A 72,089-nucleotide genomic window follows, 5' to 3' on the forward strand; every position below is an offset into this window, starting at 1 on the left:
AGTATGAAGGAAGTAGATTTGTAATCTCTTCAGCAACGGCATCCTCATGTTCAGAGAACCAAAATTCTTCCAATAATAGCCCAGTCAATTATGTTCAGTCTAGTGATGAGAAGCTAGTTCTGCCTTACGCTTTCTCAATTAATGATTCAGAGTTGATAGAAAAGGGACATGGTCTACGCTCGAGTGAGTCAGATAAAACACATGTTTTGTCTTTATCTTCCACTACATCTGGCTTTGTCGAGAGCCCAGAGAGTGTGATTTCACCAAAGGATGTTCCCACCTCATCTGGTGCCCCCTTTGAAAAGCAGATGATTTCACGAGTTCCGAGCTTACCACTTCGTGAACATTTTGGATACTCACATTCTGATCAATCAACTGATGGATCTGGAAATGGTGGGAGCAGGAGTGTACGCTCAGCACAAGGGAGAAATATGTGCTCAAGTGGAAACTTGAGGCAGAATTCTGCGAAAGACGTGCAAGTGGCTGCTGAGATGGATTTGTCAGATGATGAGAATGTGCCAGCAAATCTGTCTCAAGATTCATGGGACAAGATAGGCAAAGATGAAGTTCAACTTAGGGTCATTAAGAGTAGTGATTCTTTTTTTGCTGGTCTGATAAAGAAGAGCTTCCGACCATTTAATCAATCACTTGGGCATAGTGGATGTAAAGTTTCAGTCAATGGCCATCCTATCGCTGATAATTTAATAAAGAAGGCTGAAAAACTAGCAGGTCCAATCTCTCCTGGTAATTATTGGTGAGTTTTCTTTTTCCTCCAAGCTGAGTTGCATTTCTAAAATACCTTGGATATTTTGTTTGCCACGACCAAAGAAAATTTTCCTTATTAAACTGTGGAAGGCAATAAATAATCTTGAACTCCATAAATTTGTAACAAGAACATGAGTTCATTTAACTCTGTTTGTTAATCCTTTGATTGACAACTCTTCATATTCTTGATCCTTTATATGATGTGCCATATCCTGTCTAGTCTAGGGTATTATGTTCCTTTCTTATTCTGCTACTCAATTTCTCCCAAGTTAGGGAACATATATAGCCTTGGACAGTATAGGTGCTATGTTACAAAATTGTTCTTTTAATGTTGGCTATCAATCCCTTGTTTCTAGTTAATTTTTCCATATTGATTGGATGTGCTTTATCCTTGAAACCTAAACTTGTTTCCTGACAGAAAGCTCTCTGTTGTTGGATAATTGTTGATAATTTTAGAATGTTGTTCTTACAAATAGCTTCATCATTCAGGTATGACTACCGCGCTGGATTTTGGGGTGCAATGGGACATCCAGGCGTTGGGATAATTCCAGTAAGTGTAAATTTATGATACCCATATATACAGGTGCTCCAATTCACATAAAGTTAAACACAATCCATTCTTATGGCAGCCATTTATTGAAGAATTCAATTATCCAATGCCCAAGAATTGTGCCGGGGGAGATACTGGTGTCATTGTGAATGGTAGAGAGCTTCACCAGAAGGATATGGAGTTACTTGTTGGTCGAGGGCTTCCATCAGGCAGAGGTTGTTCTTATATAATTGATATCTCGGGTAAAGTTTGGGATGAGCTATCTGGTGAAGAGCTAGACTGTCTTGGTAAACTCGCACCAACGTAAGCTTCCATAACTTTTTCTGATTTTCAAAGTTCTGGTTCTCTTACTTTAGATGTTCTTTTATGGTCATACTGTAAACATAGAAAAAATTAGTTGGTGGTTCATTCTATACAGATCTTTTCTGGCTTAAAATGTATTTATACTAGTATTAGTTAACCTTCTTCAACTATAAGGAAACTAGGATAGGCACCGATAAGAGTCGTCACTCTTATTCTTTTTCACTAAGTTTCAAGAAGAATTGAGCACATTTCATGTAGTAGCTTGGAAAGAGGATTTTACCTTTTAACTTTCTCAAATAGAGTTATTTGCAAATATACTTAGAATATCAAATTGCTTAAGCATGTTAAAAATTGATAGCAATCACCTTTCTAGCAAGAGGATTATATTTTCTTTACTTGTCTTAATGTGCACGATACAATTATTGGATAAATTAATAACAGTAGCATGCATTGTTAGCTTTGCGCATCTATACACCTATGATATTGACATTCTATCGCAGTAAGTTTATTCACCTAATGAACGAATTGTTTCTTCTATAAGATTATGTAACGTGATTGTTCCAACAGAGTCGAGAAAGTAAAACATGGATTTGGCATGTCTGTTCCCAAAGCAATTGCTTCTTCAGCGACGACCTAATCAGTTGATAGCAACGACAACACTCATCTCAGGAACATAGTCAAAGTGCTGTCAATGTGGTACCATGTGCTGACCAACTATGGTGATGTCGTGCTACAATTATGCTGCGAATGCTCTCTTCTCCCTACTGGATTTTGTCCGTTAAGCTTCAGTTGTGATATGTATTGTTAGGATTGAGTCATAATACAAATGCGTGTGAACTATGCTTCTAGAACTCAAATATAATGGTAGTTGCATGGATCTCTTATTAATCACTTAGTGAGAATATGCAAACTCATTTAGATTTCTAGTAATTTTGGTATTGGCACATGGCGACAAAGGTGAGTAAATTAAGTTTTTCAGTAGGTTGTCAGAAACTTGTGAAGAAGGTGTGGAACCAAACTGAACTACTTTTGGGTAGTTGAAGTAAATGAGGTTTTGATGAGTTTGGAATCATGTAAAGGTTGGCCATCATTTATTACAGAGCTGGGCGTGTCAGTCTTGTTTGGTGGTGCTTGAGTTCTTGTGATGTGAAATGGGAGCATTTGGCTGGAAACCATGTTCTTGTTTCTGATTCATACACTGTTTGTGTCTCTGTATCCTCCACAGAGATGCATTAACTGCAGGTTCTTTTTCGTTTTTATAGCAAATTTACCTGTGGGCAGAGTCCTTGGAATGGAGCGGATCGATCAACACTGACTCAACAGAGTGGAATGGAATCTGGGGAGTTGAGTCCTCTGGAGTTGGGAGAATTCGATCGGCTAAATGTATCTAGATTGGATGAGCGGAGCCATGTGTTCGGGGAGCTAAGGCCCTAGAGTCGGGATAAATTGATTGTTTGACCGTCTTTAATCTAAAATGCTCCAATTAGATAACTCGATCGGATTGGCCCAATTGGACCCTAACCCCATCTCATCAAGATGATTGATCCTTCAGATCTACACAGAGGCTTCTGATATTTCTCGTGTCACTCAGCTTGCACAATCCATTGATTTAGCCGATGTATTGTACTAGATTTGCCTTAGCTCTTGTGTCTCTTGCTTTGCACAGCCCAACGAGGTCACAATTCTTTGCATTTGGACTGGACACCAAGCAGATGAACAACATTTCTCAAATAGATATCAACCCAATAGCAGAGATCGGAGCCTGCTGAGATTGATAAAGGAGGAGAGAACTAAGCTACCAGATTGTACCGGCAAGGAGGGTCGTGGTGTTGGAAATGTGAATGAAATAAAGAGGTTGAGACAAAGTGACTCTATTGTGCATAGGTTTTTAGTTCCACATTAGAAGTCTTTTGGCTTTATTGTTGATTTAAATTATAGTACATGAATTGATATTGTAAATATATATATGGGGGGAGACTCTTTCACGCTTAGATATGCAAAGGTGGGTGCAAACTCAGGGTCTGAATTGTATTGAACCAAGGTTAACTCGTATATGAGCACGACCTGCGTACGTTGAATGCTAGACCGATCAAGGCAAGATTTGCCCAAGTGAATAAATCAATATTTTGTCACCTGAATCTCTTTTTCCTGCCTGCTCAAGAGTGTAACGGAAGCATTAATACGAAATTAATGATAATTATGTAACGTCTCAATATTAATGGCGACATTAAACTCATTAATGGCGATTTCGTAATATCTCAAAATTAAACTCATTAATGGCGACTTCGTAATATCTCGACATTAATGACGATATTAAATTCATTAATAATGATTTCGTAATGTCTTGATATTAATAAAGACATTAAACTCATTAATGATGATAATAAACCTAGCATAAAATTATCATAATTTGGTTATTCATTACAAGTAAGGTAAGAGCTCTTATATAAGGAGGTTGGGTCTTAAGCAAATGAGATAGTAGCAGAAGATAAAAGAAAGAGAGAATTAGAGGAAGAGCAAGAAGCGAACCTCTGTCCACCCGTGTTCTACAAAAACTCTCTCAGTCGTGCATCCATTCGGCTGAACTACTCGTAATAGCACTCAGGTGCATTCTCAATTCGCCATGAATAACCAATGCTTTGTTGCGTGCGTGGTTTTGCCATTGTATCATAAGAAACATACAACCTGAAAGAATCTCGAATTACAACCGGAGGTGGGGAGAATCTGTTTCAAAGAAACTACGTTGAGCATAGGCCTCAACATCTTACTCAGTGAATTCCCCGCCCGACTCGGTGAGCAACTCCCAATTCTGTTATGCACCGCATCGACTCCGTAAGCTTAGCAGAATTAGCCCCGCTGGTAGGTAGAGAGTATCCACTCAGGTCATCTCTACAGATAAGTTAGAATTGATTTTGTATAATTTTAATTCAATAATTTTCCCAATATCTTTGGCAATAGATTATCCAACAATCTTGAAACAGACTTCGTTCTGTTGTAATGGTCACAAAACAAAGTATTGCGGTACAACAGACTCAACACATGAAAACTCCCCTCTGCCCCGATTGGAACTGTGTCAATCAACCACAGTGAAAGGCCAGAGAAGTCCACTGGATTGAACTTCAAGAGGTGGCAGGAGAAGATGTTCTTCTATTTGACCATGCTCAATCTGGCTCGGTTCTTGACCGAGGACCCTCCCAAGTGTGCTGAGGATACTGATGCGCAAACCATCAGTACAGTGGAAGCATGGACTCACTCTGAATTATTTTGCCAAAATTACATCCTCAACTGTCTTGTCGATTTGTTGTACGCTATGTATAACATGAAGAGAACGACTAAGGAGTTGTGGGAGTCCCTAAACAAGAAATAGAAAATAGAGGATGCAAGGTTAAGAAGTTCATAATGGGACTATTTCTGAATTATAAGATGGTTGACTCCAATATAGTGATCAGCCAAGTCTAGAAGCTTCAGATGATCTTGTACGTGATCCACTCAGAAGAAATATTTCTGAGTGAAACCTTCGAGGTGGCTACTATCATTGAGAAGATGCCTCCCGGCTAGAAGGACTTCAAGAATTACTTGAAACACAAGCGGAATGAGATGTTGAACGCTTTTCTATTAAGCTCTAGATTGTCAGAGTTCATGTGGGGGAGAAGCTGTGTTAACAGCTAATTACCTTTTAAATAAGGTGTTCTAAAATAAAATAGATAAGAGCCCTTATGATTTAGAAGACAACCATCCTACAAATATTTACTAATGTGGGGGTGTCGTGCCAAAGTTTTGATGTCTGACTCGAAAATGAATAAATTAGGACCAAATACTATTGATGCATATTTATTGGATATGCATATAATAACAGTGCGTATCAATTTTTTATATATGAGTCACAAATACTGGATGATCTTGTCTAAAGATTGTGGAGATGACAAGCTAGAGATGTGGCTACCGCATTGACTGGATGTAGACTCCGTTCTACTCAAGTCGAGCCAGGGAAGGGGTCTTTGGCATTGACCTTCTGACACTCAAGTCAGTCACCGGAAAGAGGAAAAAGATGGAGCAACAATAGACACAGGCATGAATAGTAAATAATACGTACCTCCGCCAGTGTATGTGCCCCCTTTATATAGTGCCATGGTGTATAAAATGCACACTTCTCTCGAGACGTGGGTATGTTCTCCAACTGGTCATGGGCACGCTCTCCAATTTGTTCTATGAAAGGGCATGTCGAGAAAGTGCCTCTAACATCATACCTTATCAGGGCGTGCATATCCTTGACAAGGTAGTAGAAGCTTTCGTCGTACTATCTTCCAGAGAGATATGACAACGATTCCGCTATTCGACCGAGCGAGGTAGCCGCTCGGTTGGGACTCCTCCGCTTGGTCGGCCTCGGCTGTTCTTCCTTGTGGTGACTAGGTATAGTAGCTTATCTCCTTCCGCTCGAACAAGCGCTTCGGTGACGTTAACATTCTGTCGATCTATAGCGAGCGTCCGATGATCTTGCCTTATTGTTCCGAGTTGGACGGGAGTCGGCTCGGATAAGCCTCATGCCAATCAAACACTACCCGCACCGATCGGTCATTGTAGTCAACCTCCGCTCGGGCACCATAGGTGAGTCCTTTAACATCCTGGCATTGACCACCATGACTTTGACCTCCACATCGGTTGCTATCTCCATCCTTTGATCCGCATTTAGTGGGCCCCCTTTATCACCGCATTACAAGCCTTCTCCTCAAGTCTAGGCGAAGGAGGTTGCAAGTCCGACTGACTAGACGAGTAGTGCCTCGGGTGACCTCCGTCGATCGGACACTCTTTATGCTTGGATGTTGGTCGGCTCATATCTCCTAACCGTCGTTCAGACGTAATGAACGTCGAAGTTTATCGCTAACTCGAAGGTCTAATTTGTCGATCAGCCATTTCTTTCTTTGAACTTAAACTCCTGATTAGATCACATAATCTTCAAAGCCTGCAGTGGATCTGTCGCTCGACTGCATCATAGACAAATATCTATGCAGATCAGAATGGTTGACGACGACACTTGGTGAATTTTTCCCTTTCTCTACGCTTTCTCGGATGAGCGTCCTTTCATAGTGGCTGATATCATCCAAATTTCTTGAAAAATGTATAAATCTTCGATTATTAAGGTTGAGCATGCGACCATGCCTTTTAATTAAGTCTCATTAATGCACTCCTGTGATGACTGCCACGTGTCATATCTTCTACCGTCGCACGTTTGATGTGATAAGCGGATATCCGCTGCTAATATGGTAGGCACCTTTTCAAATTCCATGGCCAGATTTTGTCCTTATTTTTCGTAACCCTTGCTTTTAGAGACGTCGCTCGGCTTTTATTCGACATTGACTCGAGTTTATAGTCATTGCTTGGCTGTTGATGCATAGACTTGAGTTTATAGTCACCGCTCAACTGTTGAAGACATAGACGAGGGTTTATAGTTGTCTCTTGACTGTTAACGAAAACAAGGGTTTATAGTCATCGCTCGACTACTGATGAAGACAAGGGTTTATAGTCGCGGCTCGACTGTTGATGTAGACTAAGATTTATAGTCGTCGCTCGATTGCTGATGAAGGTAAGGGTTTATAGTCACCGATCGACTATTGACGTAAACTAGGGTTTATAGTCATCGCAATAGTAAATAAAATGATAAAGCAATAAAGAAATAAGAAGACAGGAATTTAACCTGCTTACAACCAAGAGGGTTGTTAATCCAGGGCAGTAAGAAGAGCGCAGTAGAAAAATCTCCTTTGCTGAAGGTGGAGAAGCCTTTTACACACTAACGGCTCAGAACTATTGCTAGGAAGTTTTTACAGAGTTGAATGAATAATCGATATTGAATTTCTAACTCCAGGGGACTTTAAATAGCCTCTGGAAATCTGATCTCGAGGGTCCAGGGCGCCTCCATCGAGTGGGTGAATAAAACTTTATCCAAAAGCTCAACGTTCAATTTTGCCGGGTCCGAGGCGCCTTCAACAGGGGTTGAAGGCACCCTCAAGCTGGAGGCACCTCCAAGCCTGATGGAGGCGCCTCCAAGCTGGCTGGCAGCTTTTCCAGCTTGGTTGCTTCTTTGCTTCGTCTTCCGAAGTCTCATTCTTTTGGGTGATTCCGGCCAATTGAAATAGGGATCACCCGAACTAAATTTCCGGCCTTCTCCTCGAGCAGGCTTCCGTCAGGCTTCTCATCCCTCAAACGCTGCACACGTTCTTCTCGTCCACTGGAGTACTCTTCTGCAGGTGTCTCGTCCTTCGGATGCACTGAGCTCGTCGGCTCCCTTCCCGTGCCGTTCTTCTCGCTAGTTGCGTCTTCCGCTCGACTTCCTGCGCTCCTAAGCTCCTGCACACTCAGACACAGGGATCAAACACAAAGCAGGACCTAACCAACTTGGTTGTTCACATCAAAACACCCACGAGCACCAACAATCTCCCCCTTTTTGATGTGCATCAACACAAGTTCAAGTTAAGATAAAAATAGACAGAAAAGTAATTTTAAAAGAAAATCATTAAACTAACATGTTAAGCATCAGTTTGCAATAAATAAAATTGCAACTACTAAATTAAGAGTTAACCAGAATTTTTTAAAAATATTTTTAATAAAAAAAAATTTTCTCCCCCTAAACTTGTACTTCTCTCTCCCCATTTGATCACAGCAAAAACGGGGTAACAGAGAAAAAATTTTAGCAAAAATTTTTAAGTTAGATAAGTTTCTAATTTAAGATGAAAAAAAGTCTAAGTTTCTAATTTTAAAATGAAATTTTTGAAAAAAAAAATCTAAGTAAAATTTATAAGTGATAAAAGAATTCTAACTAAAATGATTTGTTTGTTTCAAAATAATTTCTAAGTCAAAAAATTGATTTTTTTAAAAAAATCCTAAGTAAAACTTTCAAGATAATGTTTAAAAACTTTTCAAAGCATTTTTTAATTCTAATTTGAATGCTTTTATCAGGAAGTTAATTAAACATTTTTATTTTGATATTTCGGCTTCCAGGTCGTGGTGAGGCACTAAACCTTCTTGGTTATTGGAGCAAAAACCACTTCCTTAGACAAAACTTCCATAAAGAAACTCAAAGTTTAATTCTCACTGTAAGCTTTTAATTAAATAAATTAATTTAGCACAGATTTCGGAATCCAATAGAGGTTCCTTCCTACAAGGTTATTCAAAAATTTAGGGGGTACATAGTTCTTGGGCACTCTTCTAAGTTGGCCCTGATGTTTTCTAATGTACCAATTCAATTTTTCATAAATTCTAACTTTTGATTTTGGAAATCTATTTAGGCATGCATCATTATCTTTCAATTTTTAATTTCAACTTTTAATTTTTCATTTTCTAATTTTAGATTATCATACATTTCTAGTGGACATGCTTTTGCTAGGTTTAATTTCAATTCAGTATTTTCTTTTTCTAATTTGAATAAATCTCTAGAAAGACATTTAATAAATTGAAAGGACTGAGTCGGGGTTAGGTTGCGTACCTTACTTACCTGACTCGGTGATTCTCCCCCTTCATCATCGCTTTCTTCTTCTGATGATCCTCCCCCTTCATCTATGCTCATCTCTGAACTTGAGTCATCTTCAGGAAGATGGTTGGCTGTCAGCGCTAATCCGGAGAAGACTTCGATGTCTGATTCGGAAGAAGACGAATCTGACCAGGTGACCTTCAAATTCTTGTGCTTGGAGGATTCTGGTTTCTTATACTTTGACTTTTCCTTCTCTTTGCCCTTTTTCTTCAAGTCTGGGCAATCATCTTTGATGTGCCCTTCTTCGTTGTAGTTGTAGTAACGGACCATCCTTTTTCTTTGTTGATGCCTCTTTGTCTGCGATCTAAATTTATTAGATTTAAAAAATTTATTGAAGCGTCTTACCAGTAGTGCTGCTTCGAATTCGTCGACCGAGGCTTCGGAGTCATAACCGTTTATTCTTGCCTTTAAGGCAATGTTCTGACTATTCTTTTCTACTCTATTGGGCTCTGCAACTCAAGATTCGTGAAGTTCAAAAGTAGAAAACAGTTGTTCTAGAGTACTTACCTTGAAGTCCTTAGAGATGTAGTACGCATCTACTAAGGAGGCACACTCTGGAGTTTTAGGGAAGGCGTTGAGCGCGTACCGGATCGAGTCTCGGTTCTTTTTCTTCTCCAAGGTTGCTTAATTACGTGATCAGCTCTTTAATCCTCGCTTGGAGTTGCGCTACCTTCTCGCCTTGGTTCATCCGAAGGTTCGTCAACTGGGTCCGGAGGATGTCGCGCCTTGTTAGTTTCGCTTTGGAGGGACCTTCGTGAAGCTCCAGGAATTTTTCCCAAAGATCTTTCGCGGAGTCGTAGCTTCCGATCCGATTTACCTCCTGAGGTGGCAGAACACTGAGCAGGTGGAACTCAGCCTTTCCGTTGGCGACAAAATCGGCTTGCTCCCTTTTGCTCCACGTGTTTTCTTCTTTATCTTTTGGCACTGCATATCCATATTTCATTATTAAAAGTATATCGAATTCAGTTTTAAAAAATACCTTCATTTTTCGCTTCCATGTGGCGAAATCTTCGTCGAACTTTGAAGGATGAATATTTGCTCCGGTCATCGTCTTAATCGTTGTGCTTCAGTCGGCGGTTAGTTCTTATGAGGCGGTCTTGCTCTGATACCAATTGTAGGTGCAGCGGAGGCTGGCAAGAGGGGGGTGAATTGTCTGCAAATAAAAATTATACCCTTCTCGTGCTTTCAACTCAACTAGTGCAATAGTAAATAAAATGATAAAGCAATAAATAAATAAGAAGACAGGAATTTAACCTTCTTACAACCAAGAGGGTTGTTAATCAAGGGCAGTAAGAAGAGCACAGTAGAAAAATCTCCTTTGCTGAAGGCGAAGAAGCCTTTTACACACTAACGGCTCAGAACTATTGCTAGGAAGTTGTTACAGAGTTGAATGAATAATCGATATTGAATTCCTTGCTCCAGGGGCCTTTAAATAGCCTCTAGAAATCTGATCTCGAGGGTCCAGGGTGCCTCCAACAGGGGTCCAAGGCGCCTCCATCGAGTGGATGGATAAAACTTTATCCAGAAGCTCAACGTTCAATTCTGCCGAGTCTGAGACGCCTTCAACAGGGGTTGAAGGCACCCTCAAGCTGGAGGCGCCTCCAAGCCTGATGGAGGCACCTCCAAGTTGGCTGGCAGCTTTTCCAGCTTGGTTGCTTCGTCTTCCGAAGTGTTATTCTTTTGGTTAATTTCGGCCAACCGAAATAGGGCTCACCCGAACCCAATTTTCGGCCTTCTCCTCGAGCAGACTTCCATCCGGCTTCTCGTCCCTCGAACGCTGCGCACGTTCTTCTCGTCCATCGGAGTACTCTTCCGTAGCTGTCTCGTCCTTCGGACGCACCGAGCCCGTCGGCTCCCTTCCCGTGTCGTCCTTCTCGCTAGCTGCGTCTTCCGCTCGACTTCCTGCGCTCCTAAGCTTCTGCACACTCAGACACAGGGATCAAATACAAAGCAGGACCTAACCAATTTGGTTAATCACATCAAAATACCCACGGGGACCAACAGACTTTGGGATCACTCTCTAGTTGTAGTTTTACCTCATTCGCTGCCAGTATGCCATCAGCTGTATGGCTGCCTTATCCTGCACTTCGTCCACCAAGTTGAGCTCCATGAATCTCCGCTCGATGTTTCCCTCGTCATAAATCTGCACAAGATCAGACTCTACTCTGACCTCCACTAGAACTATCGCTTCTCCTCTATACACTAGATGAAACAATGTGATGTTGGTCACCTCTTTTGGTGTGGTGTGATTGGCCCACAAGACGCTGGGGAGTTCATCGACCCAGCTACCTTTAGCGTGGTCGAGCCAAGCTCATAACCCTCTAAGGATCTCCCGGTTGGTGACTTCCGCCTACCTATTGCTTTGAGGGTTTGCCACTGAGGTAAAAGCCTGTATGCTATGGCCCTCGCACCACTCCTTGAGTCTACATCCTGCGAATTGCCTCCCGTTATCCAAGACGAGCCGACGAGGGATGCCGATCCGACATAGGATATTCTGCCATATGAATTTGATAACCATATGTTTGGTTATCTTGGCTAGCGGCTCGGCTTCCACCCACTTTGAAAAGTAGTCTACTACAACGAGCAAAAATATTCGCTAGTCGGTCACCATTGGAAATGGTCCAACGATATCCATGTCTCATTGATCAAACGGACAAGACACCATGGATATCTTCATCTCCTTGGTAGATCGGTGCTGGATGTTATGATATTTTTGACACGACAAGCAGGTGGCCACTATCCGAGCGGCATATCTTGTAGAGTGGGCCAAAAATATCCTGCCAACAGGATATTTCGGGCCAGTGATCTACTGTCCGGATGACTTCCACATGAGCCCTGATGCACTTCTTAAAGGATATACTCGACATCCTCTGATCCGACACACTTAAGCAACGGTCTTGAGAAAGCGCTTTTATATAGCTGGTCTCCAATCATAGTGAATAGTCCGACCCTCCTTCTCAACAGGCAAGCTTCATCTTGATCCACTCGACCTAGCTCCTCTGATAGAGTGTGGAATAGTACTCGATGGAAGGGGATCGGTGCATTGGGCATGTCTCCATATGTACTAGTCGACTTCTTACTCTGTCCCCAAACGGGTACATGATCCGTTGGGTCTCTATATCCGGCTTGATGACTCGTTGCTAAGGTTGCGGGCTCCGGTACCTGGCGATCGACCAGCACCTATTGCAATTATTGTTCCACTATTTTTACAGCTCAGACTTGTATCGGCATATCTAGCTCCTCCTTTGTTAAAGTCACTGTGGTGAGTTGTCCAGCGTCTTCCATCTTCTCGTTTCGGATGCAGACGATGTTCCCATAGACAGCACCAATATGATCCTGTCCGAAAATCATGGAGATGGCAAGCTGGGGATGTGATTGCCGTATTGACTGGATGTAGACTCTGCTTTGCTCTGCAACACAAGAAACCTCAATGCCGAGTCAGGGAAGGGGTCCCCGACGTTAGCCCTGTAACGCTCAAGTTAGTCATCGAAAAAAGGAAAAATATGGAGCAATAGTAGACACGGGTGTGAATAGTGAATAACACGTACCTCTGTCAGTGTATAGACCCCCTTTATATAGTGCCTTGGTGTGTGACGTGCGCACTTCTCTCTAGACGTGGGCACGTTCTCTAACTGGTCATGGGTACACTCTCTAATTTATCCTATGAAAGGATATATCGGGAAAGTGCCTCTAACACTATACCTTAATAGGGCATGCATATCCTTGGCAAGACAATAGAAGCTTCCGTCGTACTATTTCCCAGAAGAATATTGAGAGATATGACAACGATTTCGCTGTTCGGCCGAGCGTGGTAGCCGCTCGATTGGGACTCCTCGGCTCGGTCGACCTCGGCTATTCTTCCTTGTGGTGATTGAATATAGTAGCTTATCTCCTTCCACTCGGACAAGCACTTCAGTGACCTTAACATTCTGCCAATCTGTAGTGAGTGTATAGCGATTTTGTCCTATTGTTCCTAGCTGGACGAGGGTCGGCTTGAACAAGCCTCTTGCTGATCGGACACTACCCGCATCGATCAGCCATTGTAGTCGACCTCTGCTCGGCCACCATAGGTGAGCCCTTTGACATCCTGGTGTTGACCACCTTGACTTTGATCTCTACGTCGGCTGCTATCTCTATGCTTTGACTAGCACTTAGTGGACCCCCTTTATCACCACATCACCGGATATACATAAGAACTCGATAATAGAATCGAGAAATATCTCCTTATTTGAGCATGCGTTTCCGTATAAAACTCGAGAGGAAGCTAGCTCCTCAAATGGGCATATGAAACACAAGGTGAATATAATGATGAGAAACCAGTCAAGGTTGAGCTTAGACAAAGTAAAAGAGTTTGGGTGGAAAAAATCCTATGAAATGGATTTTATCACTTTTATGTTGAAAAGTGAACCCCATAGTTACTCAGAAGCAGTAAGTTTTTCTTATTGACCTTATTGGAGAGAGACAATTGCATCTGAGATAGAATCTATCTTGCAAAATCATACTTGGGAACTTGTGAATCTTCCTTCAAGAAGTAAACTGTTGGAACCCAGGGTGTTTTGATGTGATCAAACAAGTTAAGCTAGGTTCTGTTTTGTCTAACACTTGTGTCTAAGTGTGCAGGAGCTTAGGAACACAGGAAATCGAGCGGAAGACGCGGCTAGCGAGAAGGACGGCACGGGGAGAGAGTCGACGGGCTCGGTGCGTCCGCGGGACGAGGTGACCGCGGAAGAGTACACTGGTGGACGTGAAGAACATACGCGATGTTCGAGGGACGAGAAACCGGGAAGGAAGGCTGCTCGAGGAGAAGGCCGGAACTTGGGTTCGGGTGAGCCCTATTCCGGATGGCCAAGATCACCCAAGCTAGCGGAGTCAGAAAAGAAGACCCGGACCGAGACGAACTGAACCGGAGCAGTGGAACCAGACCACAAAAAGTCAATTAGGTTGACTTAAGTGGTCCGGGCGCCCGGATCCATTCCGAGCGCCTGGAACCATTCCGGGCGCTCGGAAGTGGATTTTGACCAGATCAAGGTTTGACTCGATCTTAACGTTGGGGGATAAAGTTTTATCCCCCCAGGGCGTCCGGACCCTTCAGGGTGCCCTGAACAGTGCTATAAATATAGCACTGATCTGCACAGTCTAAAGAATCAACTTGTAATTTATTTTCTCTGTGCTCTTCTATTCTTTTGTGCTGTCAACGCTGTAAAGAGGCTACTCTGCCCAGAAAAGATCGTCAGAAATTAAGCTATAATTTTCTTGGATTAGTAATCCACTGATTGCAAACCAAGTAACCCTTTTGTGTCTACTTTTTTTTAATTAGTTTCTATTTTTTTATTATAAGTTTTATTATTAAGTTGAAAATCCGAGAAAGGTGTAATTTATTTTTCAGGACAATTCACCCCTCCCCTCTTGCCGCCCTCCAAAGGGACCTACAAGTGGTATCAGAGCCCGGCGTCGATCGAAGCAACGAGATGACCGGACCAAGCATCGTTCCACCAAAATTCGAGGGGGACTTCGCACACTGGAAGCGTCGTATGGAGGTATTCCTAAAAACTAATTTCGAAGTTCGGTTAATTATAAAGTATGGGTTTGTAGCTCCGATGGATCAAAATGGAGAAGAAAAAGAAGAGAGCCAGTGGACAAAGGAGCAGAATGATTCCGTAGCGAACAACCGTGCGGAATACCACCTGCTGAGCGTGTTGCCGCCTCAAGAAGTCAACCGCATCGGAAGCTACTCGTCGGCCAAAGAACTCTGGGAGAAGTTCCTAGATCTCCACGAAGGAATATCCGAAGCCAAGCTAGCAAGAAGAGACATCCTTCAGAACAAACTGACGAACATCCGTTTAGAAAAAGGTGAGAAGGTAGCCGATCTACATGCGAAGGTAAAGGAATTGATTACTGGTCTCGAGAACCTCGGTGAAACGGTAACAAACCGGGACATCATACGCTACGCACTCAATGTGTTTCCCAGAACTACAGAATGGACATCAATCGTCGATGCTTACTATATTTCAAAAGACCTGGAGGTAAGTACTTTAGAAGAATTGTTCTCTACTCTTGAATTACATGAAACCAGGTGTGTAGGGACAATAAAGGAATCAAGCTAGATGATCACACTAAACACAACCAAGAAGGATGAACCCGAGTCAGATTCAGAAGAGGATCAGGAAGCATATATGGTAAGAAATTTTAAAAAAAAAATTAGATCTAATAAATTTAAAGAAATGCAGAATAAAAAGAATCCAAGAAATAGAAGAAGGATGTGTTGCTACTAGTGTCAAAAAGAAGGACATTTAAAAGAAGATTGCCCAGAACTAAAGAAGGACAAAGTCAATATACCCAAGAAGCACAAGAATCTAAAAGCAACTTGGGACAATAGTTCATCATCTGAATCCGAGATTCAAGAATATGCCAGGATAGCACCGATGGCAAGCTATGAAGGGCAAAGTACATCAGAACCCAACATCGATGAAGGGGGAGTGACTTCAGATGAAAGCAGCGAAGCAGGGGGAGATTCAGGCTTCAAGTTTGATATGGTAAGTGAGGTATGTCTCTTACCCCCTGATCAACTTTATTTCGGTATTAAGGCTATCGCAAAATACATGTATAAATTAGAAAATAAAAATACCAAATTAAAAAATGAAATTTTAGAAACCAAAAGAATTTTGGAAAAATCATATCTAATAGAGGATTTTGATAAATTGAAACTTGAAAATGAAAAATTAAAAGAAAAATAGAAAGATTGAGAAAGTCTAACGGTTCAAATATTTCTGCTTTTAAAAATTATAGAGGATTAAACTAGTACTATAGGTTTCACCAAAATCAAATCAGAAAAATATCAAAAGCCTATGTACCTAGAAAATACTTGATTAACCCTATAGGAAAGAACCTCTATTGGGTTTCAAAAACTTGTTTAACTTAAAAATTAAAATTAGACTTGGCATTTTCAGCAGAAATTTAAACATTTAATTTCTATATGCGGGTTTGACTAAGAAAGTGGTTGTTGCTCCAATAACCAAGAAGGCCTAGTGTCTCGCCACTAACTGAAAGCCAAGTATCGAAATAAGAGTTTAATTGACTAACTGAAAAAGCATTAAAAAAATACTTTAAAGGGTTATTCAATTTGTTTTAGAAAATAATTTTTAAAATATTCATATTTGAAAAAAAAAATTATTATTTTTGGAAATTAGAAAAAAAATTTGCTTAGAATTTTTTTTAAAAAAATTATGTTTTCAAGGACTTTGAAAATTATTTCTTAGTAATTTTCTAACTTAGATTTTTAACACTTAAATTTTTTTCTAAGTTAGAATTTACCTTGGACTTGTTAAAAGGAGCCCCAATTTTTTATGTGATCAAAGGGGAGAAGTATGTTAAGTCTAGGGGAGGTAATTTTTGAATTAACAAATCTTTGAACTCATTTTTAAAATTATTTATTTTTATTGCATTTATTTACCCTAACTTAACTTGGGTTGCTCACATCAAAAAGGGGGAGATTGTTGGAATCCCAGGGTGTTTTGATGTGATCAAACAAGTTAAGAGCCAAGTATCAAAATAAGAGTTTAATTGACTAACTGAAAAAGTATTAAAAAAATACTTTAAAGGGTTATTCAATTTGTTTTAGAAAATATTTTTAAAAATATTCATATTTGAAAAAAAAATTATTATTATTGGAAATTAGAAAAAAAATTTGCTTAGAATTTTTTTTTAAAAAAATTATGTTTTCAAGGACTTTGAAAATTATTTCTTAGTAATTTTCTAACTTAGATTTTTAACACTTAAAATTTTTTCTAAGTTAGAATTTACCTTAGACTTGTTAAAAGGAACCCCAATTTTTTATGTGATCAAAGGGGGAGAAGTATGTTAAGTCTAGGGGAGGTAATTTTTGAATTAACAAATCTTTGAACTCATTTTTAAAATTATTTGTTTTTATTGCATTTGTTTACCCTAACTTAACTTGGGTTGCTCACATCAAAAAGGGGGAGATTGTTGGAATCTCAGGGTGTTTTGATGTGATCAAATAAGTTAAGCTAGGTCTTGTTTTGTCTAACCCTTGTGTCTAAGTGTGTAGGAGCTTAGAAACACAGGAAGTCGAGCGGAAGACGCGGCTAGCGAGAAGGACGACATGGGGAGAGAACCGACAGGCTCGGTGCGCCCGAGGGACAAGGTGACCACGGAAGAGTACACCGATGGACGAGAAGAACGTACGCGACGTTTTAGGGACGAGAAACCGGGAAGGAAGGTTGCTCGAGGAGAAGGCCGGAACTTGGGTTCGGGTGAGCCCTATTCCGGATGGCCGAGATCACCCAAGCTAGCGGAGCCGGAAAAGAAGACCCGGACCAAGACAAGCTGAACCGGAGCAGTGGAACCGGACCACAAAAAGTCAACTGGGTTGACTTAAGTGGTCCGGGCGCCCGGAAGTGGATTTTGACCAGATCGAGGTTTGACTCGATCTGAACGTTGGGGGATAAAGTTTTATCCCCTTAGAGCGCCCGGACCCTTCAGGGCGCCCTGAACAGTGCTATAAATATAGCACTGATCTGCACAGTCTAAAGAATCAACTTGTTATTCATTTTCTCTGTGCTCTTCTATTCTTTTGTGCTGTCAACGCTGTAAAGAGGCTACTCCACCCAGAGAAGATCGTCAGATATTGAGCTATAATTTCCTTGGATTAGCAATCCCCTGATTGCAAACAAAGTAACCCTTTTGTGTCTGCTTTTTTTTAATTAGTCTTTGTTTTTTTATTACAAGTTTTATTATTAAGTTGAAAATCCGAGAAATGTGTAATTTATTTTTCAGGGCAATTCACCCCTCTCCTCTTGCCGGCCTCCAAAGGGACCTACATAAATCTCTAGGGTGTAAGTGGATCTTCAAGAAGAAAAATGAAGTCAGATGATACAATTGATATGTATAAGGTCAAATTGGTAATCAAAGGATACTACAATGAGAAAATCTTGATTACTTTGATGCATATTCTCCAGTGTCGAGAATAACTTCTATTAAAGTATCATTATTTATAATCGTTCTATAGAATCTCAAAATATATTAGATGGATGTAAAAACAGCCTTTTTAAACGATGATTTAGAAGAAGAAAACTACATGGAATAACCTAAGAGATTTTCTGTACCAGGACAGGAAAATAAGGTTTGTAGATTGGTGAAGTCATTATATGGTTTAAAACAAGTACCAAAGTAGGGGCATGAAAATTTGATAATATCATAAAGAAATGTGGATTCAAAATTAATAAATGTGATAAATGTATCTATATGAAAGTCACAGAGAATGACTGTGTCATCTTATGCTTATATGTAGATGGCATATTTATCATTGAAAGTAATGATAAGATAATCAAATCCATTAAAGATATGTTGAACTCAAGATTTAATATGAAAGACATGTGTCTAATTGATTTGATTCTTGGAATCAAAATTTATAGAACAACAAGACTTGTTCTTAGTCAGTCTCATTACGTGGATAAAATTCATAAGAAATTCATCAAAGGTGATACTATATTGGCATGAACACCGATAGATATGAGTCAATATCTATCAAAAAAATTAAGGTGAAAGTATCTCTCAGATAGAATACTCTCAAGTGATTGGAAGTCTAATGTATCTGTGAGTTGTACACGACCATACTTGGCCTACAAAGTAAGTAAACTGAGTAAATACATGAGTAATTCCGGTGTTGAGCACTGGAAAGGGATAACAAGAGTACTGAGGTACTTGAAGTATACCCGTGAATATGGACTGCACTTACGAGATATCCTGATGTGATCGAAGGATACATCAATGGGAGTTGGATATCTAACATAAAAGACTCTTGTTGGGACCGCGCTGACCGGCTAGAAGAGGGGTTGAATAACTTGCACAAATAAAAGCAAACCCTTCTCAGACTTCTTAAACTAACACTTGCATAAATAAATAAGAGCAATAAATTATAAAAGAAGAGGCAAAGGATTTTTACTTGGTTACAACCGAGGAGGTTGTTAATCCAAGGAATGAACCGCACTAGTATCTCCTTCAGGCGGAGAAGCCTCTTATAACAATGATGTACAGAAAACAGAAGCTAAACTAAAAATGGAAGTGCACAAGTGTTGGTTTGCTAATTGCTTGAATGAATGAAAAGCTTCTGGACCAAGACAGTATTTATAGCCTTGGTCGGGGCGCCTGGAAGGGTTCCAGGCGCCTGGGAGGGGATAAAATTTTATCCCCTTCGCAACGGATCGCGTTTGACCACGATCCGGTCAAAATCCAGTTCCGAGCGCTCGGACCACTAAAATCAACCAGGTTGACTTTTGGTCCGGGCCCTCTGCTCCGGTGCTACTCGTCTCGGTCCGGGTCTTCCGCTCCTGCTCCGGTCGCTTGGGTGATTTCAGCCAACAGAAATAAGGCTCACCCGAACCCAATTTCGGCCTTCTCGAGCCTCTTTCTCGTCCGCCCGCGTACTCTTCCGCAGCACCTCGTACCTCAGACGCACCGAGCCCGTCGGCTCTCTCTCGTGCCGTGCTTCTCGCTAGCTGCATCTTTTGCTCGACTCCCTATGCTCCTAAACTCCTGCACATTTAGACACAAGGTTAAAACACTACATGACCTAACTTTACTTGTTGATCATATCAAAACAACCTTGGAGTTCCAACAACTCTATATCTCCGAGTGGATATGTATTCACTCTAGGAGATGTAACTATTTTCTGAAAATTTTCTAAGCAAACGGTAATAACCAGATTCATGATGAAATCTAAATTTGTAGCTCTTGATAAATGTAATGACTAGGTTGAATGACTACGACAATTCTTAGAAGGTATTCTAAAATGGTTGAAATCGGTGTCGATAATTTGTATATATTGCGGTAGTCTATCAGCAATTGGCCAGGACAGAATCATCTATATAATAGTAAGTCTAGATATATATGTTGTAGACGTAATGCCATTAGACAACTGCGCTCTATGGGAGTTATCACTATTGAATATGTAAATGATAACCTAGCAGATCCGATAATTAAAGGGTTAAATCAAGAGTTAGTTGCAAGCTCATCACGAGGAATGAGTTTGATGTCGTTGTCAGCGATCAGTGCAGAGGTCACCCAACCTATGCCAACTGGAGATCCTAACAACTAGGTTCAAATGGACAACCAATTTGCACTAACTAGACACACCGTGGAGGATAGCCCAATAAAATAATGGTTGAACCAGGCTAAACCAATGAGCTTTTAATGATCAAGAAGAATAGATGGCTACTCTCGAGGGATCACCTATGTGAGAAAGAAGTGGGGTCGTTTCGAAGAGAATTAGAGGCACAATTCTTAGAGCTTATCACAGAACTAGACATGTTTATGATCAAGAACGAACACACTCATAAGAACTAAGTTGTATCAGGAGAGTCATGAGTGAGATATGTCAATGCTTACACAAATGGCAGAATAGTTCAAGGATATCATGTCTACTATCAGTCAGTATGCAAATAAATATTCACAAGAGAAGGTTCAAAGGATAAAATCGACCTATCTTATACTAGACTCAACTACTAAAAGCTATCACATATCCTATTTTGCATTCGTGTGGGGAATTGCTGGAAATGTGAATGAAATAAAAAGGTGGAGATGAAGAGACTCTATTGTGCATGAGTTTTTAGTTCTACATTAAAAGTCTCTTGGTTTTATTGTTCGTTTAAATTATAGGACATGCATTGATGTTGTAAACATATGCCTGGGGAGAGACTCTCTCACGCATGGGTTCGCAGGGCCGGGGTAGGTGCAAATCCAGGGCTCGAATTATATTGAAGCAAGATTAACTAGTGTGTGAGCACGACTTGTGTACGTCGAATGCAGGACCGGTTGAGGCAAGATTTGCCCAAGCAAATAAACTAATATTTTATCACCTGAATCTCTTTATGCTATCTACTCAAAAGTGTAACGGAATCATTAATACGAAATTAATGGCGATTTTGTAATATCTCGACATTAATGACCACATTAAACTCATTAATGGTGACTTCGTAACATTTCAACATTAATAATGACATTAAACTCATTAATAATTATTCTGTAACGTCTCAATATTAATGAATACATTAAACCCATTAATGGCGATAATAAACTCAGCATTAAATGCCCATAATTTGGTCATTTATTGCAGGTAAGGTAAAAACTTTTATATAAGGAGGCTGGATCTTGAATAAAGGAGAGTATAGCGGAAGATAAGCGAAAAAGAGAGCGAGAGAAAGAGCAGGAAGCGAACCTTTATCCACCCGTGTTCTCCTACAAAAACTTTCTCAATCGTGCATCCATTCAGTTGACTTACTCGTGATAGCACTCAGGTGCATTCTTAGTTTGCCATGAACAACCAATGCTTGGTTGCGTGTGTGCGTGCATTTTGCCATTATATCTGGGAAACAGACGACTCGAGAGAACCTCGAAGCACAACCGGAGGTGGAGCGAGTCTGTTTCAAGGAAACTGCGTTGAACGCGGGCCTCGACATCTTACTTGATGAATTCCCTTCCCGACTCGATGATCAACTCCCGATTCTACTATGCACCGCATCGACTCCGTGACTCTGACAACAGGAAGTTTGGCAGAACCAATCCCGCTGGCAGTTTGAGATTATCCGCTTTGGTCATCTCGACAGATAAGTTAGAATTGATTTTGTATAATTTCAATTTAATAATTTTTTCAAATATCTCCAGCAACAAATTGTACAACATATATGATAACTAAAACTAATATATATTTGAAGGAAAAGTTACTTACGAGGCTTTTAAAGGAGAGGTGGTGGAAGGACGAAGGAACGAATGCGGCTGAAATCATAGCCGTATAGTCGGCCCCTAATTTAGTAATTCAAAAAATAAAATATATAATTATATATTTAATAAAAAAAAATGTGCTCAAAATAAATAATAATTAATGTACAAGTATCGTTAATCAGTCTAGAATTTCTTATAATCAAATAATGATAAATCTATCTGGTCAGAATCTGACTAGCCAAAATTGAATTGTATCAAATAATTATATATATAATTTAGAATTTAATGTTTAGATTTATAATCTGAATTATAATATTAAAACTATATAAATTATTAAAAAAAATCAAAAACAGAAAAAAAAAATACGGTAAAGTAGAGAAAAATCCTCAATCATAACTTGAATTTTGCATGCAATCCCCACTCATAAAAAACTTTATTTTCACTCCCTGCATGCAAAGTTTTATTTCCTTCAACTCCCTCATGCAAATATTGTGACATAATTGCCCCTCAGATTTTTTAGGTACAAAAGGTCCAAAAATGAGTATAATTCCTCTTAAATTTAGTACTTTACATTAGAATCGAGTATATTTTCTATTAAATTGAGTATATTTTTTCCTATTTTAATATAATTCTCCTAAATTCAGCACCATGTAAAAAGAAAATTTAGTATATTTTCTATCCAATTAAGTATCATTTAAAGAAAATCTAGTATATTTTCTATCCAATTGAGTATCATTTAAAGAAAATCTAGTATATTCGAGAATATTTTCTATTAAAATTGCCCTTCATATTTGTTAGGTATAAATAGTCTAAAAATGAGTATAATTCCTATTAAATTTAGCATTTTAAACTATAATCGAGTATATTTTCTATTAAATTAAGTACGACTTTTTTCCTATTTAATATAATTCCTCCTAAATTCAGTACCATTTGAAAAAATTTTAGTATATTTTTTATCCAATTGAGTATCATTTAAAGAAAATCTATTATATTTTCCATCTAATTGAGTACCATTTAAAGAAAATTTAGTATATTTTTCATCCAATTGAGGTAGAAAAAGAATCGTATTCAATTTGATAGAAAATATACTAGATTCTAGTTTAATGTACTTAATTTAAGATAATTTATATTTATTTTTAGATTTTTTATATTTAAAATATCAAGGATAATTAGATAAATATATTAAATTAGAGAGTGAAAATAAAGATTTTTTTTAATGAAAAGTGTACGTAAAATTATATTTACACTATATGTAAATTTTTCTTAAAGAATACACACGTGACAAGATGAATATTATAAGATAAGATAGATAGATTTGATATGGTACCTAACCTCTGCCTGACTCTCGTCCTTGACTGGATGTGCGAGGTGTCTGAGACACCATAAATGCCTTTTATTTATATGATTTTTAATACACTCATTAACTAGACAAATGAAGATATATTGAAAAACAAGTGCACCTTTTAATACATACCCAAATTATAATGCACATATTAAATATTTCTTAAAATTGAGTGTGCAATCTAGTAAATTATCGAATATTCTTAAATTGATGGTGCAGTATTGGACATGAAATAATACTAATGATAGAACACCAATAACTATTACAAATTTCAATGCATTATTGCCATTGTATTAAATAAAAACAAAATCCATAAACTTTGAAAATTATAACCTTCCAACTAATGAGTACTTGAAACTATTAGTTCTTATCACTTTCCAGATATTGGCAGAGAGAAGTTACAGAACTATGTCATTATATTTTATGAAACTCTTTGCAGAAACATCATACAGTTATTCCTCTCAAAGGACGCATTGGATCCACCATGCACTCTTATACCGCTAGGAACATCACAAAACCTACACATTTTGTCCATCCAACGACCAAGATCGTACAAAGTATCAGCTCTCGACGTAGGCGCTCTTCAAGCCTCTCTATGGCAGCACCAACACCAGTTTTATTTGTATCGTTCTGCCCTTCTGTATCAGCAGACTTAGAATTTGATAGCTCTTTGTTTGCCATTTCCACCAGCTTCAGATGAACCCATCCTGGCATAGCATCCGATAAATTGAAACTATCAAACAACGAGAACATGTATGAGAAAATGGAGGATGCGAAGTGCAGCATGATAAGAGTAATGATCATTGGTATATGTAAACCTGATGAGATTAAGTTTTTAAGGAATTACATTGATATGACAATCTAAAAGAATTAAACTACAATTTCATTACCCAGAGGGAAACAAATTCCAGCTCCCAAAACTGAACCAAGCAATACATTCCTTGCTCGCCACATTGGGGACCCTGGCACTGAAACAAACAACAAAATAAGGTACTTTCTTTGCTAGCTGCTCATCACTTGACTCATTTTAATGTTAGTTCAATTACAGATTAATCCATGACAGAGCAAAAACATAAAGATCAATACAAAACATGATTCAATTCAATGTACTGTACCATATGTAATTATTGCAGTATTTTCATTATTAATCGTAACCCAAAGCTGTAGCGAAATTACTCTCTTATAGACATGCTACTTTGTAAGGAAAATCATTATGTTGGTGCAGAACAAAGATAAAGTTCAGAAGAAAAGAGTAATCTTTCACACATATAAGACCGAACGTAGCAGCAGTAGCAGAACCAGCACTGACCACATTATACACATCATGAACACCTCGTTTTTCAGTCAGTCAGTTTTGCAATTGAACAACGAGCAACACGAATAAACCTTTTCTCCATTGCATCTCTCATTATTCTATACTGTTCATGCTTGTCGCGTGTACTCCCTAGCTTTAATGTAACCTCTGTAATAATTGTAATAGAGCTAATTACGCTAATACAGTAATCTATAATTACATCAATAAATGAATGAGCATACAATAAACTTTAATAACAGTAAGGGTTAAGAAATTGTGTATCTCCGGTCGAAGCGTCGGACGTGCCGACTGTCTTTAGAGAATTGATTGCCGCCCACGGTGCAGAGGCTCTCCGGCAAAATCCTCCCAAGATCCGACAACACCTCGCGTCGCTCGTAGGTGCACTCCAAAACGAGCGCCGCACTCGGACTCAACCTCAAATCGCAAACCAAGCCTCAGAACTCAGAACAAGGGGAGAGAAGAAGAAGCTGAAGGCAGAAGAAATGCTTTGCTTCGGTGTGTTTTTCAGAAGGAACGGAGGAAGTGTATTTATACACTTCGAAACAGCGCACGCACCAAAGTGTACGTCGCTTTGCTCCTTCAAGCGAACAGAACCGCGTCTCTTCGTTCACGCGGACAGAAACAGTGCGTCGCGCTGTTTTGATTCCTCACGCGGCGCGGAAAAGGACCGAACCGGAATAGATCAGGCAACAAAACCGAATGGAGTGAACCAAACCGGACTGGCAAAAACAGACCGGGCCGCCCGTAAGCGCGAGGCCCACGAGCTGGGGATTTGCACCCCCCCCTGCGCGCGATAATCGTGTACGTGACGCCCGGTTTATGGATTTCTTGCTCGAACCCCCCAAATCCATTCGATTTGGGCTTGGCCCGCGCATGCGTGTAGGCCCCCCTTATCATTGCTAAGCAAGGATGGAAGGGTTCCATATATAAGGCCTTCCAAAGTTCTTAGCTTGGCAATGTGGGACTAAAAACTAAAGGGAAGGGAATAGTTTGAATTACAATTCAACAATCCCCCACTAATTCAAATTATTTTAGAAGAAAAGAAAGATATGTTCTGAGGCTTGGTTGCAATGAGCTTTCAGTGAAAATACCTTCCGGTTTGAATTTTCACCTAAGTACACCAATTTTATTCACATAGGTTTGAAGAGAACTGAGTCTTGATCTTAAACCTTTTATATATGTGAAGATCAATTGGTAACAACTCATCACTGGCGACGGTTGAATCCTTCTGGGTTGGTGCATTACGGCCATGCCACCGAATCTTGTTTCATAAGTGCTAAGGAGAGTTGCCTAGACCCCCCACACTGCGGCCTCACAGTTACACTTGCATAGGTGAGTTCTCCAAGGATGTACTGCAAGCATCCTGTCATTAAGACCTTGAACTCATTAAGAGCTCCTAAGCTCATCCTTACTAGCAGTCAAGCATCTATCCAGGGAAGAGACTATAAGATTACATCTCAATCAATTTGATGCTTACGTTTCACCCTTATAGCTTGTTTGTACCACATTGAACCTACTTTTTGGGATCTCCAATCAGATAGGTTGGGTTGCCGCTATAGATGAAACCAGGACAGGCCTCAGTCTCATTCCCTTACTGGATCTCTTGATTTTCTCAGAATCAAGTCCTTTAGTGAGTGGGTCAGCAATATTATCTTTTGAACTTACAAAGTCCAATGACACCACTCCAAGAGACACTAGCTCACGAATAGACTTTAATCTTATTCGTACATGTCTCTTCTGTTTCTGGTTATACTTGGAGCTTCTAATCTGAGCTATTGTTGTTTGATTATCACAGTGTACTGAAATTGAAGGTATTGGCTTCATCATCAAGGGAATTTCATAAAGAAGACCCTTAAGCCGATCAGCTTCAGTTACTGTGGTATCCAAAGCACACAATTCTGCCTCAGATGTAGATCGGGTTATAATCGTCTGTTTAACAGACCTCCAAGTAACTGCACCGCCTCCAAGTGTAAAGACATAACCAGTAACGCCTTTACACTCAGCAGTGTCAGCTATCCAACTGCATCACTATATCCCTCCAGGACTGCAGGGAATCTCCCATACCACAAGCCCAAGGATATAGTGCCTTTCAGATATCTGAGTACTCTATCTAATGCATCTCAATGCGTTCTGTCCGGACAGCTGGTAAACTTGCTCAATTTCGATATAGCAAAAGAAATATCAGGTCTAGAACAATTTGCTAAATACATTAGACTACCTATTATTTGTGAGTATCTTAATTGAGACACTGCCACACCACTCTTATTCTTGTGGAGAGTTTTTGAAGGATCATAGGGTGTGACTACAGATTTAACTTGGCTATAGTCATATTTCTCTAATACTCTCTCAATATAGAGTGATTGAGAAATTGCTATTCCATCAGTTGAACGAGTCAACTTCAGCCCTAAAATCATATCAGCACAACCCATATCCTTCATATCAAACTTACCACTTAAGAGGGTCTTAGTCTCATTAATAATAGAAATGTTAGAACCAAACAGTAGAATATCATCTACATACAAACATAAGATAATACAATTATCACCTTTCATTTTAGCATACACACATTTATCAGAGTCATTCGTTTCAAAGTCAAATGATAACATAGCTCTATCAAATTTTTCGTGTCACTGCTTTGGGGCTTGCTTCAAACCATAAAGATTTGACTAACCTACAGACTTTGTTCTCATTTCCAGAAACTACATATCCCTCTGGTTGATCCATATATATCTCTTCTTCAAGATCTCCATTAAGGAATGCCGTTTTGACATCCATTTGATGGACCTCAAGATGATATATGGACGCCAATGCTATTAACACTCGGATTGTAGTAATTCTGGTAACAGGAGAATATGTGTCAAAGTAGTCAATCCCTTCTTTCTGTTTGAATCCCTTAGCAACTAGGCGGGCTTTGAATTTATCTACTGACCCATCAAGTTTTAGTTTTCTTTTAAACACTCATTTACATCCTATAGTGTTACACCCAGGAGGTAAATCTACCAACTCCCAAGTGACATTAGAGATAATAGAGTCCATTTCACTTTTAATGGCCTCTTTCCAGTGCTCAGCTTCAGGAGAAGCCATAGCATCTCTATATGTCACAGGGTCACCTTCTATATTATAGGTGATAAAGTCCTGGCCTAAATCCGTAGACACACGTTGCCTCTTGCTCCTTCTCGGTTTTGTATACTCACTAGATTCATCTAGTCTAGAGTGACTTGAGGAAGGTGTACCAACTACGGATAATAGGACCTCTACGGAAGAAGGTTCATTTCTAGTAGAAATACTAGATTGAGGTGTTCTCGTCTTCATAGGAAATATATCCTCAAAAAATGTAGCATCGCGAAGTTCTACAATAGTATTTGCATCTATTCCAGGAATTTCTGATTTAATAATCAGGAACCTATATGCAATACTATTTTGAGCATAACCCAAAAAGATACCATCTACGGTCTTTGGACCAAGTTTTTTCCTTCTGTGTTCAGGTACTAGTACCTTTGCCAGGCACCCCCACACTTTAAGGTATTTCAAACTTGTCCTTCGGCCTTTCCAAAGCTCATATGGGGTTTTATCCCTTGACTTCATTGGGACTCTATTTAGCACATGGCATGCAATGTATAGAGCTTCCCCCCACATAAAGTTGGGTAACCCAGAACTGCCTAACATGGAATTAATCATATCTTCAAGGGTTCGATTTTTCCGTTCTGCTATACCGTTGGATTGAGGACTATATGGAGCAGTTACCTCATGGATTATACCTGTATCTTGACAAAATTTTTGAAACAGGTTCGAGGTAAATTCTCCACCCCTATCAGACCTTAACCTCTTAATAGTTTTATCGGTTTGATTCTCAGCTTCATATTTAAAAATCATAAATTTATCTAAAGTTTCATCCTTGGTTTTTAGCAAATAAACATAACAATAACGAGAGTGGTCATCAATGAAGGTAATGAAATACCTTTTATGGTCTCTTGTTATTACACCGTTAAACTCACAACAGTCAGTATGAATCAATTCTAAAATATCAGAATTTCTATCAACTGATTTGAAGGGTTTACGGGGTTGTTTATATTGCACACAAATTTCACATTTTTTCTTATCATTTATAGCATGCTTAGGGATCATGTCAAGATTCATCATCCTTTTTACGGTATTAAAATTGACATGTCCTAATCTATCATGCCACAGATCATAAGACTCAATGTTATATGAACAACCAATATCAGAAGATTTATTTAAAGTAGTATTTTCTACATTGAGTTTAAATAAACCTTCATTAAGGTAACCTTTTCCAATAAAGGTTCTTAAATGTAATATTACAACTTTATTACATTTAAAGTTCAACTCATAACCAGCACGGACTAACTTTGATCCGCTAATCAAATTCTGACGGACCGCTGGAACGTGATGCACCTCATGCAGTGACAGGACTTTTCCAGAGGTGAACCTCAGGTCAACTTGTCCTATCTCAAACACCCTGGCTGCAGAATGGTTCCCCATGGTCACGGAAGTGCCTTCAATTACCTGATAAGTAAGGAAGGCTGAGCGATCAGCACAACAGTGTACATTAGCACATGTATCAACTAACCATTCATTGGGTTGATAGATCAAATTTAGTTCAGGTTTGAAGGTAACAAACCTATCGCTGGTGTCGTCACTAGCAGTCACGACATTTACTTGTGCCTTGGACGTATTGCTTTGGTTTTTCTCCTTGTCCTTTCGCTTAGGGAAGAATTTGGCATAATGTCCAACCTGTCCACATGCCCAGCAAGGCTTAGGTTTGGTTCCAGTTTTCTTTTGAACCTTTGGGTTGGGTTTCATCTTGTTTTTCATTTTCTGATTTTTGAATTTCTTCTTGTCAGATGAGACTACTACATTCGCCTTTGGAATAAAATCCATAGGCATTCTTGTATCATCATTTTTATGTTGCTTCCGATGTTCTTCTTCGATATTTAAGGCAATCATCAAATCTTCGAGAGAGATTTTGTTGATACAGTCTGACCTGGATGTTGTTTTGCTGATGACACTGATTTAAGTTTGTATCATATATTTAACTCAGATTAATTACTAATCTAGGTTGACTAGGTTGACCTGATTGAGAAAGTCCTAACTGGGATGTTAGGCAGTTGGAAAGTCCTGGTGAGTGAAGCCAGGCAGATTGGAAATCCTGGTGAGTGAAGCCAGGTGAAAACCCTAGTGAGTGAAGCTAGGTGCAAGTCCTGGTGAGTGAAGTCATGCAAGGGAAAATCCAGATGGATCAAGGGTGATCGGACATCTGGTGTTGAAAAGTCCAAGAAGGAAACTTGGCATGCGAAGTCAGAGAGGGCTCGGTAGCTCGTTCTCTAGGACCAGATGAAGTCGGAGAGGGCTAGGGAGCTCGTTTCTCCGGATTAGGTCAGAGAGGGCTCGACCCGGACTGAGTCAAGAAGCTGGATCGGTCGGCAGACCGATCAGGAAATCTGGACACCTGGCCGGTCGGCGACCGATCGATGTCGATCGATGATGGTCTGCGGACCGATCTGTCGATAGCCTCTGTGATTTCTTGCGATCGGTGCGAGACCGATCGGAGGGCTTCTGCGCTTGGGAAGGCGACATCGATCGGTCTCGGACCGATCAGATTAGTGCTGATCGGTCCGCAGACCGAAGCGACATCTGATCGATCTCGGGACCGATCAGATTAATTCTGATCGGTCTCCGGACCGATCGGTGATAATCGAGCGTGGATCGGTCTCGGCCGATCCACGGTGATGATTACGCATGCACTTTTTCTTCTTGCCGTATTTGTTTTCACCCGTCTTTTAACCATCTGCTGTGAGTCTTTTTAGCTTGCAGGTCGCAGGTCACACTCTCATGGTTGAATTCAAATTAAGCTTCATTAAGAGAAGAAGACAAGTGCTCTTTTCACTGTGATTTGCTGCAACAGATGCATTTGAGGCATCAACGTTCACTGGCGAATCTGATTGCGATTGGGCTGCGCTCAGTTTGACCTCTACTTATTGGTTCGTATCCAGAGACGCCAGTGATTTCATTGGTGTGAGTTCAGAGAACCAGGTAAGGAGAAAGAGGGATTGGCTGCAGCACTGATTCGTGCAGTCTGACCATGATCGGGAACAGGGCTTCAGAAGCAGTAAAAACAGCGAGAGGAAAGAAGAACACAACAACAAGAAAGCTGAAAGAAAAGTCTGTTGGGTGTGAAAAAACTTCTTGAGCTCTCGGGTGAACTGCGATCTCTGTTTCCTTCACTGATCCTTGCGTGGTTGTAAGCATTTTTCATTCTTCTCTGCCACCGAGCTTCTGTAAGTCTTGTGCTTTAACTTAGATATTTCTTGAGACTTTGTGGGAAGGTTACTCCACCTAGAAGGAGGATCTTTAGCCGGAATTCTTCCGGGGTGCGATCTACCGAAGATCAAGGAGTCATCCACCTTACGGACACGCCGAGGAGTAGGGGCAAGTTATCCCCGAACCTCGTAAATCTGTGTATCAGTGTTTGTGTGCTGGTTTTCGTTTTGTTTTAGTTTGCTTATTCCGCTGCGCTAACTAGTTTCTGTGTAGAACTCTCTGCTTAAATTTTTAAAGAGGCTATTCACCCCCCCTCTAGCCATCTAAGATCCCAACAAGTGGTATCAGAGCAAGGGGCTCTTTGATTCGGATTAACACCCAAAAGAGCAAACAAGGATGGCTATGACGGAAGGCTTTAGCACAAATCGACCACCCTACTTTGAAGGAGCAGATTTTCAATATTGGAAGGGCCGCATGGAGTATTACCTCAAGACCGACATTGCCATGTGGTTCTCAGTCAAGGAAGGTTTCACACCACCAAAGGATGAAGAAGGTAAGGAACTCGATTCGTCAAGGTGGTCTACCGAACAACTCCGCAAAGCACAAGCCGATGCCAAGGCTATGGTCACCTTGCAATGTGGAATCGCCAAGGACCAACTCGTCAAGGTAGGTCCGTTCTCGAGTGCAAGAGACCTATGGAACAAACTCATCGAGCTCCAAGAGGGAACTCGAGATTCTTGGATTGCCAAGAGGGACCTATTCTTGAATCAACTCCAAAATCTAACCATGAAGGACAATAAAACGGTAAGTGAACTTCATGGGAGATTCAAGGAGATCATCAACGGTCTACACTCTGTGGACGAACGAGTGGAGAATCGCGATCTAGTAAGGTACGCTCTTAAATCTTTTCCTAGGAATGCCTTGTGGTCATCTATGGTAGATGCCTACAAGGTATCCAAGGATCTTTCCATTGTTAAACTAGATGAATTTTTCTGTGAGATGGAACTTCATGAGCTTGCTAACAAAGGTCAAAAAGAGAAGGGTATTGCTTTATTTGCAGGACCAAAGAGCAAGGATGGAAGAAGGAAGAAGGAAAAGAAGAAGGAAAAGGAGATTTCCTCATCCACCTCTTCCTCCGAATCCGATGATGAAAGTGGATCATCATCAAGTGAGATGGCGAACTTCGTAAGAAGGATTATGAGAAGAAGCCGAAGATACAAAGGAAAAGGTAAAACAAATGATCAAAATTTTGATAAATCTAATGTTATATGTTATGAGTGTAGCAAGAAAGGACACATTCGGAGCGAGTGTCCGAAATTAAAGAGGAAGGAGGAACGAGCCAAAAAGAAGGAGGAAAGAGCCAAGAAGAAGAAGGCTCTCAAGGCCACTTGGGATGAGTCCTCATCAAGCTCATCGGAGGAAGAAGAGAAGATGGAAAAGAGCACACGACAATTAGCACTCATGGCAAAGGAGGTTTCGGACTCCGGAAGTGAGGGAGATTCGAGCGACGCTTCGACCGCGGCTTCATCATCGTCGGATGATGAAGAGGTAACCTCTTCTCATATAGAAAAGTGTTATAAGACTATCACTCACTTATCTACATTGCTTAAAAAGTCAAAAACAGAAACTAAATTGTTAAAAGAAGAAGTAAAAACCTTAAGGACCCTTAGGGAAGATGAGGTCGATGACCTACATCTAGAAGTCCTTGAGGATGAGAACAAGGCATTAAAGGGTGAGGTTGAGAAACTCAAGAAAATGCTTGAGAAGTTCTCAACTAGCTCTAAGACTCTAGACATGATTCTAAATGCCCAAAGGGCAGTCTACAACAAGGTCGGGCTAGGGTATCAACCCAAGGAGTCGAGTTTCATTTCTCTAATGTCTAGAACTCAAAATAGTAGATCACATGTTTCTAGGGCTCATGGAACTAGGAAAGGTATGACCAAGGCATGGATTCCTAGGTCTTTCGTTGTAGAAGCATTAGGTCCCAAGATTTGGGTACCTAAAACCTCTATCTTCCGTGTTTTGTAGGCATTGGTCGAGGGGGAGCATCTATCAACTTGGTTTGTTGATAGTGGATGCTCCAAGCACATGACCGGGGACAAATCACTGTTTACAACCATTCAAAACAAAAGTAGAGGTAATGTGTCTTTTGGTAATAATGGTAGCCTTAAGGTTGTAGGAGTTGGAGACATTCATATATCCTAATGTTTCCATATCAAGAATGTCCTTCTAGTCAAGGGGATGACTTTTAATCTCCTAAGTGTCAGTCAATTGTGTGATACGGGTTACACAATTGAATTTCATTCAAGTCAATGTTTGGTTAAACACATTGACACACTTGACACAGTACTAGTAGGCACAAGGGTTGATAATATTTATCAAGTATCGTTTAAAAGTGCTACTAATGCTTTGATTAAGTGTTTCATGTCGAAAGAAGAAGAGTGTTGGCTATGGCATAGAAGGTTGGCACATGTAAACATGAAGAACATCCGGAAGTTGGCCAACCAAGGATTAATGCGAGACTTACCCAGCATCAAGTACCACAAGACCAAACTATGTGATGCATGTCAAAAGGGTAAGCAAACAAAAGTTGTTCATAAAGGTAAAAGCACTGTAAGTACATCTACTGCTTTAGATTTATTGCACATGGACCTATTTGATTGCAGTAGTGTAATATCATTGAATGGAAGTAGATATTGCTTGGTAATCGTTGATGATTTTACTAGATACACATGGACTTTCTTTTTGAAACATAAGGACCAAACTATAGATATTTTTATTTCCTTTTGTAGAAGAACTGAAAATGAAAAATCGACAACAATTAAAACCATTAGAAGTGATCATGGTGGGGAATTTCAAAATCATAGGTTTTTAGAGTTTTGTCAAGAAAAGGGATATAGGCATGAGTTCTCTACTCCAAGGACCCCACAGCAAAATGGGGTTGTGGAGAGAAAGAACCGAGTCCTACAAGAGGCTGCACGAAGCATGCTCAATGAGTACTCACTACCGAGCTACTTATGGGCTGAAGCTGTGAATACAGCTTGCTATGTGCAAAATCGAGTTTTAATACATAGGTTTTTAGGAAAGACTCCCCATGAACTTTGGTTTGGGAAACCGCCTACAATTAAACATCTTAGGGTGTTTGGTTGTAAGGTGTTTATCTTGAACACCAAGGATCATCTTGGGAAGTTCACGGCTAAGGCTGATCAAGGGATACTGGTCGGGTACTCTCTTACCAGCAAAGTCTATCGAGTCTACAACAATAGGACTAAATTGATTGAAGAGTCCTCGGATGTAGCTTTCGAAGAAATCCCTAATAATCAATCAAGGAATGTAGCAGAAGTTCAATTCGAACTTAGAAGGCTAGGTTTGAATGATCCAAACATGGAAAGAGTCGAAATTGACTCTGATGATGATGAGCAAGGGCAACAAAGAACTCAGGCGGACCCGTTGCCTGATACTGAGTCCTCACCTGTGCCGAGTGAGACCACTCATGAGGCACCGCCAACACCAAGGCAGTCTAGGTTAACCTCTAGTCATCCCCAAGACCAAATTGTGGGAGACATCCAACAAGGGGTTAGGACTAGATCATTCTTTAGAAATGAGTCCAATGAGGTTGCCTTAATCTCAGAAATTGAACCAAGACTAGTTGATGAAGCATTGCACGATCCTGATTGGATCATAGCTATGCAAGACGAATTAGGTCAATTTGAAAGGAGCCAAGTATGAGATTTAGTTCCTAGACCTAGGAAGACCACCATTATTGGAACCAAATGGGTCTTCAAAAATAAGTTAAATCAAAAGGGAGAAGTTGTAAGAAACAAGGCAAGACTTGTAGCCAAGGGCTATAGTCAAGTCGAAGGTCTCGATTATGATGAGACTTATGCTCCCGTGGCTCGATTAGAGTCCATTCGTTTGATGCTAGCTTTTGCTGCACATAGAGGTTTCAAGCTCTATCAAATGGACGTTAAATCAGCCTTCTTAAACGGATTCATCAAAGAAGAGGTCTATGTTCAACAACCACCGGGGTTTGTGAATACCGAAGTTCCAAACCATGTGTACAAGCTCAAGAAAGCTCTTTATGGGCTTAAACAAGTACCTCGAGCTTGGTACGAAAGGTTGTCAACTTATTTACTAGAGAAGGGATTTGTAAGAGGTCAAATAGACCCAACACTATTTCTACGTAGAGATGGTGAAAACATTTTTGTAGCCCAAGTATATGTCGATGACATAATTTGTGGCTCAAATAACAAGGGCTATTTGAATGAATTCATTTCTCATATGGAAAGTGAGTTTGAGATGAGTATAGTAGGAGAGTTGACATTCTTCCTTGGACTTGAAATCAAACAAACTCGAGATGGAATTTATGTCCATCAGACAAAATACACTCAAGAGATGCTTAGAAAATTCAATATGAGTGACTCTAAGGAAGTGTCCACTCCAATGGCGACAAACACTCGCCTTGACAATGATGAGAGTGGAAAACCAATTGATCTAACGCAATATAGAAGCATGATTGGTAGTCTTCTATATCTCACAGCTAGTCGACCAGACATACTTTTTGCTGTGGGCATGTGCGCTAGATATCAAGTCTGTGCCAAGGAATCTCATTTAATTGCAGTTAAGAGAATATTGAGATACCTTAAGGGCACAATTCGAGTAGGTCTATGGTACCCTCGTACAGAGTCTTTTGACTTGATAGGCTATACCGACTCCGATTATGCTGGGTGCAAATTGGATCGGAAAAGTACTAGTGGGGGCTGCCAATTTTTAGGTTCATCTTTAGTTAGTTGGTCAAGTCGGAAGCAACATTGTGTTGCTCTCTCCACGACCGAGGCCGAATATATTGCCATGGGAGAGAGTGTATCACAGTTGTTGTGGATGATACACACCCTAGAGGATTATGGACTTTCTTATAAGGGTGTACAAGTGCTATGTGACAACGTTAGCACGATCAACCTAACTAAAAATCCAGTCCATCATTCGAGGACCAAACACATTGAAGTGCGTCATCACTTCATAAGAGATCACGTAGCTAGGGGAGACATTGCACTCACATATGTTGAGTCAAAGTCAAACCTAGCTGATATTTTCACCAAACCCCTTCCGGAGAATGAATTTAGTCATTTAAGGAGGGAGTTGGGAATGTGTTTGGCTCCTTAGGTCATTAGAACTTCACCATGATCAATAAGGACTATTAAAATGACAAGAGTAATTGGGACAATAATTTGGGCAACTTGGGAACATCTCACACAATCTATAAGGTTTAACAAAATATTTTTGTTTGCTAGAAATGGGGTGAGATGCTAGGAACAACCAAATTATTCAAAATGTATCATGCATCTCTTGAATAATTAGGTTGAAGAGACATTAATTGAGTATGGGGAACACCATTACATAATTCATGTGTAATTGGTTCCTAGATCTTACTCATATATTCCAACCAAGGAAACTTGGTTGGGCCTTTGCCTAGATTTGATCTGATTTTGATTAATGGGTTGTTTGATATGGCTATTCATGATTTTGAATGAAAAATAAGACAGGCTATTGAAGTAATTCTAGCATTTTGAATATATTTTGACAAACTTGAAACTGTACATAACAAAGGTGAAAATTTTCAATTTTCAGGCCTTAAGTTGTTTGTTTTCTAATGTCTGCAACCTTAAGGCTATAAACAAGTTCAGACCATAACTTTTAGGTAAGAGTTATGCTTGTAGATCCTCCAGGTTCTAGGCTCTGAACTTGGAAGTTTTCCTAGAGAAACTTCCACGAATTATCGAACACGAGTTACTGAAATTACTATTTTCAGTTACTGAAATTACGGGAGATACTAGTATCGAGACCGATCGGTCTCACGGACCGATCGGTCGACTGGGAACGCTCGAGCCGCCATCGATCCCTACGGTCGGTCTCGATCGAGAGTTCGATCGGTCCAAGACCGATCAGATCAACTTCGGCATAAAGCCATCGATCTCTGATCGGTCTACCGACCGATCAGGAATCTCGCTGATCGGTCAAGGGACCGATCAGTGAGTACTGATCGTCTCCTGATCGGTCCGTGGACCGATCAGGATGTTCCTGGATCGGTCCAGGGACCGATCAGGAGGCTTCTGATACCTTCTGATCGGACAACCGTCCGATCATTTCTTCACTGTACACCCATCTAAACCCTTAAAACCTCCCGATCCCTTCTTTTCCTCGTTCACGCGAAACCCTAGCCGACTCTTCCCACCAGCTCACCCTTTCTCTTCTCTTTGCACGCCAAGCCCTAGCCGAAGCTCTAGCCTTCGGAAGCCCTAGCCTAAAGTTCAAATGGCACCAAGGTAACTTCTTACCTCTCTAGAACTTGGCATTGTGTTTTCATTTCTCGCTGAATCTTCTGTTGTTCTGTTGTCTCGGTTCTTGATTGTTGGTGGCTCCGGTGCTCACTCATTGCCCCATTTTACCACATTGCTAACCCCTTAGGAAGAAACCAGTAGGTGAGGGTACTTCCAAGTCCAAAGATAAATCCAAGTCCAAAGAAACCTCCCGACCTCAACCGTCCAGTTCGGGGAGATTCCTCAACCAACAGTTTGAAAAATCCTTTAAGGAAAGGACCTTCAAGTTGCTCCCATGTAGATCAGTCGATAAAAACTACATGAATGAGTTTTGTCCAGCGATTACGGAGACCATAGCCTACTATAAACTTGATTCCTTGGTATATTTAGAGAGGGATATCAACTTTGACCTAGTTTCTGAATTCTATAACAACCTTCATCAGACTATTGATGGTAGTTATAGATCAAGAGTGGCTAAGCAAAACGTTGATTTCAGCTTAATTGCCTTCTTTGATTATTTAGGCTGTCGTATGTGTTCGGGGACGGTGTTCTCATTCTATCCTGCTTTGCCTGAACCCGTGCCTCATCCTCTTGATGTCTCATCTGACTCGATTTATGAGTACTTCTTTGGACATCCGAGACCGGATGGATTAGATGAGTTAGATGTCGATTTTCCTACATTTGCAGCTCTTGGCCTTTCTGCTCCTGATTACATTCTTTTCAAAATTGTCACAAACTGTCTTCTACCTATTACCTCTAAACCATTGGCAGAGATTCGACCGTATCATTGTCTGATGCTTTATGGGTTGCGTAGGCGTCTTGCTTTATGGGTTGCGTAGGCGTCTTGACTTTGATATCATGTCGAGTGTCTATACTTCTATCATATCCCATAGCGAGCCAAGCGGTTACACCATCTATATGCCTTATGGGCATGTAATTACTGACTGGCTTGAGACCCTGGGTATTGACGTCTCTAAAGGGAGGATAGTAAAGATGGTTAGGCAGGATTGTCGACTTGGGAAACGTGTGTTTTCCAAGTCTGGAATCTTAGGACAGGCTGGGGCGGTTAGGTGGAAGGATGGGAGGGCACTAGGTGAGTTACCTCGACGACAGGTTGCTGCTGCTGCTGCATATGGCGAGGCGGATCCAGATCTGCGCTGGCAGATCGCTGAGTTGGAGAGCCGATTTGATCGCCACGAGGAGATGATGGCTGCTGAGTTCGATGGGCTACGCGTCCGGATTGACCAGCGCTACAATGATTTGCGCAGTCAGCAGCTGGCGACCCATCAGACGATTATGAACTGGATGGCCAGATATCCACCTCCGCAGGATTTCCCGGGCTATCCATCTTCGAGCAGCGGCTTGCCACCTCAGGGATCCTTTCCTCCCGCTGATATTGCTAATGCTCCTCATGATGAGGAGGCTGACTGAGACACACTGTTCTATGATATCGTATTGATTGTATGTTTTGGATGATGGTTGCTAGATACTTATGTCTGACCTGGTTGTATGCTACTTCCTGTTATGCTACTCATTCTTCTTTATATATTTGCTGTTTTTTTCTTGGTTGTTACTATACTCTTCATATGTCTTTTATTTCTTTATTCATTTACTGTCCTAAAATACACTTAGAAGGAACTCTAGGGGGATTAAGCAGAGGACAGTATGGATTAAGGGGGAGCTCTTTAAGTTATCTCACCTTGTTCACTCCTTTTCGGTGTTTGACAAAGGGGGAGAAGATAACTAAGTTTAGTAATGAATGAAAGGTTGATTTAAGGGGAGAGGATGACTTTGAGTCTTTTCGAATCCTCTATGACTTTGAGTCTTTTCGAATCCTCTTACCTAATTCGCACCTATTCGACTAAGTTAAGTGATGAATTGACTTCATCGAGTCGATATGAAAAAGGGAGAGAAGATAACTAAGGTATATCCGTCTTAGGGGGAGGATCCTGATTTCCCTAAAATTATGGGTATATGAGCATTTCTGATCTAAACTTAAATCGTGTTGTCAAACAACAAAAAGGGGGAGATTGTTGATACAGTCTGACCTGGATGTTGTTTTGCTGATGACACTGATTTAAGTTTGTATCAGATATTTAACTCAGATTAATTACTAATCTAGGTTGACTAGGTTGACCTGATTGAGAAAGTCCTAACTGGGATGTTAGGCAGTTGGAAAGTCCTGGTGAGTGAAGCCAGGCAGATTGGAAATCCTGGTGAGTGAAGCCAGGCGGTTGAAAAATCGTGAGTGAAGCCGGTGAAAACCCTAGTGAGTGAAGCTAGGTGCAAGTCACAGTGAGTGAAGCCGGGCAAAAAATCCGGATGGATCAAGGGTGATCGAACATCGGTGTTGAAAAGTCCAAGAAGGAAACTTGGCATGCGAAGTCGGAGAGGGCTCGGTGGCTCGTTCTCTGGACCGGATGAAGTCGGAGAGGGCTAGGGCTCTTTCTCGGACTAGGTCGGAGAGGGCTCGGCCGGACTGAGTCAGAAGCTGGATCGGTCGGCGGATCGATCAAAGGTGGCTGGACACGATCGGTCGGCGACGCCGATCGGGAATCGATCGATGGCTCGCGATCGATTCTTGTCGATCTGCGGACGATCATCGATCGATAGCCTCGTGATTTTACTGATCGGTCTGGAGACCGATCAGGAGGGCTTACAGCGCTTGGGAAGAGCGACATCTGATCGGTCTCCGGACCGATCAGATTAGTGCCTGATCGGTCCGCAGACCGATCAGAAGTTGTGCGCAGCGACATCTGATCGGTCTGGAGACCGATCAGTGATGATCTAGAAAGCGTGGATCGGTCTGCTGACCGATCCATGGTATTGATTGTTCTGCATGCACTTTTTCTTCTTGCCGTATTTGTTTTCACCCGTCTATTTTTAACCATCTGCTGTGAGTCTTTTTAGCTTGCAGGTCGCAGGTCACACTCTCATGGTTGAATTCAAATTAAGCTTCATTAAGAGAAGAAGACAAGTGCTCTTTTCACTGTGATTTGCTGCAACAGATGCATTTGAGGCATCAACGTTCACTGGCGAATCTGATTGCGATTGGGCTGCGCTCAGTTTGACCTCTACTTATTGGTTCATATCCAGAGACGCCAGTGATTTCATTGGTGTGAGTTCAGAGAACCAGGTAAGGAGAAGAGGTGCAGTACTGATTCGTGCAGTCCGACCATGATCGGGAACAGGGCTTCAGAAGCAGTAAAAACAGCGAGAGGAAAGAAGAACACAACAACAAGAAAGCTGAAAGAAAAGTCTGTTGGGTGTGAAAAAACTTCTTGAGCTCTCGGGTGAACTGCGATCTCTGTTTCCTTCACTGATCCTCGCGTGGTTGTAAGCATTTTTCATTCTTCTCTGCCACCGAGCTTCTGTAAGTCTTGTGCTTTAACTTAGATATTTCTTGAGACTTTGTGGAAAGGTTACTCCACCTAGAAGGAGGATCTTTAGCCGGAATTCTTCCAGGGTGCGATCTACCGAAGATCAAGGAGTCGTCCACCTTACGGACACGCCGAGGAGTAGGGGCAAGTTATCCCCGAACCTCGTAAATCTGTGTATCAGTGTTTGTGTGCTGGTTTTCGTTTTGTTTTAGTTTGCTTATTCCGCTGCGCTAACTAGTTTCTGTGTAGAACTCTCTGCTTAAGTTTTTAAAGAGGCTATTCACCCCCCCTCTAGCCATCTAAGATCCCAACAGATTTTACCTCTCCGATGTTTAAGAGTCATGTCAAAATCTTCCCAACTCGGAGGCAATTTTTCGATGATTGACAAGACCTGAAATTTTTTAGGTAATGGCATATCTCCTTCAGCAAGACCATGAATTTGGACTTGGAATTCATGTGTCTGCTCTATCACAGATTTGCCTTCAACCATTTTGAAGTTTAGGAATTTTGCCACAGTGTACTTTTCTAAACCAGAATCTTCAGAATTGTATTTTTTATCCAAAGATTTCCACAACTCTTTAGCTGAAGCGGTAGAACAGTACACATCAAATAGTGCGTCTGAGAGGGCAGATAGGATTCTCCCATGGCAGAGATAATCCCTTTGCTTAAACCTCTCTAAGGTAGCACTACGGGCAGGTTCCTCTTCATTGGGTGAAGGAGGGTCTGTTTCTATAACGGAGAATAGCCCTAGCGTAGTAAGCTAAAATTTCATTCGTTGTTGCCAACGTCTGAAGTTATGCCCGAAAAATCTTTCGGGTTGGGCGCTAGTCTCATCAGACCCCGTTACCCTATCGTTCATCATGTTTATTGATGCTACAATCAATTCTCTAAAATTGTAATAATTGTAATAGAACTAATTACGCTAATACAGTAATCTATAATTGTACCAATAAATGAACGAGCATGCAATAAACTTTAATAACAGTAAGGGTTAAGAAATTGTGTATCTCTGGTCGAAGCGTCGGACGTGCCGACTGTCTTTAGAGAATTGATTGCCGCCCACGGTGCAGAGGCTCTCCGGCAAAATCCTCCCAAGATCCGACAACCGCTCGCGTCGCTCGTAGGTGCACTCCAAAACGAGCGCCGCACTCAGACTCAACCTCAAATCGCAAACCAAGCCTCAGAACTCAGAACAAGGCAGAACAAGGGGAGAGAAGAAGAAGCTGAAGGCAGAAGAAATGCTTTGCTTCGGTGTGTTTTTCAGAAGGAACGGAGGACAGCGCACGCACCAAAGTGTACGTCGCTTTGCTCCTTCACGCGAACAGAACCGCGTCTCTTCGTTCACGCGGACAGAAACAGTGCATCGCGCTGTTTTGATTCCTCACGCGGCGCGGAAAAGGACCAAACCGGAATAGATAAATCAGGCAACAAAACCGAATGGAGTGAACCAAACCGGACTGGCAAAAACAGACCGGGCCGCCCGTAAGCGCGAGGCCCACGAGCTGGGGATTTGCACCCCCCTGCGCGCGAGATAATCGCGTACGTGACGCCCGGTTTATGGATTTCCGGCTCGAACCCCCCCCCAAAATCCATTCGATTTGGGCTTGGCCCGCGCATACGTGTAGGCCCCCCTTATCATTGCTAAGCAAGGATGGAAAGGTTCCATATATAAGGTCTTCCAAAATTCTTAGCTTGGCAATGTGAGACTAAAAACTAAAGGGAAAGGAATAGTTTAAATTACAATTCAACAACCTCTGCATCCTTTCTCTGTAGATATTAGAATGCCATTATCCTTCAATAGATAGGTGGAGCACGACGTATACACACCCTTAACAACAAGCATTTTCTGCAAGTTCTAACTTTGTTGTTTGCCTTTTTGTTTTAATTTGGCCTTGCTTGACAAATAGTAACAACTGAGAGCTTTTGATTTTAATGCCTAGTGGAGACGCATGATGGACAATAGGTAATATGAACTCAACACCTAATAATAATTCAGAAGAATAAACCAGAACACATTTACAAAAAGGACAAAAGTGTCAGTGACTTAGAAGTTGTATCATGTCTAAGTTGGCAAGAAATCAAGAATTAGGATTCCAACAAAGTCCCAAAGAAAATAAAAGAATGAGGTTTAATGCATTGATCTGAGCTCCAACAAAAAGAGATAAAGAAACAAAGTTTCAGATTAGCACATATGATTCGTGGATTGCTCTATGCTCCAACTTAAAAAGTCAAAAACAGAAAGTTTAACATGCATACAATACAATTTAAATTTAGTAAAAAGGAACAAATAATCACAACAGTATTTTAGGAATAGAAAGCTTACTACAGATGCAGAAGCCTCTTTGCTTCCGCCATATAGCAACCCTGCAAATACTCCAACAATTGTTGCTGTACCCCAACTAACTGTTCCTGGCTTTACCTGAATAATGGGTCTATGTTTTAAACCAAGAAACAAGTTGAATTCAAAGAAAAAAAAAACAGATAACCTAGATCAGCAAGCATATGCATCTCCAAGCTCGTATGTCACAATTTAGTGAGTCACAGTTTTTTTACAGACAATGATAAAAAAAAGCATTTTTTTTGTTCAATTCCTTTGCCATCAACAGAGTTGGTCTTGGTTCCGCAGTTAACTAGAAACAGAATGCACAATCACTGGTGGACATAATTCTGCTACAAACGATCCACATATCTTTAATAACTTTTTTTTAACTGGAAGAGATTACGAAATAATAAAATACGTACTTTGTCATGTGACGACGGCAGCACTGCAGTGTTGACCAGAGAACCATCAGCAACGACTCCGTTGGGCGGTGAGGACGCAACCACGTTATCTGTAGCTATTGGCCGGACACTAGAGCGGGAGAAGGAGAAGGGTGTGCGGGAGAGGAGAGCAGGAGCAGCAACGTGGCCGTCTAGTCTAGGGCAAGGAAAGCAAAAAAAAAAAAAAAAAAAACGTCATTAAATTGAGTTGCTAAAATATTTCAATTAAAAAAAGGTGATTTTCTTTTAGGGTAATCTTAATGTTACCGACTGATCCACAAAATAGATGGTATAAAATATTTCGCACTCGTCTGAAGTCTGAAAAATATACATTGGCATGTATAAACCATTCTACTTACTGGTATGCCAAGTCATATAGCTCATCAGATATTTGTATTCTGGCACCAGTTTTTGAATAATGGATGATCTTGTTCAGAATCTGAGTTAAATGAATTATCGAGTGAGATGGATGAAATATTGATGGAGTTGCGATGTCCCGAAGGAGGATATGTTGAGATGGCTTCTGTGTTGACCAAGTCGTCAAAAGTCCTTTGGTCAACGATACCTATAGCCAGCGATCGGGTCGCCCCGGTCTCTGGTACCCCGAGGCTCGAGGCGGATCCAACGAATATATGAGTAACAGGCTAATAATATAATAACGAAACAAATGAAGGACGAGTACGGAAAACGTACCCAGGCCCAGGGGGCGCCTTCGGATGGGACGCTGCTTGAGTTGTAGGGATCCGGAAGAGCAGATGACCCCGAGCCGGATGAAGACATGGATCTGACAACGCGAAGTCGGACGTGGTCGCACAAAACCGAATACGACTTCGGCACGCAGGCTGGGATATGATAGTGGCACATAGGCCAAGCTGTGACAATGGCATGCAAGCTGAAATACAATAACGACACACAGGTCGGATAGTAATAGCTGCACAAAGATCAAAACACGACACATAACCCAGATCAGTGCAGGGGTCGAGACATAGACTTTGCTCGAAGGCCAGAACACAACGATGACTCAGAGATCAGAACACGACGAAAGCGAGATATGGCCCGATCGGCGACAACGGTCGTAATAACCTGATTCGTGCTAGGGCACAGCCGGAGAGGAGGGTCTCGATGAAGCTGGCAGCGAGCGTGTGGGCCGACCATGGGGGCATCCGATGAGGCTGTCGGTTGGAGGGGAGGAGGCAGTGCTGCCATTGACCGACGAGGCTGCACATACAGTGCTTGGGTTGTGGTGTGTCTCCAGTGATGAAGAGGGGGCAACAGAGGAAGCTCTGGCGTGAAGCGAGGCGATGGAGGTGGCAACCGGCATCGGGAGGTAGCACCGCGTGCTTGGTGACGGTCATCGGAGGAGGGAGAGAGAGAGCAGGGGAGATGGGCAGTGGTGTGCTGCCGGAGGCGACGAGGGAGGCAATGCGATGGTGTCGGGGATGCCGGTGACGGCAGAAGCGTGGAGAATAAGAAGGGGTCGAAGGCGGCAGATGGCCAATCAGACAGCGGTGACACGCGAGGAGGAGAGGGAGAGGAGAAGAGGTGGAGGTCGGCGGTCGACGTCGGTGCCGGCGAGGAGCGTGAGAGGAAGAACACAATCCTTCTGGCGACGGCAACCCCACCCGAACGAAGCCCCCCTTTGCTATAGTGTTCTCCCCTTAAAACCCTACACCATCCTTTTACCAAATCACCCCTCTTCTTTCCTTCAGTTACTCTTCTGCCATATGTCATATCCATATCACAAGCCTCCCCTTCAAGTCTAGTCGAAGGAGGCGCGAGTCCGACTGACTATACCCAACTAAACTAAGAACAAAATCCCTCCTAAATGCAGAGTCTGATCATCGTGTCGGGCGGGCAATCGTTCGAATGCTAAATGAGAGACCGAGCAATATCGAGTAAGCGATTGATCGGAGGCCGAGCGAAAAATCGAACGATATCAAGCAGACGGTCGAGCGATGCTAAGCCGACCGATCGGGAGATTATGTACATGCCAAGCGAGAAGTAAAACACTAATGTCGATCGAGTGATAGGGCGACCACCGAGCGGGTCGAGAGACGATAAGCGAGGGGTATCAAACGCGTGACTGAGAAAATGTCTACCGAGCAAGAGTAACCGCGATCGAGAGAAATGCCGATCGAGCGACAGTAAATCGTGACCTAGCCATAGAGAGACTGATGGACTAACAAACATGTAAGCGCGACCGAGAAAAATACTGACCGAGCGTCAATAAATCTCAACCACGTAATAAAGAGAATGATGGGCGAGCAGAGCCGTGAGTGCGACCGAGAAAACTACTGACCGAGCGTCAATAAATCGCGGCCACGTAATAAAGAGAATGATGGGTGAGCAGAGCCGTGAGCGCGACCGAGAAAACATCCACCGAGCGCCAGATGCGGGGCAAAGCGATGAGGGAGATGTGAGGGACGAGTTCTGGGCAAAGCGGCAAGTGAGGCCGGAGTGGTGAGTGTCAGGCATAGCGGAGATTGAGACGCGAATGGTGGGTGTCGGGCATGTTGGAGGAATCCCAATGGTCCGCGGGACCATGTGTTTTGGTGTTTGGGCAAAGGGTTTAAGTTAGGTTTACCCTCGTTATTTGATATGTGTACTTGAGTTGTGCAGGACTGCGGGTGACACATGTGACTCAGGTTGATGGCTTCGGGTCCGGTGAAGGATGGAGCATCCGAGGGACCGTGAACAAAGCAGCAAGGACAAGGACCGATGGAAGCGACTTCGAGGCATATGCGAAAGATGGCATTGGAGACGAATCGCGGGCTTGGATGCATCCGAGGGACGAGAGCCAAAGGAAGTAGGCTTGAAGGCAAGTGGTCAAAGCTGCAATGAAGAGTCAAGTGAGTCGTGAGGGTCCGAGTGCTGAGAGAAATGTACTCGGGATGGGAACCCTAGGTTTAGGGTTGTACCAGTCGACTGGTATTAGGACCAGTCGACTGATGGTGAGCACAGAGAGCTTCTGTGCCCAAAATGGCTGGGACCAGTCGACTGATAGATAGTCGTTGGAGTGTCGTTGGACTAGCACCAGTCGACTGGTGCAAGGACCAATCGACTGGTAACGGGCAAATCAGCAAGGCTGATTTCCTAAAACTCTATAAGAAGGAGCTTGGGATGGCCAGCAGAAGCTGACAAAAGTAGACTTGGCTAAGGTCTAATTAGTAGTCTACAAGTGCTCAAGAGTTTCCCTTGTGTCCAAGAGGTCTTGGTGAGTTTGTGGTGAGGTTTCTCCACCCACAAGGAGGTTTGAGCTAGCCGGAGGTCTTCCTGGGAGTAATCCACCGACGGATAGGGATCGTCCACCTTACGGACACGCCGTGGACTAGGAGCTTTATCTCCGAACCACGTAAATCGGCGCATGTTGGTTTGCTTGCTCTTTCTTGTTCTTTGTATTTGTATTTAGCTTTCGTATTTGTGTTTGTATTATTTCTATTCCGCTGCGCAACTAACAAATACGTAGAAAGCGAGCGATTTGGGGGCGCCGTCTATCCAACCCCCCTTCTAGCCGGCCGTAAGATCCTCCTACAAGTGGTATCATAGCGAGGACGCTCTCCGTTGGACTAACCGCCAAGGAAGCACAAGATGACCGGCTTAATAGAACTGCCAAAGTTTGAAGGCGGAGGCTTATGGGACATCGCATATTGGATGGTGAAGATGAAGAACTTCTTCGAGATGGATTGGGACACAATGATGGTGGTGGAAGAGCCATTTGAAGTCCCTAAAGACAAGAAAGGGAAGAAGCTCCGACCACGACATTGGACAGAGGAGCAAACCACACGATCGGAAGCAAATTCAAAGGTAATATCAATATTGATTGAAATTTTGCCTTCTAACGTGATAAGTCGTGTAGATGAATACAAGAACGCCCACGAGTTGTGGAGCAATGTAAAGAAAGTTCTAGGAGAAGAACTTTTGCCTACACATGATGAGATAGAGCCCAAGGAGATGGGCTTAGTAGCTCAAGAAGAGGAGGTGGAGCAAACGGAAGTTGAGTCACGCTCAACATCCGAGAAGGAGAAGGAAGATGAAGCATCATCTACATCCTCAAGAATTGAAGAAGATTCCAAGACAAGTGAAGAAGAAGAAGTCTTGGAAATCAACCTAGTGAGTACCTCCACTGAAGCAAAGTCAAAAGATCACATTGTGTGCTTCGAGTGCAATGAAAAGGGACACTACAAGAGTAGATGTCTTATGGGTAAGAAACAGGTATCTCCTAAATTCAATTCATTTTGAATCTAATTTGAGTTGTAGGAAGAAGAAGGAGAAAAAACACATAGTGTGCTTCACGTGTGGTGAGCGGGGTCATTACCACATCAAATGCCCAAAAAAGAAAGAAATCAAGAAGTTGGCGCATTTGAAGAAGGAGGAGAAGAAGTGGAGGAAGAATGGAGGCTCATGTCAAGGAGGAGCTCCAAAGGTAAAGGGTAAGGTAAATCCTAATTTAAATTTGAAGTCAAATTTAAATTCCTCCATGCATGCTAGGAATAATTGCTATTATTTACCCATGCATAACTTTGGATTTAAATATCATGATAGGAATAGGGTAATTGTAGATCATAACCCTAGGAGACCCATTCATGAAAAATCTAGAAATAGTAGACCTAAGGAGACCCAAGGCATTAATCCCAAGAAGGGGAGACATATGCCTAGAAAGGGTAGGTCTAGGAATGCCCAATTTGGACAAATTAACTCTAAGGTTAGGAACCTAGAGAAGGAGAATCAAGCCTTAAGGGGAAAGCTTGATAATTTAGAAAAATTCCTTAAGAGATTCACTATTGGATCTAAGGGATTAAATATGGTGTTGGGTAGTCAAAGATCCAACAATGATAGATCGGGTTTGGGATCCCGATCTAGCACCTCAAAGGCCAAAGAGAGATCATGTGCTAGGGTGGCACATGATAAGGGCAAGGGAGAGTCATCCAAGGCCAATAAGAAGAAATATGCTAGGGTTGCATATGACTATGGCAAGGATGATGTGTCCAAGGTCAAGAAGATAAGGAGATCTTCTAAGGGACATCATTGTGGTGTAGTCACAATAGATGAGTCACCTAGGGAGGTGGCTGAGGTAAAGAGCTCTAGGGAGAGCTTCAAAAGTCAATTTGGGACACATGGCCAATGGATCTCAGGTGGGTTCTACTTGGGGGGTCTAGAGGAGCCATGGAGTGTGCCAAATGGTTTAGAGATGGACTTGAGTCTCAAACCTAGGGATTTGGCACACATGGATTGTGTTTCATGCAAGAAATATGGCATTTGGGGTCATATAGCATGATAATTGATTTTGGATGTATAGATGTCATATAAACCAATGCTAGGGATGCATTATGGGTTGGTATGGGCAAATACATTAAGAGGAAGCCAAAACTAGGACTTTAGGTCAAGGTTCAATTGAACCATGTAGGTAGTTTTGGATTTTGTGTCAATTTTGAGATTGGTGATAGATACATTTTGTAATGTATTTTTCCCAAGTAGAAAAGGGTACAATAGATCTCTCCACAAAATTTGAGAATTTTTGGAGGTCTAGGGAATTTTTGGTGCATTTCTGAAGTTGACCTGAAAAGGTTGATTTTTGTAGAATTAAGGTGCCAGTCGACTGGTGGAGATACCAGTCGACTGGTAACAGTGTTTTCAACCACAAAATGTTTCTGTAAGGTTGTGTCGAAGGGGGCAGTCGACTGACACTTAGGGCAGTTGACTGATACCAGTCTGAAATTATTTTCAGCATTACTTTGTGACCATGCCAACTCGCTTAGATGTATCGGATCCAATGGGGATTAATACATGAGTTTAGAGTCAGTTTGGATGATAAGTTTTCAATAATTGGGATATTGTTGAAGAACTTTTTGGATGTTAGGCAAAGGGGGAGAAGTAAGGTTTAGTTGGGAAAACCTTAAATGTCTTTGCATAGGGTGAGCCTTGTGATAGGTTCTTAAAAATCCCTGTGGGAAAATCCTAGCTCATTAGGGAGCTTAGGTGTAGGGGAGCCTTGGGATAGGTTCAAATGCATGATGCATTGATTCGGCGGTGGCCAAGTGTGTAGCCTTGGTAAGTAAGTCCATTCGGCGGTGTAAGTCCAAGTGTGTAGCCTTGGCAACGTAAGTCCATTCGACGGTGTAAGTCCAAGTGTATAGCCTTGGCATCGTAAGTCCATTGTTATTATCATGTTTATTTACTATATATTTTCCCTAACTTAAACGTATTGTCAAACACCAAAAAGGGGGAGATTGTTGGAGCAATCCCAATGGTCCGCGGGACCATGTGTTTTGGTGTTTGGGCAAAGGGTTTAAGTTAGGTTTACCCTCGTTATTTGATATGTGTACTTGAGTTGTGCAGGACTGCAGGTGACACATGTGACTCAGGTTGACGGCTTCGGGTCCGGTGAAGGATGGAGCATCCGAGGGACCGTGGACAAGGCAGCAAGGACAAGGACCGATGGAAGCGACTTCGAGGCATATGCGAAGGATGGCATTGGAGACGAATCGCGGGCTTGGATGCATCCAAGGGACGAGAGCCAAAGGAAGTAGGCTTGAAGGCAAGTGGTCGAAGCTGCAATGAAGAGTCAAGTGAGTCGTGAGGGTCTGAGTGCTGAGAGAAATGTACTCGGGATGGGAACCCTAGGTTTAGGGTTGTACCAGTCGACTGGTATTAGGACCAGTCGACTGATGGTGAGCACAGAGAGCTTCTGTGTCCAAAACGGCTGGAACCAGTCGACTGGTCTAGGGACCAATCGACTGATAGATAGCCGTTGGAGTGTCGTTGGACTGGCACCAGTCGACTGGTGCAAGGACCAGTCGACTGGTAACGGGCAAATCAGCAAGGCTGATTTCCTCAAGCTCTATAAGAAGGATCTTGGGATGGCCAGCAGAAGCTGACGAAATTAGACTTGGTTAAGGTCTAATTAGTAGTCTACAAGTGCTCAAGAGTTTCCCTTGTGTCCAAGAGGTCTTGGTGAGTTTGTGGTGAGGTTTCTCTACCCACAAGGAGGTTTGAGCTAGCCGGAGGTCTTCCAAGGAGTAATCCACCAATGGATAGAGATCGTCCACCTTACGGACACGCCGTGGAGTTGGAGTTTTATCTCCGAACCACGTAAATCGGCGCGTGTTGGTTTGCTTGCTCTTTCTTGTTCTTTGTATTTGTATTTAGCTTTCGTATTTGTGTTTGTATTATTTGTATTCCGCTGCGCAACTAACAAATACATAGAAAACGAGCGATTTGGGGGCGCCGTCTATCCAACGCCCCTTCTAGCAGGCCGCAAGATCCTCCTACATAGCGGTGATTGAGACATGAGCGATGGGTGCCGAGCAGAGTAGTAAGTCGCGAATGATGAGTGCCGGGCAGAGCGGAAAATGGAGTGAATGCGATGAGTGCTGAGCAAAGCGTCAAGTGAGCGGTGAGTGCCGACCGAGCAATAGCGATGAGCAAGACGTGCATGATGAGTGCCGGGCAGAGCGACGAGTGGAGCGAGTATGATGAGTGCTGAGCAGAGCGGCAAGTGAGCGGTGAGTGCCGACCGGGAGGTCCTTGGGCATGAGAGCATGCTCACTTATAACTCGCACTGGGGCGAGAGTCTGGGACCCCGACCGAGAGGTCATTGGCAATACTCCGGTTAGAAACCGGTGGTGATACTCTAGTCCGAGACCAGTGGCGATACTCCGGTCTGAGATCGGTGGCGATACTCTGGTCTGAGATCAGTGGCGATACTCTGGTCCGAGACCAATAGCGATACTCGGGTCTGAGACCAGTGGCAATACTCCGGTCCGAGACCGATGGCGATACTCCGATCCGAGACCAGTGGCGATACTCTGGTCTGAGACCGGTGGCGATACTCCGGTCCGAGACCGGTGGCGATACTCCAGTCCGAGACCGGTGGCGATACTCCGGTCCGAGACCGGTGGCGATACTCCGGTCCGAGACCGGTGGCGATACTCCGGTTGGAGACCGGTGACGATACGCTGGTCCGAGACTAGTGGTGATTATCTCGACCCTGAACGAGGGAGGTAAGAGATGATATACTCCGGTCCGAGACAAGTGGCGATACGCTGGTTCGAGACTAGTGGAGATTATCTCGACCCCGAACGGGGGAGGTAAGAGATGATGTACTCCGGTCCGAGATCGATGGCGATTATCTCAACCCCGAACGGGGGAGGTGAGAGATGATATACTCTGGTCCGAGACCGGTGGCGATTATCTCGACCCCGAACGGGGGAGGTAAGAAATGATATACTCCGGTCTGAGACCGGTGGCGATTATCTCGACTCCGAACGGGGGAGGTAAGAAAGCCAATAAGATCGTTCGAGACCAATGAAGACTGCTCAACCCCGAAAGGGGGAGATCAGCCCTGAAGTCCGTAGAAGCGGAGCCCGTAGCAACATGAGGGAGCAAAGCCTTTATCATACCTGATCACGAAGTGATGTCGACTGACTGAGGATCTGTCTTGGCTCCTCAACTCCCGAATACCCGTGGAGAGAGGAGAGAAGATAATAATCTGAGCCCTGACCGTCAAAGGGAGTGAAGCCAATATACAGGAGCAGAATCCATAGTCATAGAAGGAAGCAGAGCACCGTGGGTAAAGGGAGTAGAACCTGTAGATGTAAGAGGACGCAAAACAGGTGGAGAATGTAGAACATATGATAGCAATAGAGTGAAGCGCCTATAACAGTAAGAGGATGCAGAGCCCCATGGTAAAGGGTGAAGAGCATGTAGCACACCTGATCGGGGAGTTGGGCCCCTAGTCCCTGATTGGAGAGTAAGGTCCCTAGCCTGTAATCAAAGAGTGAGACCCCTAGATTCTGATCGGGAAGTCGTGCTGCAAGTCAATGATCGGGGAGCTATGTCCCTAGTATATGAGCGGGGAGCTAGGCCCCTATTGTCCGATCAAAAATCGAAGACCCTAGTCTTTGATCAAGGAACTAAGATCTTACTCTCTTATAGGGAGCTATAGCAGCTCCTATAACCGTAAAAAGGGAGCAGAGCTTGTAACGTACCTGATCAGGGAGTCGTGCCAATCGGCTATGGATTTGTCTCGGTCCCTTAACTCTCGAATACTCGTGGAGTCAGGAAAAAATATAATAGAAAAACTAACCTGTCGGCCAGCTGAAGCTCCACTCGATCCCTCAACTCCAGAATACCCGTGGAGTGTGGGTAAAAGATAATATGTCTGTCGGGATCCTCCGGGACTATGATAATGGCAGAGAACCTCCCGACGTCGTCCATCTTCACGTTCCAGAACAGGTGAAGGAGATTCCCACAGACAGCGCCAAATTGATCCTGTCCGGAATCTGAGTCAGATGGACCGCTGGGTGAGGTGGATGGAATGTTGACGGAGTCACGATGTCCCGGAGGGGCGTATGATGAGATGGCTTATGTATTGACCAAGTCGTCAAAAGTCCTTTGGTCAACGATACCTGCAGCCAGCGACCGGGTTGCCCCGGTCTCTGGTACCCCGAGGTTCGAGGCGGATCCAACGAATATATGAGTAACAGGCTAATAATATAATAACGAAACAAATGAAGGACGAGTACGAAAAATGTATCCAGGCCCAGGGGCGCCCTCGGATGGGACGCTGCTCAAGTTGTAGGGATCCGGAAGAGCAGATGATGTCGAGCCGGATGAAGAGCTGGATCTGACGACGTGAAGTCGGACGTGGTGGCCCAAAATCGAATACGACCTCGGCACACAGGCCGAGTTATAACATCGGCACGCAGGCCGGGATATGATAGTGGCACATAGGCTAAGCTGTGACAATGGTGTTAGAGTGTATACTAAAAGCCTAGCTTTTGTAAACATTTATTTTTGAAATAAAAGAATCATATTGGTCAAATGTCTATATTTATTTGTTAAATATAGTTGTTCAATTAATTTATAAAATAGATAACATGGTGTGTGGTGTCACACACAGAAGATCATGTTATCAGCTATTTATAAATTATAAACAGTTGCTCACGACTAAGATGGAAATGAACAAACCATTTGTAAAGTCCTAGTGTAATTAAGTATTAGTTTATTTTGACTAATAAATTACACTATTACACTCTAAGTGTATTGAGTAAGACCATTTTAGGTAAGTTCTTTTTATACTGACTTAATAAAAGAACTAGACCTTAGTTATTATGAAAGTGTGTACTCTTAATCCTAATATAATAACAAGCATATATATTTAGTATATATTTCTTTAACTTATTAAAGGGTGAGATTTAGTTTGATAAATCAATAGTGTTGGTGCAATCATGCCCTGGAAGTTTCAATGTGTTGACAATTATTTAAGTTTAGGTTAATATGGTGGAACTAACATGCATTGTGAGTTTGCAGGAGGAGTTTCTTGCAGGTCAGAAGACCAGATGCAAGAGAAGACCAAGAAGGTCGAGGACTGGATTCTTGGCAAAAAAGAGTTCTTGCAGGTCAGAAGACCAGATGCAAGGCAAGAGAAGTCCAAGAAGGTCGGGGACCGGATTCTTGGCAAGAGAAGCTCCTGCAAGTCACAAGATTATGTGTGTGATAGGCTCACTGTTAGAGATCGACTGGAAAATCGATTCAGACATGGCTGTGCGGTAAATTGCCTCTGAATCGATCAGCCGATCGATTGAGGCAATCGATTGGGTGATCGATTGGTAAAGTTCTGCGCGAAGCATAGAATGCGTCTGGATCGATCAGCTGATCGATTCACTCTGGATCGATCGCCGATCGATCCGGAACATTCGAATCGCGTCTGAATCGATCACCGATCGATTCAAGGTATTGAATCGATCGGCCGATCGATCGGAAAGGATCTGGGCTCTAGTTCAATCGATCACCGATCGATTAATTGAATCGATCGGCCGATCGATTCACGCACTGCAATTTCATGAGCAAGCTGAATCGATTCAAACGCTACCCCAATCGATCCAAGTCAAATAAAAGAATCTGCACCGTCGATCTTGACGCGATGGCTTCCAACGGATAGTTGTGAATCGATTGGAATATGACCTCAATCGATCCACGACGACGGCGGCGTGAGAAACGGCTAGTTTTCTCAACGTATAAAACACGGGAAGAAACTGGAAAACAACAACAACGCAAAAACATACTGTTCCATTGCTCTCCAAGCCTTTTGAAAGCTCTCAAGTGATCAAGATTCAAAGCAAAGGGTTCAAGCTCCTCTCCACTGCATATTAAAATCTCATCTGCAAAGAAGAAGCTGGTAAAAGCTTGTAATCCTTCTCTACTTCTTCTTTGTAGCGTTTGTGATATTTATTTTGAAGAAAAGGGAGAGGTGTATTTCTGTTAAGGTTTCTCCACATTCGGTGTGATTCCGAGAAGGAGGGTTTTTGATAGTGAAAGAGTGTGAGTGGTGTGGATCCTTGGACTAGTCACCTCCTTGAGGAGGTGGATACCAAGTAAATATCGGTGTTAGCATTGCCTTCAGATTTCCGCTGTGCAAAACCGAAGTGAGCCATTCACCCCTCTAGCTCAACCAATCCTAACAAGTGGTATCAGAGCATTGGTTTGCTTTTGAGGATTCATCGTCAAGAAAGCACAAGTTAAAGAGCTACAAGATGTCAATGAAGGAGGGACTTAGTACTTCACGACCACCATTCTATGAAGGCAGCAATTTTACTTATTGGAAGAGCCGCATTGAACATTATCTCATGACCGAAATTGATATGTGGTTCTCAATCACGGAGGGATTCATGGCGCCAACTGAAAATGGAAAAATGCTTGAGTCATCCAAGTGGACTGTTGAACAAAAAATGAAGGCTCAAGAAAATGCAAAGGCGATTGTGACTCTTCAATGTGGATTAAGCTCGGAATAACTCAACAAAGTTGGACCCTTTAAGAGTGCCAAGGATTTGTGGGATAAGCTTATTGAACTAAATGAATGCACCAAAGATTCAAGAATTGCAAAGAGGGATTTGTTGATAAATCAACTTCAAAACTTCACCATGAAGGATGGAGAAACGGTAAGCTCACTACATGGGAGATTCAAGGAACTCCTAAATGGTCTGCATTCAGTTGGAGAGAGTGTGGAGAACCGAGATCTCATAAGGTATGCTTTAAAATCTTTCCCAAGAAACTCTTTATGGTCATCCATGGTGGATGCTTATAAGGTTTCAAGGGATTTGTCAATAGTGAAATTGGATGAATTATTTTGTGAACTTGAATTGCATGAGCAAGCTAACACAAGCCATAAGGAGAAAAGTATAGCATTGGTTGCAGGTGAAAAGAGCAAAAAGAAGCACAAGGAAAAGAAAAAGGAGAAGAAGGAGTCATCTTCAGAATCCGAACAAGATAGTGATAGTGATAGTGATGAAGAGCTATCATCAAGTGAAATGGTAAACTTCGTTCGAAGAATGATGAGACATTCATGGAAGTTTGACAAAAAGGATGTTAAGAAAATCTTCAATGATGAGAAAAGAAAAGGTAAATCTCTTGTGGATTCTAAGAATAAAACTGATGTAATTTGCTATGAATGTAAGAAAAAGGGGGCACTACAAAACGGAGTGTCCAAAGTTGAAGAAGCAAGAGGAAAAGATCAAGAAAAAGAAGAAGGCGTTGAAAGCCACATGGGATGACTCATCATCAAGCTCATCGGAAGAAGATGAAAGGAAGAGCTCAAAGCACATGGCTCTCATGGCCTTAAGTCATGTAGAAGATAGTGAAGATGAAGATAGTCATGAAGAAGAGGTGGAGTCTTCAAGTGAGTCATCTTCTAGTGATGATGAGGTAATTTCTCCCAAGCTTGATAAGATGTATGCCACCATTGCATGCTTAACCAATGCACTAGCTAAATCAAAAGGGAAGGTCAAAAGATTGCAAAATGAATTGAAATCACTCAAAAATGAAATTGTGCCATGTGAAAGTTGCATGCTTCATGAAAATGACAAAAATGATGTTGATGATCTTGAAAAAGAAAATGTATCATTGAAATCACAAGTTGATGATCTTAGATGTGCTCTAGTAAAATTTACTTCAAGCTCAAAATACTTAGACATGATTCGAGGAACTCAAAGAGGCGTGTACAATAAAGCGGGACTAGGTTTCAAATCTCAAGATAAGGAAGTTAAATTCATGTCCCTAATTAGTAGAAACCATACTTCAAGGGTTAAGGGTGTTCAAGCTTGGGTACCCAAGCAATTTGTTATTGATGCTACCGGACCCAAAGTGTGGGTACCAAAACATTTGGTTCATCGTGTTTAAACAGGCATGCGCAAAGGGGGAGCATCCAACAACATGGTTCGTAGATAGTGGATGCTCTAAGCATATGACGGGAGACTCATCAAAATTTTCATCATTTAGACACAAAAGTAAAGGTATCGTTTCTTTTGGTAATAGCGGTGAGCTAAAAGTTATAGGAATTGGAGATATTAGAATTTTCGAGAAATTTGTAATAAAGAATGTGTTACTAGTAAAAGGCATGGCTTTTAATTTCTTGAGTGTTAGTCAACTATGTGACTCGGGGTATAGAGTTGAGTTCAACTCATCTCAATACCTAGTCAAACATAGTGAACTAAACACCAATGTTCTCATAGGCCATAGAAAAGAAAATATTTATCAAGTTGAACTATTTGGTGCTACTAATGTGTTTGCTAAGTGTCTCATGTCCAAAGAAGAGGAGACGTGGCTTTGGCACCGGAGACTCGCTCACACCAACATGAAGAATATCAAAAATCTCTCAAGGAAGGAGTTGGTGCACGGATTGCCAAAGTTGAAGTTTCAAAAGGACAAAATATGTGATGCATGTCAAATGGGTAAGCAAACCAAAGCTACTCATAAAGGTAAAAATGTTGTAAGTACTTCAAATGTTTTCTAGCTCATTCACATGGATTTATTTGATAGTAGCAAATATACTTCTTTAAATGGTAGTAGATATTGCTTTGTAATTGTGGATGATTATGTTAGAGTGTATACTAAAAGCCTAGCTTTTTGTATAAATATTTATCTAGAAATAAGAATCACATTGGTCAAATGTCTACATTTGTGATAAATGTAGTTGTTCAATTAATTTATATTGTAGATAACATGGTGTGTGGTGTCACACACAGAAGATCATGTTATCAGTACCTTATAAATTATAAACAGTAGCTCATGACCAAGATGGAAAGGAACAAACCATTGGAAGGTCGTAGTGTAATTAGGTATTATTTTATCTTAACTATATAATTACACTAGTACACTTAGAGTGTATTGAGTAGGACCATTTGAGGTCGTTCTTTTTATACTGATTTTATAAAGGAACAAAGATCTCAGTTATTATGGAAGTGTGTGCTCTTAATCCTAATATAATAACAAGCACATATATTTGATATTTATTTCTTTAATTTATCAATGGGTGAGATTTAGTTCGATAAATCAATAAGCCCGATAAGTTGGGAAATGATATCACTTATAGTGTGTGTTGTTGATTATAAAAGGAAACTGTGTCCTAGTGATCTAGGTTGAGAATGTCCCCAAGAGGAGCTCATAAGGATTGTCATGTTAAACCCTGCAGGTGGACTTAGTCCGACATGACGATGAAGTTGAGTGGTACTACTCTTGGAGCTAAATATTAATTAAGCGAGTTGTCAGTAACTTACTTAATTAGTGGACATTTGTTATCTTAAACACAGGGAGACTAACACACTCATAATAAGAAGGAGCCCAAAATGTAATTTGGGATTGGTGCGGTAGTTCAATAATAATTCTTTAGTGGAATGAATTATTATTGATGAAATTAAGTTGTGTGTTCGGGGCGAACACGGGATGCTTAATTTCATCGGGAGACCAAAACCAATTCCTCCTCTCGGTCCCTATCGTAGCCTCTAGTATATAGAGATTTATACCCACCGCATACCCACCTTCTTACCCATCCAATAGGGTCGGCCAAGCTAGCTTGGAACCCAAGCTAGGGTCGGCCAAGACCAAGTGGATGAGCCATGTAGGTGGCCGGCCAAAGCTTGGGTCCCAAGCTTAGGTGGCCGGCCACTAGAATATTAAAAAGGATTTTTTATTAAAATTATTTCTTATGTGGATATCATGGTTTTAAAAGAGAGTTTAAAAATTAAAAATTTCCTTTTATTGCTTTCTACAAAAAATTAAGAGAAGAGATTAATCTCTTTCCTTATTTGTAGATTAAAAGGATGGTTTTAATTTTTGGTAAAAACTTTCTTTATTTGTAAATCATCTACATATTTAAAAGAGAGTTTAAAATTTGAAATCTTTCCTTATTTGTTGATTAAAAGGTGGATTTTAAATTTTAAGAAAACTTTCCTTTTTAACCATGTTCATGTTTTAAAAGAGAGTTTAAAAATTAAATATTCTCTTTTATAAGTTTCTACAAGAGATTAAGAAAAGATTTGATATCTTTCCTTATTTGTAGATTAAAAGAGATTTTAATTTTTAGAGATAACTTTCTTTTTATTCACATGTTTAAAAGAAAGATTTTAATTTATAAAATTTCCTTTTTATTAACCAATCATGAAGGGATGAAAATTATTGGAGAAATTTTTATAAATTTCTAGAAACAAATTAGGAAGTTTTAATTTTTGTTTTAATTAAAACTCTCCTTGTTTTGGGGAAAGTGGTGGCCGGCCATTGCAATTAAAAAAAGAAAATTGTTTTAATTAAAATAATTTTTCTTTTTCATGGCAAAGGAATTAAGGAAATTTTTATTTAAATTTCCTTATTTGCCAAGACCAAGGATTATAAAAGAGGGGGTAGAGGAGGCTTCATGATGAACAACTCTATTATTTTTCTCCCTCTTTTCTTCCTTGGGTGTGGCCGGCCCTTTCTTTCCTCTCCTCTCCTTTGTGTGGCTGAAACCTTCTCATGGTGGAGATAGCTTTGGTGGCCGGAACTAAGAAGGAGAAGAAGGAGAGAAAAGAAGCCTTTTTCTAGCATCCCTTGGAGCATGGTGGTGGTGGCCGAACCTCTTCATCCTAGAAGATGTTTTGATGGCCGAAACTTGTAAGGAAGAAGAAGGTGCTAGGTGGTTCTCATATCGGAAGATCGTTGCCCACACAACGTCCGAGGTTAGAAGAGGAATACGGTAGAAGATCAAGAGGTCTTTCTAAAAGGTATAACTAGTAATTTTTCTTTCCGCATCATACTAGTTATTTTTGGAAATAATACTAAATACAAGAGGCATACGATTCTAGTGTTTCGAATTTGTTTTCGATATAGTGTTCTTTTGTTTTTCTTTTCCTTGTGATTTGATTGTTCTTTTCGGTTAACCTAAAGTTATTTTAGGAAATTAAATATTAGCTTTCCTTAAAAGGTTTTGTCTAGTCGGTGATGGTTGCTCCCATATCCAAGAAGGCCATGTGCCTCGCCACGTCAGTACTGGGAACCAATTTTGGAAATTAATATTTAATGGAATTAATAACTTAGGTGATTTGGATCAAACGTATTAAGTTCCGCAGGAGATCCAAGTCAAAACCTAAAAGAACAAATAGATTAAGTTTTGGATCAAACGTGTTAAGTTCCGCAGGCGATCCAAAATTTAATTTAAAAGAACACATGGTAGCTAGGAAAAGGTTCAGACCTTTGTACAAAATTTTTGTACAGTGGAACCTCTAGGTTTTCCGAGTAGCAACCAACAGATTACACTAGATATACATGGGTGTTTTTCTTGAAACATAAGGATCAAACTCTAGATACCTTGATTGCTTTTTGTAATAGAGTAGAAAATGAAAAGGCTCATAAGATAAACAAAATAAGAAGTGATCATGGAGGTGAGTTTGAAAATGATAGATTCACAAGTTTTTGTATGGAAAAAGGCTACAAACATGAGTTTTCAACCCCTAGAACACCTCAACAAAATGGAGTTGTTGAGAGGAAAAATAGGGTGTTACAAGAGGCCGCTAGGAGCATGTTAAATGAATATTCACTACATAGTTTCCTATGGGCCGAAGCAATCAATACGGCTTGTTATGTCCAAAATCGAACTTTAATACATAGGTTTCTAGGAAAAACACCTCATGAATTGTGGTTTGGTAAACAACCTACAATTAAGCATCTTAGAGTATTTGGGTGTAAGGTCTATATTCTAAACACCAAGGATCACTTGGGAAAGTTTTCCGCTAAGGCGGATGAGGGGATTCTTGTAGGATACTCAAGTCATAGCAAGGCATACCGAATTTACAACAAAAGATCAAAACTAGTTGAAGAATCACTAAATGTTGTATTTGAAGAAAATCCCTCTTTAAACTCTATAAGAACAAACGATGAAGAATTACAATTTGAGTTAGAAAAACTAACACTAAATGAGGTAAATCATCAAGGAGAAGAATATCAAGAAAGTGATGGTGAGAAAAATGAACCTTTGCCACTTGAACCCGAAATTATAACAAATCAAGACTCAAGACCTACTAGGACTCATGTAAATCATCCCTTAGATCAAGTAGTAGGAGACATTACTCAAGGAGTGAGAACTCGATCTTACTTTAGAAATGAAGGAAGTCAAGTTGCCCTAATATCTCAAATAGAACCAAAAACCATTGATGATGCCTTGTTTGATCCGGATTGGATTTTAGCAATGCAAGATGAATTATCTCAATTTGAGAGAAGTCAAGTTTGGGATTTAGTTCCTAGGCCTAACAACAAATCAATTATTGATACAAAATGGGTTTTTAGGAACAAACTTGATGATAAAGGGATAGTGGTGAGAAACAAAGCTAGATTGGTCGCTAGGGGTTTCAATCAAGTAGAAGGGTTGGACTATGATGAAACTTATGCACCCGTAGCAAGATTGGAGTCAATTAGAATGATGTTGGCCTTTGCCGCCCACAAGGGCTTCAAATTGTACCAAATGGGTGTAAAATCAGTATTTTTAAATGGTGTAATAAAAGAAGAAGTATATGTTGAGCAACCACCGGGATTTAAAAATTTGGAGTGTCCAACCCATGTATATAAACTTAAAAAGGCCTTATATGGACTAAAACAAGCTCCTCGAGCTTGGTATGAACGATTGTCAACATTTCTAGTATCAAAAGGATTTCATAGAGGAAAAATTGATCATACTTTATTCTTGAAAAATAATGGTAATGATTTGTTTGTGGCCCAAGTATATGTAGATGACATTATTTGTGGTTCCACAAATAAAGATTTTTTAAATGAATTCATTAATCACATGGAGAGTGAATTCGAAATGAGTTTGGTTGGTGAGTTGACATTTTTCCTAGGATTACAAATTAAGCAAACAAAAGAGGGCATTTACATTCATCAATCCAAATATGTCAAAGAGCTATTTAAGAAATTTGGAATGGAAAATGCAAAGGAAATATCTACCCCCATGGCCACAAATACTAAGTTGGATAAAGACATTGAGGGGAAAGAAGTTGACTCCAAAGTGTATCATAGTGCTATAGGAAGTCTTCTCTATCTCACGGCTAGTAGACTGGATATACTTTTCGCCGTAGGTATATGTGCTAGGTATCAATCTTGTGCCAAGGAGTCACATTTGAGTGCCGTTAAGCGAATTCTTCGTTATCTCAAGGGGACTCAAAATGTTGGTCTTTGGTATCCTAGAACCGAAACTTTTGACCTAGTGGGCTATACCGATTCCGATTATGCCGGATGCAAGTTGGATCGCAAAAGCACTAGTGGTAGTTGTCAATTTCTAGGGTCCTCTTTAGTAAGTTGGTCAAGTCAAAAATAACATTGTGTAGCTCTCTCCACAACCGAAGCGGAATATATTGCCATGGGAGAGTGTGTATCGCAATTATTGTGGATGACTCATACTCTAGAAGACTATAAACTTACCTATAACAATGTTCAAGTACTTTGTGATAATGTGAGTACAATCAATTTAACAAAAAATCCCGTTCATCATTCCAGAACGAAACACATAGAGGTTAAACATCATTTTATCCGTGATCATGTAACTCGAGGTGATATCATTTTAAATTATGTTGGATCAAAATCTAACTTAGCCGATATCTTCACCAAACCTCTTCCCGAAGTTGAATTTAGCTTTCTTAGAAGAGAATTGGGAATGTGTTGTATTGATTAAATCAAATCCTCCATGGTCACTTTATAGGTAGAGCCTTTAGGTTCTTCACCTAAATTTTTGCCTCTCACAAACACTTAGGGGTATCTTCTTTGTGTGATTTAGATGGGGGTGAGAGGTTAGGAGCATTTATCTTGATCATAATGCTTGTTATGATGCATTAAATTGGTCAAGAAAAATGATTTTAACATGAAACATTCATTTGTCCAATCATAGGGAAAGCAAGTGTACAACTCATGTGCTCGTTGCCCTACGATTATGATTGGAAATTTTCAATTAACCATATAACAAATCACTTCTGAAACATTGGTTGAAGTGTGTTATTAGATGAGGATTATTATGAAACAGGTAGATACAAACTTCCTCATATCTTTGAAGTTTTCAATAATTTTTGGTTTTGTGTAAGTTTTCACTAAGGCGAGTTCATTTTTATTAAAATTTATTTTTCTTATAATTTGGGACATACATATAGTGTCTATGCAAATTTTCATGATTTTTGGGGTAGTGTACATTTAGTTGTGTTTTTCCAAATCCTAGGTCTGAAAGTTTTTCAGCTGTGCTGAAAAATCAGGCTTCCCAATCGATTGGTCAATCGATTGGGAGGCTCGCGCTGGTTCACATAGGGCATCTGAATCGATCAATGGATCGATTCAGCGCACCTCGATCGATCAGTGGATCGATTGAGACACCCTTTCGTTTTTCCACAGAAGGCGTCTGAATCGATCCATGGATCGATTCAGCCTTTTGTTCGACTTTCACAGAAGCATTGTGAATCGATCGACCGATCGATTCAATTACTCTCAATCGATCGGTCGATCGATCGAAGCCCTAAAACCCGTCTTAAACCCGTGGATCCGAATCGATCCCTTAATGTTTTTTTTTCCTTTCTCTCTCCCGACGCAGTTTTTGCCCTAGGCGACTTCCCAGGCGACGGTTCTGCCTATCTCGATCGTCACTCCGGCGTGCTTCTCCGGCGAAGAGAAGCTATTCCATTTCTCTTCCAGTTCTCTCTCGACGCACTGGGCAGCTCCCTTCCTCTTCTCCGCGTCCTCACACAAAATGCGGACTCCAAACCCTAAACCTAGGTAAAACTCGTTGCTCTACTCCTTGGTGTTCCTTTTTGCTCCTATTCTTGACCTAATCTGTATTTTTTATGTGTCTTTGTGCATTGCATTATCCCTCATGCATTGCATTATTTGCATTACCTTTGAATCTTTGCATTACTGTCAAACCATTCACTGTCCCTTCCTCACGCACTTTGTATTCCTTCCCGTTCACTGTCAACCCTGGGCATCTCGTGCATTTGTTTTCTATCCCACAGAAAGAAACAAAATGTCCGTGAATCGGGCGAAGGGTCGTCTGTTCCTTCCTCACGTCCTCAACCTCCCACTGACCCTAGGTTTCCAAATGCTGCAATGCAACAAGCTTTCACCAAAAATGCTTTCAAACTTATACCCCCTAGATCAGTTGATTTACCATACTATAGGACATCCTGTTTTGATACCTATAATAGGTTCAAGCATTATAAACTTGACTCCTTGTTGACCTGTGAGAGGGACGTCAATATAGGTCTTGTCTCCGAATTCTATAATAATTTACACACTTCAGATGGTGTAAATTATCGCACTCGTGTTGCAAAACGGAGCCTGGACTTCTCTTATGAGATTCTTCAATCTTATCTCGAATGTCTACCCTCAAACAATGGTTTTGTCTTTTATCCGAATCTTCCCGATGAGCTGCCTCCACCTTTTGAGCATATTAGCATTGCCTCCATGCATCAGTTCTTCTTTGGTCGTCCTCGTCCGGATGGGCCAGATGCTCAAATCACTAAGTTTTCTTCTCTTGAGTTATCGGCTGAAAATGCCGCTTTGTTTAAAGTGATCATCAACTGTCTTTTCCCCATTGCCTCTCGTGCTCTAGCCGTTCTACGACCGCCTCATATGTTTGCTCTCTATGCCATTCGTCATTCCCTCGACATCAACATTCCTCTGAATATCTTTCATTGCATCATCCATTTCACCCAGCCCGTGCAGCAGACGATACATATGCCTTTCGGGCATCTGATCACAGATTGGCTGGGGTCTCAGAAGGTTGATGTCTCGCGGGGACGTTTGGAGCACATGGTCGTGGCTTATTCTCGGATTTTTTCACGCTCCTTCAAGAAGTCGGGTCTTATTGGTGGTCCAGCTGGAGTTAGATGGATCGACGACCGTGCTTTTGGGGAGGGACCCCGAGCTCGCCACAGGGGGGAGGCACAGGCCTTGGCTCCTGCGGAGGATGAGGTTGAGGAGGAGTTCCATGGGCCAGCTTCTCCGACTCTTGAGGAGACGGTTTCCACTCGCCTTGAGGAGCTGACCCTGGAGGTAGCCAGCCTGCGTACCACGTTGGATACCGTGGTCCAGCAGCAGACTTCGATTTAGGCGACTATGACTTCGATGCAGCGGACTCTGGACACACTAGTGGACTTAGTGGGCTCGTGGGTGACGGTTCACCCGTCTCAGTCTGGTCCATCCCCCGCCCCTGTTCCCCCTGCTGAGGATGCCCCTGATCCTGACTCTGCGGCGGTTCCTGCTCCGGCTACTACGTCCGCTCCAGCTGCTGATCCTGATCCCACTCCTCCTGGAGACGAGCTTATCGAGTTTTATGTTCCTATATGATGTATTTTTATCTTGTTATATGGATGGTTGTTCTGGGGTCCTTTTTGTGAACTCTCTTTTATTTTGAATGTATGATATATTTTTTTTTTGCTACACTCTCCTTTTGATTCTACATTTCAGTGTTGTTATGTTCTGTTGATATATGTGTTTTAGGGGGAGCATTCCTCGGATTTATCATATTTGCCTTGTGCACTTATTGAGGGGGAGTTATTTGCTTTTGATTTTTGACAAAGGGGGAGATCTATGTTGAAGTTCATGCTTATTGCTTATGCCTATCTTAGTAAATTAAAATCAAGCTTACTGCAATTATGCAATTATTATTTCAGCAAGCTACAATCATTATTTATCATTGTATTGGAAATTAGCCTAAACTTAAATAGATTGTCAAACATCAAAAAGGGGGAGATTGTTGGTGCAATCATGCCCTGGAAATTTCAATGTGTTGACAATTATTTAAGTTTAGGTTAATATGGTGGAACTAACATGCATTGTGAGTTTGCAGGAGGAGTTTCTTGCAGGTCAGAAGACCAGATGCAAGAGAAGACCAAGAAGGTCGAGGACTGGATTCTTGGCAAAAAAGAGTTCTTGCAGGTCAGAAGACCAGATGCAAGGCAAGAGAAGTCCAAGAAGGTCGGGGACCGGATTCTTGGCAAGAGAAGTGTTGGTGCAATATCCCTCAGGTCAAGGTTGACCTGGGTAACCAAGCTGAGTCTTGGTTTGGGTTTAGATGTTTGACAATAAGATATTGATTGAAGAAGAGTCAAGTAGGTCAAGGTTGACTGGATACTTGACTGGGAAGTCCTAACTGGGATGTCAGGCAAAATGAAAGTCCTGGTGAGTGAAGCCAGGCAGAAGAAAAGTCCTGGTGAGTGAAGCCAGGCAGAAGGAAGTCCTAGTGAGTGAAGCTAGGCAAATGGAAATCCTGGTGAGTGAAGCCAGGTGAAAGTCCTAGTGAGTGAAGCTAGGCAGATGAAAGTCCTAGTGAGTGAAGCTAGGCAGATGGAAAACCCTGGTGAGTGAAGCCAGGTGAAAGTCCTAGTGAGTGAAGCTAGGCAGATGAAAGTCCTAGTGAGTGAAGCTAGGCAGATGGAAAACCCTAGTGAGTGAAGCTAGGTGAAAGCCCTGGTGAGTGAAGCCAGGCAAGGGAAAATCCAGATGGATCAAGGATGATCGGACATCTGGTGCTGGGAAGTCCAAGTAGGTCAAAGGATTGACTGGATACTTGGCAAGGAAGGAAGTCCAGATGGGTCAAGGTTGACCAGACATCTGGTGGAAGTCCAAGTAGGTCAATGGAGTGACCGGATACTTGGCACGACGAGTAAAAGTCCAAGTGGGTCAAAGGGATTGACCGGACACTTGGTGGGGAGTCCTGGCAGGTTAAGGGAGTGACCAGATGCGAGGCATGATGTACCAACAGGTCAAGGTTGACCGGATGTTGGTTAGGGAGGTTTGGAACTTGGTTTTGGGCAAAAACCAAGTGCTGGATCGATCCGTGGATCGATCCAGGCTCTGGATCGATCAGTGGATCGATCCAGATTCTTCCCAGCGAACAGAAAGCTTCTGGATCGATCCGTGGATCGATCCAGAGGTCCCGATCGATCAGCCGATCGATCGGGACGATGCTGCTTCGCGCGATAAGCGCTGGATCGATCCGTGGATCGATCCAGGCGCATTTCCTGAGCACAGAGGCGCTCTGGATCGATCCGTGGATCGATCCAAAGCCTCCCCGATCGATTCGGAACATTCGAATCGATCGGGATCCGACCGTTGCGTCGGGTTTAAAGTCGCAGGCGAGCGTGGTCTTCGGCATCTTTTCACGACAACTTCTCAGATTCATTCCAGCTTCTCCACAGCTCTCTACAAGCACGTGATCGCCAGTTCTTGAAGGTTCTTGGAGGCTTTCCAAGTCAAGAGGCGGATCTATTGCAAGAGGAAGAAGTTAGGGTTAGGGTTCTTACGGCACATCTTGTAAGCTTTTGCTTAACTTGTATTTCCCTTTCTTCTTCTTGTATTGAGAGTGTTGTAGGGCTTCTCCGCCTTTGGTAGTTACCATAAAGGAGTGTTATTCATAGTGGAGGGTGTGTGCGTTGGTGTGGATCCTTGGATTAGTCACCTCTTGTGAGGTGGATACCAAGTAAAATCCTAGTGTTAGCGTGTGTGTATTTGTTTCTGTATTTTCCGCTGCACATCCAAGAAGAAACAAGCAACGAAGAGCACCGAGCGAACGCGACGAGCTATTCACCCCCCCCCCTCTAGCTACTTTTGGTCCTAACAAGTGGTATCAGAGCAAGGCCGCTCTTCACCGGAATCATCGCCGGAAGGGTCAAGCATAACAACAAAAGCTAGAGGGTGAAGAAGTTGGAGCAAATTCATCAAAGTCAAAGAATTCAAGAAGCTCAACTTCAAGATGCAATTCCAAGATGGACTTGGATTTGATACAAGGGTGGCTCCACCATACACTTCTACGAGTTTCGATTCTTGGAAATCAAGAATCGAAAATTTTCTTATGATGGAGATAGAGCAATGGTTTGCTCTAATGGAAGGCTTCAAAGCTCCAACAAACTCCAAGGGCAAGCTTCTAAAGAAAAGCAGATGGAGCTCAGAGCAAATTCAAAGGGGCGAGGCAAATGACAAAGTAACCAAGCTTCTGGTCAACTTATTGCCTAGCCACATTTTGGCTCGAGTTGGAGAATTCGAAGATGCCAAGGAGCTTTGGAGCAAATTGGCCAAACTTCATAAAGAGATCCCCTCCACTGTACAAGATCATGAAGAATCCAAAGAGGGTGACTCTTTGGAGCAAGACCAAGAGGAGGACCCCGAGGTTGAGAGATACTCAACCTCCGAAGAAGAGGAAATCCAAGAAGCTTCATCCTCAAGGGAATGCACCGAAGGGAACAAGGAGGAAGCATACTCCTTGTTTCACATTCAAGATGATGAAGCCTCCACCTCTAGGATTGAGGGGGAGCAATCCTTGGTGACGCCGGATCAAGAAGAAGGAGAAGCTTCTACATCCGGGTCAAGTGAAGAAGAAGAAGATGGTGCCACCTCCGAAATTCAAGAAATAGCAAATGGAGGAGCAAGTGCCATCCCTACACAAGAAGGTATAAATGTTTCAATTAAAAATAAAAATCATATAATATGTTTTGAGTGTAGGGAAAGTGGGCACTACAAGAGCAAGTGTCCCAACTTGGCCAAGAAGAAGGGTCAAGTGACAGAAAAGGGCAAGGAGAAGCCCAAGGAGACCACCCCGGACAAAGAAGAGCAAGGAGCACATTGTGTGCTTCTTGTGTCAACAAAAAGGGCATTACCAAGTCAATGCCCCAAGGGAAGAAGATGGTCAAGGCTCATGGAGGAAGCTCTAGTCAAGGGGGAGCCTCTAAGGTAAAGAAGAAGGTAACATTTATTGAGCCTACTCCTCTACATTATGGTAAAAAGCATGATAGTTCAAATTTATATCATTTTAATGCTATTTACCATGAAAATAGAAAGCATGATAGTGTTAAAGAAAAACATATAGCTCTTCATGCTAAAACTACTACACCTAAGGCTAGGATTGTAGGTAAAAAACTAGGCGTAAACTCTAAGGATTTTAGATACAAGCCTAGAAACAAAAATGCTCATGGGTCAAATACTAAGGACTTAGTGAGAGAAAATCAAGTCTTGAGGTCAAGACTTGATAAAATGGAAAAGACCCTAAAAAGGATGGAAAATATCCTATTAGGGCAAAATGAGCATAACCTAGGTCTAGGAGCACAAAGGTCATCTAATGGCCATAGAGGTTTGGGATACAAACCAAAGGCTAAGAAGGATGTGCCCTCTTACCATAGAGTTCCATATAGCTATGGAACAAACCCTAGGTCTAGGGGTCAAGCCAAGAATACTAGGGAAGTCATCCCTAAGAGTATTTTTGCAATAAATGTGACTAAGACTTCTAAGAAGTCTAAGAAAGTCACAAACAAGGTCACAAGGGAGGTTATCCCTAGAGTTGACCTAGAAAATGTGACCAAGGCTTCTAAGAGGCCCAACAAGGTCACTAGGAAGGTATCTAGGGAAGTTATCCCTAGTGAGTACCTAGAGCATCCAAGGAGCACCAATAGGTGTTGGGTTCCTAGGAGCATCTTCTCTACCCCATAGATGGGTTAGAGAGTGTCAACTCCGATTAGAAGGGTAGTTAACCCAACTTTGAGGAAATTGACACTCAAGGAGCATTTTCAGGGTTTTTGTTAACCTTTGAAAATGAAATGGAAATATTGATTACTCCTTGAAAGAGTAAAATGTGCCTAATGGTGGAAGAATTGATTTTAATCTTAAATGGCACATATTGGAAAATTCATAAGAACTATCAAGTTGGGTTTTTGGTATGTTCTTAGGTAATTTAAGGCAATCCGGGCCTTAAATTTAAAAGTGCTACTCTTGAGAAAAAAAAAATGGAATATGCCAACATTTGAGGACATGTTTATTTTAATTGGCATAAATTAATCAAGGGAATAAGAAATGCAAACTTAGGTTTTGGCACTCTCTTGAAGCACTTTGGGCAATCTAGGGTTTAAGTTTTAGGATTAGCTAAGGTTAATGATACTTAGATAGGTAATCTAGGTATATTTTATTTATACTAAACCATGCCATGATTGTTTGCTCATAATATGCCATGACATCATATTTTATCTTATTTGGATTTTGCATTCATGACTTATCATGAAAAATACAAAAATACCATGTCATGCCATACATACATCATGTAGTTATAGAAATCTTTCTTTTGAAAGCTATTTTATTTTGATGTATGCCGTAACATAATCATGCATTAAGTTTAATTCCTTGTAATTAAGGACGAATGGCATTTAACGACACTTATTGACAAGTGACATCCTAGGTGGATGTCTAACATTTCTAAAATGCCTAGATAGATATGCATGATCCCTAGAATAGGGCAAAACCAAATTTTACATCTCACAAAGACCTCTAAGGTGACTTGTATGTGTTTTAGTGCATATTATATACAAGTGAGATGTTAGGATGATGAACAAAGCTCAAGATGTTGATTTAGTGCATTCCTTTGAGTTTTAAATTCATCAAAACACATAGTTATGTGTTTTCCCATCATTGGGAAAGCTAATGTACAAGTCATGTGCATTATGCCCAAGGAACATGATGGGATATTGGTTTTGAAAATGTTTTAAAATGTTTTTGGAAAACCTTGGTGAAGGCTATCTTTTGATAGTAATCACCATTGAATAGTTAGACACAAACTTGAAGAAAACACTAAAGTTTTGCAAGTTTTCAAGTTTGTGTCAATCTTTGAAAATATGATGTATTTTCATAGAAAGCTATTTTCCATGATTAAGTATGCCCTAAATAATGTCGACACGAAATTTCATAATTTTGGATTTTGTAGAATTTTCTAGGGTTTCAAGTTGACTAAAATGGAATTTCAGCAATTATCGAGTCTGATCGATCCATGGATCGATTGAGTTCCATGAATCGATCCATGGATCGATTCAAACGGCAATTCCCGAGCAAAGCTCGCTGGATCGATCAGCCGATCGATTCAGGAGTCTGAATCGATCCGTGGATCGATTCAGAAAGGTTCAATCGATTGAACCCAACTCCAATCGATCCAAGTTGCCGATTTTGGCTGGGAAGGCCGATTTCAACATCTTTGAACCTCTTTGAGTCTAGGTAACCATTCCAAACCCTTAAATACATTTGTATACATACAAAGGGTGTTTTCATGTTGAAAACAAGGATGGATTGGTTAACGAAGACTAAGTAGAAGTTTAGGTTGAGATTGTTTCAAATTTTGAATATTTGAACCTCAAAACTTCCACATTTGGGTTTCCTAATGGTTTAGGGATTCCAAGTCATTGTTGGTGCAATGACAGAAGTTACCACCATGTCTTTAGGGGGAGGGACTCTTTAAAGACATGAAAATTATTTTTCATGAACCTTGGAAGGTGGTTAACCTTCTGTTGTGAACTTGCTCAAGGTTGAGCATTTAAACTTGAAATGGGAAAAATGGGGAGTGGATATCCTCATTATTTCAAGTGGACACTCAAGTGGTTGAAAATGCTCAAGGTTGGGTATTTGTCAACATTGAGGGAGAAGTTAAGGATAAATGAAGGGTATGGGACCTTCATTATCGTGTTGATCACAACGAGTGATGTTGTGAACAACGATGAGCAACTCTTCAGGGGGAGAGTCTTCAACAAATGGATTTGTTGAAGTGTGCCCAGAATTGGAGCATGGGTTGATGTGTGTCCAACGATGGGTTGATGTGTGCCAATAGGGGGAGAATGTATGGTTAAGCTTAGTCCTTCATTACCTATGGGAAGGTCATAGGGGGAGAATGAAAGGACTCATGAAAGGGAGTAAGTTAGGCTTTCATTACCTAGAGGGAGTTTGCCCTCTTAGGGGGAGAATGAAGAGCTTAATTTATGCTTTCATTACCTAGTGGCATGAAGAAGGAGGCTATGGGATTAGCCTAACTTACATATGGGATTGTAAGTGTTATTGTGGTATTGTCAAACATCAAAAAGGGGGAGATTGTTGGTGCAATATCCCTCAGGTCAAGGTTGACCTGGGTAACCAAGCTGAGTCTTGGTTTGGGTTTAGATGTTTGACAATAAGATATTGATTGAAGAAGAGTCAAGTAGGTCAAGGTTGACTGGATACTTGACTGGGAAGTCCTAACTGGGATGTTAGGCAAAATGAAAGTCCTGGTGAGTGAAGCCAGGCAGAAGAAAAGTCCTGGTGAGTGAAGCCAGGCAGAAGAAAGTCCTAGTGAGTGAAGCTAGGCAGATGGAAAACCCTAGTGAGGGAAAGTCCTAGTGAGTGAAGCTAGGCGGATGAAAGTCCTGGTGAGTGAAGCTAGGCAAATAGAAATCCTGGTGAGTGAAGCCAGGTGAAAGTCCTAGTGAGTGAAGCTAGGCAGATGAAAGTCCTAGTGAGTGAAGCTAGGCAGATGGAAAACCCTAGTGAGTGAAGCTAGGTGAAAGCCCTGGTGAGTGAAGCCAGGCAAGGGAAAATCCAGATGGATCAAGGATGATCGGACATCTGGTGCTGGGAAGTCCAAGTAGGTCAAAGGATTGACTGGATACTTGGCAAGGAAGGAAGTCCAGATGGGTCAAGGTTGACCAGACATCTGGTGGAAGTCCAAGTAGGTCAATGGAGTGACCGGATACTTGGCACGACGAGTAAAAG

At 41.6% G+C, this 72,089-nt stretch overlaps 1 protein-coding gene and 1 pseudogene across 2 annotated transcripts in view; one reads left to right on the top strand and one right to left on the bottom strand.

The window, feature by feature from the left end:
* The window catches only part of LOC121998108, a 5,231-nt gene extending 2,722 nt beyond the window's left edge, over positions 1–2,509 (top strand). For both annotated transcript variants that reach the window (XM_042552858.1, XM_042552857.1), the window contains 4 exons: positions 1–754; positions 1,255–1,315; positions 1,395–1,618; positions 2,186–2,509. The exon at positions 1–754 is cut by the window's left edge and continues 1,371 nt beyond it. In XM_042552858.1, the coding sequence (XP_042408792.1) occupies positions 1–754; positions 1,255–1,315; positions 1,395–1,618; positions 2,186–2,255 (1,109 nt within the window). In that variant the 3' untranslated portion in view covers positions 2,256–2,509. The remainder of the gene's footprint in view (positions 755–1,254; positions 1,316–1,394; positions 1,619–2,185) is intronic.
* A 21,006-nt stretch (positions 2,510–23,515) lies between these two features.
* Positions 23,516–44,623, bottom strand: LOC121995344 (annotated as a pseudogene).
* Positions 44,624–72,089: the final 27,466 nt, after the last annotated feature.

Source organism: Zingiber officinale, chromosome 6A (assembly GCF_018446385.1).
Source record: "Zingiber officinale cultivar Zhangliang chromosome 6A, Zo_v1.1, whole genome shotgun sequence".
Taxonomy (NCBI): domain Eukaryota; kingdom Viridiplantae; phylum Streptophyta; class Magnoliopsida; order Zingiberales; family Zingiberaceae; genus Zingiber; species Zingiber officinale.